Here is a 72089-nt window from a genome sequence, read left to right as displayed (position 1 = left end):
AAGCAACCTAGGACTGATTGTTGATTGAAAAAAAATATTATCCACGAACAGTAAAGAAAGAAAGAAAGAAAGAAAGAGAGAAAGAAAGAATAATTGTTTATTTGGTTGAAACATTGTAATTAAAAAAAACAAACATAAACATAGTAAAGCAAGCATTCATACTATTAAAACGCATGTCACCTGATGTCAGCTTTAGCCACTTGCCAAAGATTTTTTACTTAAAACTAACTTGCAAAAGTTGCTAAGTAAAGGCACTTAATTTAATGACGTTGTCTCTCTTTGTATTTCTGTAATTAAGTATGACCGAGACGAAGTAAATGACGTCCCAACATTCGCATGGCTGCACAAAGCATTCTGTTTTAATTAGCCCTCGGTTTTGTTTGATGCTTTTTAGCAAACTTTCATTTAAAATTCTCAACGTTTCGTTTCAGTGTGGCAGCAGAGCTTTGTATATTTATTTTTGAAAGCTTTTGGTATGAAAATGTTTTCTATTTTGACGATCTGGACATGGCCTGGTAATTCGCGTACCTACTGGACTCCTTTAAACATTTGAAAAGAAGGCTGACAATAGTGATTGAGTTTCTTGCACTGCTTCTTTTCAGCACTGGACAATTATTTATTGTCCCGAAGCAGTGGTAGGGTTAATACTGGGACGTGTAAAAGTGCTTTTTAAAAGTTTTAGAGGTTGCGGCTTCGATTCCTGCAGAATATACGAATATTTATATTCATATTTTACGTAAATATTATATTAGAAAATAAATAAATATTACTTATATTCCGAAAAGGCTTAAAGTAATTAGAGCCTGACAAATAATCCTTGACTGTAAAAATCCAATTTAAATAAATATCAAAATGTAAAACATCAAAGGCTGTATCAAAAAGAGATTTCGTATCTACAACAGGCATTTCTCCGAACACTTTACAAAGTTACACAATACTGATTGAAAAAGTAAGGAACAGGAAAATTAAGGGTCTTATTTCATTGCTGTTTGTATTTAAATTTCGGAACTTGAACAAGATCACTTAACAGTTAACTGTTGTTTGGAAAACGTTGATAATGAAGTCTTTCGAATGTACCTACTCTGAATGTCGCTGCTATAAAGTTTTGATCACTTGAGAGAAATGACTGAAATGTCAGTAACCAGAAGTTCACGAAATTCTTTATGAGCTTACCTACTGCTTTATTTCGTTATCTATGCCATAAAATATTAGGTTCTGGCCATGGCTTTACTCGCGTGTCTGTCACTAAAGGTCATTTAAAAAGTTCAAAAATCCTCTAAAAGTATAATTTATGAGTTTTCTACCTCTTACATTCACAAACGATGCTTGTTTATGTGAAGCAGCACAGCGTTGATTGCGTCCGCGCTATGAGACCTCATAGTAATGTTTATGAATACGGGCGAATCTCCATAGGTACTTTTCATCGTCTACTAGCTGACCCGGCGAACTTTGTTCCGCCTTAATGGCAATAAATAAGCAGACTTTTTTTTTTATTTCGAACGGGATAAAAAGTATCCTATGTCCTTCTCCTGGCTTTAAACTACCTCCCTGACAATTTTCAGCTAAATCGGTTCAGCCGTTCTTGAGTTATAAGTGGAGTAACTAACACGACTTTCTATTATATATAGATATAGATATCACCCCGCAATTTGTCTTATTAAAAAAAACGTTAGTCTTCTCCGAAGTCAAATCTTTCTCTAATCCCAAAATTCATTACTGTTGTATGGTTTAAGCAGTTTTTCTCAAAGGTTCCATTTAAGAAATCTTTCAAGAACAGCGCACGATAAATGTCATGCCATGTTCCCGTGATACCCGACCCTTCTGAATTGCGAAAATCCAAAAATAGACAGATTTATTGAATAACCTTTGGATATAGGTACGAATTCATTTTTGGTAAATTCCGACGAAATCCTATTTTAAGGGCTGATTTTTCAATCGTCGCATAACTTTTAACTGAAGAATAAGTTTGTCATTTTGACATATTTTCTATACTAAAACTGTCAATGTGCCAAACTTATTCTTCAGTAAAAAGTTATCTGACGATTGAAAAATCAGCCCTAAATCTTATTGAAATATCCATCTCATAAAGGTGGTTTCATTAGATGCTAAAAATAAATCTTTAGGGCTACTAACAACACGATCCGTACCTCTAGCACGAAAAACTTTCGACTTCGAATCGTTTGCGTATTATTTATTGGACCCTCATTCTCTTACAATTTTAACGTTTTGTAGCTCTATTCTATTCGTTCCACAATTTTATTTGAAGTGTACCTTTTTGCGACATACCTACCCTCAAAATAATCCTGCCCTCTACCGGTTCGTTAATCCCGTAATTTCCTACAAATTTTCCGCTCATTTTCCTCTAATAAATATTTCCGTAGTCACTCGCCGATGTTGTTTTTGGGTTCTCGTTTGAAAGCGTAATTTTTGTGACGTCTTTGTCAATGGGATTATGCTACATGCTTTGATTGTTCTTGTTCAGTGGTTTGGTATATAAATTATCATAATTGAGAAGAATAAATAGAACAGAAATAAATAATTCCCATAGGTTCGGCATTATTTTAGTTACAACACATTTCATTTATTTTTTTACTTTAATTTCATACTTAGAAAAACAAAATTTCACCAAAAAGAATTAAACTTTGTAGGAAGGATAATGTAAAATTATTTTACTAGCTTTTGCCCGCTGCTTCACCCGCGTGAAATTAAGTTTGTCACAGATCGTCATAAATTATCCTACTGTCCTAACCGTGTTGGACATCTATTGCAAATTGCATTCTAAAGCACAGATATCCGTAACCGTAACCGAAACTTTCGGATATCCGAAATAAAAAAATATCCGTAACCGTAACCGAAATCGGTATAATATGTATTATTCCTTACACATATTACATATCCATAACATTCCTAGTCTATACTTTTAAGCCCCATTGATGTACTAAACTAAGTACTATGTACCTACTATTCTACATTGTTTGTAACAGTAAACTAGGACAAGACTAGTTTGAACTACACTATAAGTCAGTTTAACTGTGTAATCATATTCAATAGTGCCCTTGACACTGTTTAGATCTAGAATAGAAAATAATAGTATAAAGTTTGACAGTGATTGTCCTAGTTTCTGTTAAACTTGATTTTAACTTGAACCAATGGTGGCTGCAATACTAACGAAACGACATTGGCACACATCGTAAGTAGCAATTTCGTTAACACACTCTCTAGTAGGTACACTTGAAATTTTCGACAGATTTAGCAGTGTCTCTATAAGACTCCATAGCTCAGTGGATGGAGCAGTCACTCGGTTATTGAAAGAGGGTTCATGTCCCACCTGCGACAGTTTATTCTGCGCTGTGACAAAAGTTATTCTTAAGCTTCAGCCAAACCAATGCGTGCAGATCGTGTCGGCGATGGCGGCATCGATAGCGACAGCGATGGCGACGGGGATGGCGACAGCGATGGCGACAGCGATGGCGATCACTCCGCGTGCTTGGATCGCCGCGACCAATGACAAGACACGTTGATGTGAACTCATCGCTACGAATTCATACTATTTCATACACGACATCTTTAAAAAACTCATTAAAACTCATTTATTTCTGTAAATAGGCTTAAAAAAAGCACTTTTACACGTCCCAGTATTAACCCTACCACTGCTTCAGGACAATAAATGGGCCAGTGCTGAGAAGAAGCAGCGCAAGAAACTCAGTCACTATTGTCAGCCTCTTTTTCAAAGGTTTACATTCTTTAAAATGTACAAAGTTATAAATATTTATGCGAGCTAGGCAGTAACGTATCCCAAACATGTTTATCTTTTAAATAATCATTGACTTTATAGTAGCCCTTTTTCATTAAGGTACTTTTAATATGTGCTTTGAGTTTATGAATGTGTAGTTCTACAACAGTTTGTGGTAATTTATTAAAGAATTTATTAATTTCTGATCGCCATCGCCATTTCGCACGAAGGCTGCACGTGTTGGTTTGGCCGAACCCTTACAGTTTGTCTAGTATATCCTTACTTTTACAGCTCGTATAGAATAAATACAATTAGGTATGGCTTTTTATGCTTAGCATCATTCACCCGCTGAAAACCAGCGTCGGGGCATGCACGCGTGGCTCGATTATAGCTGAGCGGGCGCCTTTTTGGCACAAAATAATGCGTGTATTAAGTCCCTTTGTTCTGTGTTTTATTTTATTTTTGTGTCAAATAAAGTTTTTCTTATTCTTATTCTTTATTCTTCTTATTCTTATTTAGTCAAACTTCTACAAACGACGGCTCATCTAAACAATGGCACCTTATCAAAATAGTGCAGTCTCGAAGGTGCTGATGCTGAAATAATCGCGGTCCAGCTGAAACTTGGGGTCAAGTATTAATTTTGCCCATCAGGGCAAGAATGGACTGTTATAACACAATATCCACTTATCGGGGTCAACACTTGGCTACTAAAGCTTGGGTGAGGCCATAGTCATGAGGGGGAGCGATTTTTGGATCGATTCCCAGTGAGGTCAAAACTTCTTCTCGGTCTAATTTGTTATAGAACTGGTTCAAAGTCCGACTGGTTAGCTACCACAATCTTACCTAATTTTGTCGCCATAACAATAATATTACCAGCATTGTTTTCGACAATTGAACGTAAGATAGCCAGTTCCGCTGTGTTTGAGGGAAGTTTGCTTCGATCACCAACTACTATCATATCGAACTTGACCTTCACTGGTTGGGTTTATTGGCGGTCAAGCTGTAGATCCTGTCTACACAGGAGTTGCAGCGGTGGGAATAGTCCGTACTATCTTATCTAAGCAATGGGTTTCTTTGTTAAGTTATTAGACTAATTAGACCCTTGATATTACAACTATTACTTAACGTCCTTTTACCACGTTTTCTACGTTCCTGTAAACGCACCGTATCTTAACGTGCTTCTAAAGAGCTCGGAGCTTATACTCACAGCGTAAACTGTAGAGCAGCGCATTCACCCGCTGCCTTCCATACACTTCTAAGTATTCTATTAGACATTCCATTCAGACAGCGGGCGTGCAGTGCTTGTGCTGGCTTTATTTTTTGTTGTAAAAAATGCTTTTAATTTGCACCTACCCAGTGGGGTCTTGACTTAGGCAGAGGTACCTCCATCGTCGGACGGGAACAGCTGTGTGCTCCTAGCTGCTCCCGTCGCCCCCCGTCCTGGGGGGCGACGGGAGTCGCCACGTCGTCACGGCAATCGCCGGGAGGGACTGTGGTAGTGAAGACTTTGTCCGGAATCCCACAGTTCCTTCCCACTTAAGGCGAATGACGGAGCACCGGGGTCTTTTTAGTGGGTATGCCTTTGTCCTTCTGACTTGGTGAGCCCCACATAACCTACCCTGTCCCCGCAGGATAGGTATGCAATTCAATGTATTTTTTCCCCGAAAAAAAAAACAAGGCAGAGGTACCTCGGTGCTCCGTCACTCGTGTTCCTCCCGAACCTGGGAAAATGACAAAGCCTACCACAAGAAATACACCTCCCCAGAGCACGCAACTGTTCCTATCCGAAGTCGGTGGTGGCTAAATGCAAAAAATACTGAAATAGCTTCAAGTCACGTAAAAAATGCACACATGCCTTAAAATGCCTCATGAAACCAATTATTTCCTCTACTTCGACAATCGTAAGTCTCACCACAAATAATATAATACTTATAATGATTCATTCTATTCTGTAGTAATAACTTACCCCGTCTAGTAGTGCATAGAAGGCTCTGCTGCCTGCGCTCTTTTGTTATGGAATTATGAGGTTTGCGCTAGATGTATTGTTTCAATTTTGTAAGTCTTATGAAAGAGTATTGTCTAAGTTTGTTTTCAACATTTTACTTTAAAACTAGCACTTGTTGTACTGGTTTTAGGTTCATTATCATCATCATTTCAGCCACAGGATGTCCACTGCTGGACATGGACTCCACCAATGATTTCCACATCGCCCGGTTTCAGATTCACAACAGATATTAGATAAACAAGCATTGTTTTGAAAAAATCGTACGTTAAAGTTTCATGAAATAAGTTAGCAATAAATAAATTATCATAAATCTCTGTTACACTATGCCGGTTAATAATCTATACCTACTTATAATAAATCTGTAGAGAGGTCAATTCTGTACATGAAATATATTTTCAAAATAACTATCAGGGGGTAATTAGTGATCGATATTGATGCCAAAAATGCAATCAGTAAAATTTTTGTCTGTCTGTATGTTCCTATAGAAACAAAAACTACTCGACGGATTTTAACAAAACTGGGTACAATTATTCTTCATACTCCTGGGCAGGTTATAGTATACTTAGGAATTCCCACGGGAACGGGAATTAGCGGGAAAATCCTTTTGTATGAAAAATCTAAACCGGTTAAATTAGACGCTTGAAATTTGGTATGCAGGTACCTTAGTAAACTTAAAGCTTAGTTACAACAGGATATTGCAAAATTCCAACGAGAACGGGAGTTGGCGGGAAAAAACATTTGTATAAAAAAATCTAAACCGCGTAAGATAGATGAAGGGGGTAAAACGGGATCCACGCGTACGAAGTCGCGGGCGGCCGCTAGTATTTTAACTAATGGCAAAAAACCTTATCTGAGCGAAACAGTACTCTTTAATTTAAAAATAATTAAAAGATTACGAAGGTACTCTTAATTAATATAACTAATGGGAGCTCTTTAATATCATGCCTTAATTTAATCATTTTGAGCCAAATAACATTTTTAACATTTTGTAAAGTCCATTTATTTATTTTCAATCGAGTAAATAAATCGAGGTTTGTTTGCTCAAAAACAGCTGTATTTTATAGTTGATTATCCCAAATTGCTTTCCATTTTAACGCCCAACATTCCAGAACAAATATCTGAAACTGTCAACTCTTTATCAGTACCCTTTACTTGTACCCAAAATGATTAATTATAACTTCACAAAGAACATAAATGGAGGTCCAAGCGGGAGGGAAAAATAAAATGAAATGGCTGACTCATGACCTTTAAGGATAATATGACATGTTTTGAATAAAAATTTAAATACGTTTAGCAATTGGTCGGGTGGTTTTCCATTTCATCAATATATCAATTCAGCCACAGGACGTCCACTGCTGACATAGGCCTCCCCCAATGACTTTCACATCACCCGGTTGGTAGCGGCCTGCATCCAGCGCCTTATTAGTACTAGTTTTCCATTAAAGTACCTGGTAAATTAGACAAGGATAAAGGATATGTAGTGCTTCTGTAGTAGAGAGCTGATGGTGATTAAAAATCCCATCTTCTGGTAAATTAATACACTGGTCATCACAAAAATCGGCCCACCTACGTTTTACAGGAAAACTCGTTTCTACTGACACAATCATGGTGCCCCAACAATATTGTTGTTATTTGAAAGCCCAATAAATATCCTTAAAGAAAAACAAATTTAATTTCCTAATAAACGATTAATATATACAATAAATGTGACTTGAAAAACTTGAAAAATGACCTCACTTTGGGCTCACCTCTGGGATCAATTAGACCAATTTTTATGGTTATAAAACCAAATAATGATCTCACGTGTCCTCTTTAACAGATGGATAGCGATTAATCCCAACTTAACAGTTTTACTCGTATAGCCATAAAAGTTGGCTCAAGCGTAACTACCTATTTTTTGAAGAAGTGACTCTGGATTCTTCTACAGACACATTTTTGGGGTAAAAACCTTTCCTTTAATGAAATGAAGTTTAGAACTAGGCTTTTAAATGGTAATATAGTATAGTAATATTGGTGGGAAGTGGGGATGCATACGTTTGAAAGTGCTTGTCGCGGGTGGGTCGATTTTTATGATGACCAGTGTAGTTTCTAAGAATAGAAGGTAAGTACCTAAAATTTCTTGTTTAAGTTTACTGTCTAAAATAAAATAAAAAATCTATTAAATACAATTATTACGAGTATTAAGCAGCCTGAAAGATGTAGGTAGGTAGATGAGTTATAACTTCTTAAACAAAAGAAACGAATCGTATCTTTCTTAGAAGGTACTCCAATCGTATAGGTTGTAATTTTGACAAACACTGTCTCAATTTGTGAAAAAATTACTTCAAATACTCCAAATACCCAAGCAAGGACTTTCCGGCTGAAAGTCCCCATCCCAAACGAGATTACAGAGACAAATACACCATTCAGTATTTCATTCACACTTTCATTTTTTTCCTTCAAAAGCCGTACTTTTGTTATTCCAGACAAATGACCCATTCGCCGTGGAAATGGCCGATAAAAGAAAAACAAAGTAAAGTTTTTGCTAACATGTGACAAAGTTTTCCTGGAAATGTATCTTCTTACTTTCTATTCTACGTGAGTGTTCAATGTTCATTCACAAACGAAACTTTGCGTTAAGCAGAGCGTTCAGACATAATATAACGTCGATATTATGTAACTTAAACTTAAATAAATAGTTCGTTTGACGTCAAAACAATGGTTTGTTTTCAAGAAACACAACTCATAGGGTTTCTTTTGGCATTCATTACTCCAATCAAGTAAGTTTTGAGCCAATCAAAACACTTGTGCCGGTTACATTCGAAATTTTCGATAAAATATTCGAAAGTAAAAAACTTCAGAGAGACAAATCTATGTCGTAAGTATGCCTAATATTTAGTCATAAAAATGCCAACACATGTTAAAACTTAGGTTGAAGTAAGTATAATGAATTTAAAATCTTATTGTAAAATAGCACCAATGGGATGGGATAATAACGACAAATATACTTACACGACTATTCGAAAATACCTACCTAGTGCAAACTGCAAACTAGTCTCTGGGATATATCTTTGCTTGAACTCAAAATCAGTTCAGTCTTGAACTTCGCTGTAAGTTCTGCATCAAGCTCCGTTACGTGGACTAAAACAGAGCCTGTTAGGATTCTGATAAACGATATAATACATCGATTTATGTCGTCAAAATTATGAATAGGTAATCATCGGCACGACTTCGCGAGAGTTATTGGCGAGTTTTCTCCGCACCAAGCGCCGCTCTTTGGCGAACGTGGACTAAAACAGAACATGTCGAGTCCGATAAACGATACAAAACATAGATTTAAGTCGTCAAAATTATGAATAAAATTCCGCACTTTTTCGAACGTGGACTAAGGCCTGTTTCCACCAAAGCGGAGCAGAGTGTAGCGAAGCGGAGAAGTATTTTTAATAACTAATCAGATTTCATTATTTCCACTTCTCTCCCCTCCGCACAGCTCCGCTTCGTGCCGCTCCTACACCGCTGTCAAATTCTATAGAAAAAATTGACGACCCGGTACTTCTTCGCTCTTCTCCGCTCCGTCTTGGTGGAAATCGGGGCTAAGACAGAGGCTGTCGGAAGTCCGATAAACAAGGTTAAACTCAGCCACTCGGCAGGTCACGTTCTCTTAGTAAACGTTCTCTCAAAACTCGCGTGAACATGCGTGTCCCGAATCCAAAGCGGGATTGGGAATTTGCTGGAGCTGTGTTATGAGCGGTAGCGTTTGCAGAAGATGAGCAAGAATTTATTTTTATCTAAATTTGAATTCCCATTTATGCAATCATAGCTAAAAATCTTCTTAAATCGGTGATCCGGCTTCACTTAGATTTATAATCATAATTTAGTATCTACTGCAGGAGCCTTCCTTCTCTAATTTGCCAGACAGAAATTTAAGATTTCGATTACACTCCCAAGCCTGGTCAGACGAATTAGGGAGACTTTATTTTTTACCTTTATTTATCCCTTCGTCGCCTTTACCGACCGACATCCGATGGAAAAAGGGATGCGGTCCTATAATTCGTTCGTTTCAGCCAAATGACGTTCACTGCTGGACAAAGGCCTCCCCCAAGGTTTTCCACAATGCACGGTCTTATATTATTGTACTCTAATAGCGAATAAGTCAGTGAATTTAAATCACTCCTTTGGCTTTAGGAATATCAATGGGTGGCGGTGACTTGCTTACCATCAGACGATTTTCAGTGCGTCTTTTCCCTAAAATTGACTTATTAAAAAGTTTGTACCTATTTGGGAATTCTCTTACCACTTGTACCACAGCACCAGATGCGTCGTGGGCTGGTCAGGTTGTAGGAAGATACGTAATCACCTTTCGTCGTTTTTATGTCTTCAAACGAAGTTAAGGAAAATGGAGGATTCCTACGTTTCCTTTGAACAAGGCCTTCTAGCTAACAGGAAAATGGAGCTCCAGGGACATTGTCGCTTGAAGACATATTTTAGGGAATTGTTTTTATCCAGACAAACGAGGGTGTGTAAAAGAAAAGAGACTTTTAGCTTTGGGAGATATTGTTTTTGAAAATACATAGAAACACATTATTGGTGTACCTACTCGTAGGTCGAGCTTTGTAGTACAAATTAATAGATGTCCACCATTAAGCATGTGTTTTGTAATACTATTTTTTAAATACCTATGGTTATACTATGTTGTGTAGGTCTACCTACTCGTAATAGTAAACTAAGCAATGCTTGTACACCTATTTTTTTTGTAAATACCAAGAAATTCTTAAATGTAATTTTGTTCATGCACACAAATGTTCGTCTTATGTGGGGATCAAACCCGCGACCTCTGCCATGTATCAATCCATAAACCACCAATCCTAGCCATCAAAAATATCATAAATTCCTGCACCGTTTAACTCCGAATTGCCGTCCCAAAGTAATTTAATCAAAAGGGAAGTCAAACAAATTCTAAGACGTAATTAATCGACGCCTTTAATAATTACATCGAGGAATCAAAATTTAATGAAATTGTCAATTACAATCGAATCAAAAGTTATTTTTGACTTCAAAATGATGAGTTTATCAAAAATCATTAAGCTGAATCGGGGAAAATGCAAGGAAAGTTACTCGTCATTTAAAATTTCGTTCGTTCGTTCGTTTCAGCCGAATGACGTCCACTGCTGGACAAAGGCCTCCCCCAAGGAGTTTCACAAAGACCGGTCCTGCGCCGCTCGCAGAATAAAATCACAGATACTAAACAACTAAAGTATATGATTATTCTATCAAGGAATCAATATCAGTAATTATTTATTTATGAAAATCATACTTTTTCTTCTAACACACGGAATAACATTATCTCAAGAATGTACATATACACATAACTTACTCTGAAATACCCAAAAAAAACCTTGGTAAAACTCTCTAGCATTACATGCATTGGTTATGTAAATATAATTATGTGGAAATGTTCTGGAAAATGTTCCACATTCGCTACTTACATAAGCTAAATAATATAAAAGAGAGTGTACAGTTACATAAAGCGAAAACTGATATTTTCTCTTTTGGTTAGTGATCAAAAACTCAGGACAATTTTACTAAAGAAATACACTTTCTCCAGATGTTTAAGTCGAGATTGAACTAATTAATACTTGTATTAAATCTGTAATACATATTATCCTAAATAAATAAGTAAGTACATTTATTTGTTTTTAATGTTTCTCCACATACTTTCCAGTTGCGTAAGTAAACTGCCGAGAAATTTTCAGGATTTTTGCATTACCTATACCTTGAAAAATGTCTCACTAGGTATGTCACTAATCACTTGAAAGGGATTTACTCAAACTTATACTTCACACTTTCAAAAGGAACTGAAAATTTGTTAGATTGATATTTAACTACCTTAAACAGGCTTTTGCCAAGCAAATAAAAATCTGTTTTAACTGAAATTGGAGTACCATTAATTCGAGGAGTTATCCAGCTGACTGTACCAGTTACTCTCCCAGCGTATGTATTTGAAAACCGTAGGGGATCCGATATTAGAACACACTGCGAAGAGTATTCGCCGGAACACGCCGAATATTTTATGCATTAGCTGTAGGGTAGTCGGGAATTATCATGACATACGTGATTTGTGGAAATTCACTACGTCTGCGAAAAGAAATGGCATTTCTTTTTTTTTTTTTTTTTTTTATGTGATAGGAGGCAAACGAGCAGACAGATCACCTGATGGTAAGTGATTACCGTCGCCCATAGACACCCGCAGACCCAGGGGCGTTACAGGTGCGTTGCCGGCCTTTAAGATAAAGATACGCTCTCCTCTTGAAAGCTTTCGAAATAGGTACTTGAAATATACCAGAATAAGAAAGTGATATTGGAAGACTTTCTTTATAAAGAGACTTAAGACCAACTGGGACAAATAGGTATATTTAAAAAAAAACAGTTCTAATAATCCTATAGTTACCTATAAATTGTCACAAAACTTTTTTGTGCAATTATAATTATTACTAATTCACAAAAACATTCAATTAAATTGTCATCGCACTATCGCACATACGTACCTATGTACAATAGTCACTCAAATTAATAGAAATAAAACATAATATGTTGATACATACTTTCGTACAGTGTAGGTACAAGTTTTATCAATATCTTCCAGTCGGCCTTTGCAGAAATAAAACCTCGAGATGTTTGGTTGTCACAAAAAAGTGACAGTCAACTATTACGAGTAGAGCTCTATCAAATTAGACGTTTTGACGTACGTTTTGAGCCAAAACGTCTAATTTTAAAGAGTCCTTAAACGTAGGCAGCACTTCAAGGAGCACTAAAAAGCATTTTTCTCACGCTATTTTCATCCAGCGATGCTTCTGAAAGTTTTCACTATTTATAATGATCTCTATTTCACGAGAATAGTGTCCTAAATCAAACGTCAAATGCAAATCTGGTATGTTTTTGCTAAATCCACATTACTCAGCGTTGTCATGCACAGAAAATCCGAAGGTCAGCATAATCCGTATCGGTGGGTCAACAGAACACCCTACTCAAATAGTCTGGGTCAACATTATTTTCCTGTAACATCGTTAGCACAACTTAGTATTCCGAATAACCCTTCAAATCAGACGCCATCAACTAGTGATGTGACGATGCTGGCAAAAGCTGGACATATCGATGAAGATGTCACTTACCTACTCAGGGTCTGAGACAAAGGGTAGTTGGAGAAGCTATTGTAATTTAAGTCTTTTGAAGTTCTCCATAATCTTGGTACCAAACTAACGTTGGAGAAACGCAATAATCGACCTTCCAAACCAATTTTTTTTTCTGTTCAAAAACTGAATAAAGTCTTTCTTTATATCAGAATGTCAAACAAAACCAAAATTACACTCTGTCACTTTTGTCACTACACAGAAAAACATCGATTATGTATGCCTACTTAGGTATACCTACCTGAACCTACATTAGTTTAGTTCATCGTTTCTCGACGAGCCTTCCTTCAAAGTAAGTCATGTGCATTTAATTTTATTTGTAAGTAGTTGAAAAGCAAGTGCAAAGAACAATCGCAACTTCTATCGCCAAAATTAAACCTTTCCTGTCAGAACAGCACTACTGTCCCATTTCAAAGGGACAAACTCGGAATAGAGTTACAACTCGTTAATAAAGGGGACAGGGCAACTACAGAAAGTGCCACACACTTCAATTTAATTGAGTTTCCGAACAACGTAAATTTTCGAGTTAGGTACTCACGTTTGCGCTTAGTGCTCCTTGATTAATAGTCTTGAGTTTGAGATGACTTTGATTTAGGTCTAGTTAAGCACTTGCTTGAGAACTTACCTGAGTACTGAATAGCCTTTAATTAATACATAATGTGAGAGAAGTGAACGTGGCGCGGCAGCGGCCGCCGAGCGCTAATCTTCAATTTTCTTCAATCCATCTTCTCGTACAACCGAGCCGAAACGTCGGGAGGGTAAATATTTTATTTACCGTTAAAAAAGATATTGTTGCAATAAATCCCGTGAAGTGATAATTTTATAGTAAAAATGCAACATAATAGTTTAAAATATTAAACAATTATTTGCTAAAAATGTTTGCTAACGGAAAACTTGCGATACGTTGTTTTGTGAAACGAAAATTTGGGTAACATTTGGATGTGATATTTTGGGAAAAGTTTTTTGACCACACGTTTATTTTTATTACACTATTTACTTTGATTAACATATTCGGTCAACTTTGCGAGTAGTGTAGAAATAATTAACCGAATTATTTAGGAACAGCTTAGTCCTCACGAAATCGATAATTTCAGAATAGCACACTAAATTTCACCGATCCTGTCAACTCCGGTATGGACTAGTGGCTAGGATACCTGGCTCTCACCCAGGAGGCTCGGGTTCGATTCCCGGTACCGGAAGCCGGTCCATTTCTTTGTCCAACTCGACGAAGAAATGGGCTATTTTACCTAATTTCTAAATCTTTCCGAAACACTTGTAGTCATTCCAGTCGCGAGGTGTAAGCGGAGCCGGAGCTTTGCATTTGTGTGAGTGATGAGTTGTCATAGGTGTCGAGTTGTCATAGGTGTAGAGTTGTCATAGGTGTCGAGTTGTAATAGAGATCTACATGTCGCAAGGGTCTAGTTTTCTTAACGCTCGAGCAGTCGTGATACCGTTTGAAGTAAGTCAAAAGTGTTGAGTTGAAAAAAATCAAGTTGTCGCAGGAGTCAAGTTGTCACAGGGGTCGAATTGTCCCGGGGTCAAGCTGTCGCGATACCCTTTGAAGTTGGTCAAAAGTGATTTTTTATGTATTTTTTTAGGGTTGATTATGAATTTATATTTTTGATATAACTTTTTTCTGAAATATGTCACACTTGAGCTGTCATATAAATTATTATTATGTAAAATAAGTATTGACACAATATAATGACACACGAACCAAAAAAAGAGCTCTATTCAACGCTGTGCGTTCGATTTGCTGCTTCACTTAAGCAAGCATTGTTTGCGAATACGGGTGTTGTACTACTTTCTTTTAGATGTCACTTTGAGACACCCTGTATAAGAGACAAATGGATAGTTCGGGGTGTGATATCGGCTGACGTACCTACTAATGGAATTAAGAGGGGTGCTTCTTTCTTAAGTATTTAATAAAAAGCTATTTATTTTAACAGACACTCCAATTTTAGTCACGAAGTAGGTCTACATGGAAAAGTTACGTTTTGTATTTTTTTTTCCTTTATTAAAACCGTAAAAAAAACGTTTAGTGAAATAATAAAAGTTTCTAAAGCCTCCATTTCACCCAATATTTCTTTCCTATTCTTATAGTCGTGTAGATGTGCATTAAAAGTAGGTATTACCCACCGGTCACAGAAACTAAAGTGAGACGTATCAAGGGGGCGGGGCCGGCGTCGTAGCAATATGTCCAAAAACAGAACACATTGCTGGACGTCAAAATGTAAACAGTTTACATACATTGCTTGCGTAGTGCTAAAGATTATTCGAACGTTGAGTACTGATACCGCAGTGGATATGAGCACATATTTTGATTACTTTGTGTGTCAATTTCTAATGCGACACTGAGTTTCAATCTCAGCGAATTATTTGGCATCTCTCCCATGAGCTTTTACCATTTTCATTAGTAAGAAAGTGTTTTTTTAATTGGCATAATATGTTTAAATAGTGTCTTTCTGTGCATATAGTATTTACAATTGAATGCTGTCGAAACATTGTTAAATAAATAAAAAAGTAAGTCACTTTGAGACACCCTGTATAAGAGACAAATGGATAGTTCGCTCTGATCTCGGCTGACGCACTACTCGTAATGGAATTAAGGGGGTTATTAATCAAGCCTAATGCACGTCGCCAACTTGTGAACAAGTCACAAGAAATGTCGGCCTTTTTGTATGTGAGGACATGATGAAACATGATACTATTAAGGCCCAGAACACACGGTGAAACGCAACTGCAACGAAACTGCAACTTATAGTTACTTTTGAGTTGCAACTAAGTTTCTGCCATAGCGTCCGTTGAGAGACCTCACATGACGCGACCAGTTTGAAACCGATTTGAACTAGTCAAACTGGTCGCGTCATGTGTGGGCTCTCAACGGAATCTATGGCAGAAACTTAGATGCAACTCAAAAGTAACTAGAAGTTGCAGTTTTGTTGCAGTTGCGTTTCACCGTGTGTTCTGGGCCTAAGTTATGCCGACGACATTGCTTTGCGGATTTAGTATACGAGTATCAAATACTACTAAAAGCTAAAAGTTTGTTTATTCTTTTTCAAATCAAATCAAAAATATTTATTTGTGGGCATGAATTTCAATAATATTTTATATTTCTTTCTCTAACTTTAAATAAGTACTTTTACGTATCAGCAAAACAAATATTCAGACGAATGAACATAATTTGGCAACCTAAAGTGGCAGTAGGTAGGCAGTAGTTGGAAAAATAGAAAACTAGTTCACCAATAAAAGAAACCCTTGGCAAAAGTTGTTCATTTTAATGAGCCTAAGTATATAACTTATTTTAGAATATGTTTCTTCAACATTATTATTAAGGTTTATTACACATAATTATAGCTTTACCCAACTCCAACGAAGGCGTAACATGAAGCCCAAAACGAGGTCTAGAATCTAGATATTTTGCCAAATTTCAGGCAGGTGTTGTGCCGTGAGGCTGAGTACTTATTCATGAGCTGAATGTGGTGTAATTTTAACCCCTATTATCGTAAAATGTATCTGAATAAAGTGAAAATGTAATCAAGTTTTGATATTCAAAAGTTGTCACGGGGTATAAAATGTGTACCCAGAAAAAGTGACATACAATATCTATGATGGAGATTTATTTTATAAACTTAGCTGCCGACAATCAAGGCTCAATAGAAAATCTATTGTTTAAAAGAAATGACGTCACTACTATGACGTTTAAACGGTTAAGTTTTTGCATCGTCTACTCAAATTTTCTGATTGGCCCAAACGTTAACTGGTAGAGAACGCCGTACGGCATAAAGTTTTGTTATCCAATTTCTTTCTTTTAAATAAATAAATAAGACTTCAAATTCGACCAATATTAGCTCTTGTAGTGAAAACTAAGGCTGGGTCAAAAATCTGTCAAAATCCATACAAAAAACACCGGTTATCGTTAAAGTTACTGTTAAAGTTAGGTGGTGCAACTCAGCCTAAATGATCTGATAATGAATATGAACAATTCTTAATATTGTACCTGTTTTACATTACACGAAATTGTATTCCACGTACGTAGACATTATTCAAATGTCAGTTCTCCAATTTGCGTCCAATTTGCCAAATTAGAAACAACTTGTTACACTAAGTACTAATTACAACATAGCAACCAATTAGGTATGGTAATTATACGTTACCTATCTGTGTATGAGAGACAAGTTCGCTGTAAAGTTTAAATTGAGACCAATTTAGAAATTAGGAGTTACAGAGAGAATTTGAGAATATATGTGCCTTTCGAAGCAGAAAACAGAATCATATTTTTTCAGGTAATTAGGTATACATTCAAGCCTAAATATCAGGACCAAAAGGAAAGCATAATAGTGAAATAGTGTAGTGATTTTTCCATTTCCATGTCCACTTGGAAATCGAACCTTTGGAACTAAAAAGTGGTTCAATTTATTTGTGCTGGCAAACAAGCATTGGGGAAGACCTTATTTTAGGAGTGGACGTCATGTGGCTGGAATGATGCCCAAACCTATACTGCTTGTACATATTATTATCTACTAAACGAAGCTTCTTATTCTTAAAGGTTACCTACTAACTAAACCTTTGTTTTGTCACATCCGCTTGCACTGGAGGGAAGTCAAACCTTAACTTCCAGCTCTTCTTATAGTCTTAGTTTCGTTGCAGGTCCCATGACAGTTTTACTTTCCCCCGGGACAAACTTGACCTTCACTGGTTGGGTTTTTATTGGCTGTCAAAACTGCAGATGAGACACACTCTGATTGAATTTCCTCCCAAAATACCTACTATAAGATGGTGTTGATTGAAATCCATCCACTCCCAAGACTTCTTCAGGGTTCAGACCCACTTAGCAGTTCTTATTCGAATATTCAGATCAATCCAGTACCGCATTGCATCAATAAATCAGGTAGTCTTACCTGTAGGTCTACAAGTTCCTTTCAACTGCCTCTATCCTTCTCTTTTGCTCCTAAGAACATTGTTCATGAGTAAGGGAGAAAGCAGAGCTGGAAATACGGATAAATTACAGAGTAGCCCCACTGAAGAAAGAACTTCGGAAACTCCGTATCTTTGCCGTAAAACTTTAATCCCTGTATCTGTGAGTCGCTTCGTTCGTTCGAACTAAGTCTATGAGAATTGAAGTTTGTTGGAGATTCTTGTTGTTATTTTCTATTGGAAGTTCAGCTTCGATGTTTGGATTTGGAAATAGGCTGGAAATAGATTTGAGTGAATAAATAGCCTTCACTAATACATCAATTTACCAACGACGATCTGGTAAAGGTCGCGGGAAGAGCCTGGATGCGGGCAGCGCTGGATCGTTCATTGTGGAAAACCTTGGGGGAGGCCTTTGTCCAGCAGTGGACGTCATTTGGCTGAAACGAACGAACGAACCAACCTACAAGCAATACAGCAACTCTCAAAAAAGGGATACCACAATTGAACGTGCTTACTGTGGGTCTAGCATTTAACTGAGTTATAGTGCCTGAAGTAGGGGAGAGGTTTGGGAGGCTGTAAAAAAACTCAGTAAAACTCATTTATTTCTGTAAGTAGGCTTTAAAAAAGCACTTTTACACGTCCCAGTATTAACCCTACCACTGCTTCAGGACAATAAATGGGCCAGTGCTGAGAAGAAGAAGCGCAAGAAACTCAAACACTATTGTCAGCCACTTTTTCAAAGGTTTACAGGTTTTCAAAATACATAGTTATAAATATTTATGCGAGCTAGGCAGTTACGCATCCCAAACATTTTTATCTTTTAAATAATAATCGACTTTATAGTAGCCCTTTTTCATTAAGGTACTTTTAATAATATGTGCTTTGAATTTATGAATGGGTAGTTCTACAACAGTTTGTGGTAATTTATTAAATAATTTAATACATTTCCCCATAAATGAATTCCCAATCTTATGCAGTCTGAAATTTGGAACGGCAAGTTTATTTTTGTTTCTTGTATTAAAGTTATGCAAATCGCTCTTTTTCGTGCTGTTTTTGTAAGGTCCAAACGCCAGCGGGACTTCAGCTTCAGCCCCCCTAGACAAAACGCACTTTTTGATCGAATCGAAAATCGAATCCGTCAAAACTCCATACAAAAAAGGGGCATTTCGACCACTTTTCGACTGGTTTGCGATTATAATTTGCACTTTGTCTAGACCCACTGATCTCCTTCAGATTTATAATGCTCTGTCACGTCATAAAATTATGTCAATGTCACCCTTCCCGTGTCGCATACCTCAGACACTGGCTGATTTAAGCGCTAGTACTATGGACTCTATAGAGACGATGATTTTTTGAAATAAATTCAGATTCTATTAATTTAATTCATGCAATATTAATAATAATTTGTACATGCCTACAAGATCGTAACACGTACTACTTACATAGACGATTCATCATCATCATTTTTAGCCATAGGACGTCTACTGCTGAACATAGGCCTCCCAATGATAGAACATAGAAGAGTATCACTGAGATACTATGTAATGTTGTTTGATTATGTATAACAATATTGTTGACCATTTTAAAACCATTTTAGAATAACTAGGTACTTTGTAGAAACATAAAAGTGTGCCAAATAAACCTTCCAACAAAGCTCACAGCTTGCAGCTGTAACAGAATGCTATTGTACCATTATGTAGTTATTGCATTACAGTGCAAACTGGGAGTTTTATGGACTAGTAGTGATGTGTGTTATTTTATCGATAAGAGAGAATATTCAAGTTTTGGCAGAAGCTCTTTCACCCACTGGCAACAAAGTACCTAGACTGATATTCTCATAACTTGTTAGTACATATTGTATTACTTACATTGTTACTATAAGTTAGTGACTAAGTTTCATAATACGTATTGCTTCTTTTCAGTACTGTAATTACTGCTCAGAAGCAATGATACGAGTAAGAGCTGATATAAACTAAAAGACGCCCATTTGGACGAATACCTTGCTTAAAATTTTCACAAGACTGGTCTCTCATTTTAGACGCATCGCATCCCACAGCCTTCACGAGATCGTCGACCCTTCGAATGGAAGGATTAATCTCCGAATTATTCGAATTTATAGTACCTATTTTAGAATCAACAAAAAGTGATCACTTCTTGGAATCATCACGACGTTGTCGATATTTGAGACTGAGAACGACGAAGCTCCAACGGTAGGTAATGAGTACTGCTTTAAGTTTTAGCTATGTCGCTGCAGTCGTGATCACAAGTAGACTAACCAAGAAGAAGTATCGATATATCGAGTCCTATACCAGCACTACAGTGGAAGAGCGGTGGAAGCCAAGAAATAAATGTTGATGTTTCCCACACGAGCTGTAAGCCTGTCGCTACAGTCTTGGCCACAGACTGATCAAGAATACATATCGATATATCGAGTAATCAGACCATCACTACAGCGAAAGAGCAGTGAAAACCAAGAAATAAATTAATGATGTTTCCCACACGAGCTGTAAGCCTGTCGCTACAGTCTTCGCCACAGACTGACCAAGAATACATATCGATATATCGAGTCTTATACCATCACTACAGCGGAAGAGCGGTGGAAGCCAAGAAATAAATGTTGATGTTTCCCACACGACCTGTAACCGTACCGCAAAATAAACATGAACTGCAAATGGCTGTTTGTGGAACGGAAACGATCTTCTCTTCAAAGATTCTCCTCAAAGCGTTCAAAGGATTCACACACCTTTGCCGTCAAAAGGGTGCTAGCGTGAGCTATTTTAGGATGGTCAACTAGCTAGACTGTTATTTCTGCTCATGGCATACAAAATTGCATGCCCATGGAGCAGAACACTTCGGGAATTGATAAGTTTTTTGCGCTGATTCTTCTCAGAAATGGCTAAACTGAGTATGTATAAGGTTATTGTCTGGTAATTGTCCTGAGGTATATTATTGTAGGTCAAAGCAAACTTTCACAATGTACGAGTACACCACGCCGCTCATTCTATACATTTTTTCACCAGTTTTAATAAAAATAGATGCCATTTTTCAACAAAAATGTCTAAGGTGTGGTTGACTATACCAAGGAACAGACTAATAAGATACCCGTTTTCACCTCAATCCCTAATTTTTAAGAGACCCCTATGGTAACAGGAATTCATAGGGGGTCACTTAAAAAGGGATTGAAGGTGAAAACGGGCATAACAACATATCGACTCCATCATCCGTACTTAAAAATGTTGATTTTTTACAGGACTTTCCCCCCGTAGCATGGGCATTGGGCACCCTATCCAAACCGAGCTTGCGGTTGTCCCCTCGTAATTAATCGTGTGGTCCCCTGATTTAGAGACCACACTACGCTGGACAGGTCCTACAACACATTCCAGACAGTTTTAATTTAACATTGTGTGGCCACCATTTTGTGTGCAGTTGCTTTACGTAAAAGTAACTTTAAATTTGCCGTACAACTACGAGTAGAAAATTTTAGTGGTCAGTAAAAAGATGGATGCTTTCTTTTGTGTTTATATGCGGAATTACGGACTCCTATTAGATTGAAATTACATCAAGACAGTTAACATAATTTTATCATAGAACAAAGCGCCGCGTCTGTTTCTAAAACTGCCAAACGAATTTTCATGTGGTTATAACCAGTAGATAGAGTGATTCCTGAAAAAAACGTAAGATACTTTAATTTTTTAATGAAAAACATAGGATCGTTTTTATCCCGGATTTCAAAAAGGGAATGTGTGCTATAAAGTATTTCTGTGACATGTGTTCTTGTGTGATCCAGAGAGACATAGCTCGCAGAATTGCTAAAATCAAGTGGCAGTGGGCGGGGCACATTCATAGCTCGTATAGACGATGGCCATTGGAGCAGGAAAGTTCTTGAGTGGCGACCACGGGCTGGAAGACATAGCGTGGGCAGGCCTCCTACTAGGTGGACCCACGATCTGGTAAAGGTCTCGGGAAGAACCTAGAAACGGGCAGCGCAGGACCGTTAATTGTAGAAAACCTTGGGGGAGGTATTTGTCCAGCAGTGGACGTCATTTGGCTGAAACGAACGAACCACCAGAGGCCCAATTGTGTAAAGCAATCGTATTCATTTATCAGTTCAAAACGTACGATTTTGACAGAATATAGCGTAAGGTGTTGAACTTTCAAATGAATACGATTGTTTTACACAATTCGACCTCAGATCTTCAACGGGAATCGAACTCGAGACCTCTTGGGTAGGATTACTCTTTTCGTCTATATGGTCATCATACTAACACGTTCTACCCCTTATTATTAAATACTATACTCAGATTTCGCGAAAAAGAAGTGTGAATAATAAGAATTCCCAAAATTAATGAACCTAGAGGTGATTAATGCAGTTAGCTTATGAATCTTAATTATTCCTCTGAAATATCACCCTCGTCAGAGAGCAGATTTAATTAATGGCTGCGTATTTATTATTAAAGAGTAGCTTTTAATTAAATAATGTTCAAAGATAATGTTAATGTTTTATTACGGAATATAACATTTTTGGTGCGATTTCCTATAGGTACTTATTCATTTCATCACAGTCCTTATTTAGTTGGCAATAGAATCGACTATGCTATGAATGGAAATATGCTACAGTTTCTTTCAACTACAGTGAGTCTTTTCAATTATTACTTACTATAGCTTTCCGCCCGCGGCTTCGCCCACACGAATGTGGAATTTTGTCTGTCACAGAAAATTTTTATCGCGCACGTCCTAGTTTCAAAAACTGGGATAAAAAGTATCCTAAGTCCTTTCCCGGGACTCAAACTATCTCTACGCCTTTCATCAACATCGTTTCAGTGGTTTAGGCGTGAAAGCAAGACAGATAGACAGAGTTACTTTCGCATTTATAATATTAGTATAGATTTTGTTGTTTTCATCATCATCATCATTTCAGCATAGGACGTCCACTGCTTCCATGATTTCCATGTTGATCTATTGGTAGCGGCCTGCGTCCAGCGCCTTCCTGCTACCTTGATGATGTCGTCGGTCTTCCTTTGTTGGTGGACGTCCCACGCTGCGTTTTCCGGTACGCGTCCTCCACTCCAGAACCTTGCTGCCCGTCAGTTCTGCGTACTACATGTGCCCTACCCATTTCCGTTGGGCTATGTCAGCGACTTTAGTTCGTTTACGGACTTTCTTTTGTTGTTTTACATCATTATAGATTATTCTTGTTCTTCTTATAATCTTATTTTGTCAGTTTTTTTAGGCGTACCTAATCAGTACACTACAGAATACCTCTATATTATGGCCCTGCATTAAAGGTTTCCTAATGTAATGTAAGATATTATGACCAATACCTACTTACCTACATAAGTATGCATTATGCAAGTCGCAGGCCAAGTTTCGTAGCAGCCGAAGTTGCGGATAAAGTCGGTCTAGATCTAGACACGCTCCAGTTAGCACCCAGGCTAAGTTCTGCTTGGTGCTTGAACTTTGGCTGTATATCATTTGTAATCTAGCATAAAAGCTGCTTGTTGGAAATTATTAATTTTGGATGAATGTTAAATTACTTCAGAAAAGTTAAAGGTTGCACCATCTTCCTTTAAGGCTTGGTATTTCTGCTAAAGTAGGTATTTCACGCTGTCAAAATCTGCGCGCGCAATACTTCGCCGAAGACAGCGCGCCAAAGAGCTCTCCCAGCTACACAGTATAAAAATACCAGTTGGTTAGGTTAGGTTGACTTCCTTCCGTTCAAGCGTCACACTCACAACACTTTCAAATACAAATCATATCCAAGTGATACAAATTAAAACACCTTTCAGAATTTTTGGGAATATATTTTAGAATCGAATAAATATAAAATATAACTGCCAAAGTAAACACGGTTCAAAGAGGCGTAGCATCACCCGACCTTCCGGAAGTTCAAAAGAATTTCAATATTACGTCACCCGACCTATCGGTAGGTCATTTAATAATCAGTTCATCAGAAAAACATTTTATGATCAGTTACTCGTAGTAGCGATTATTTAGAGCTTGGATAATAAATTATAGTTGTTGCAATTCACGAAACTTTGCATGTGGTTAATTACATTAATCAGTACACGCATCAATTTTGTTCAGTCTTTTTGTTTATTAATAAATAAAAATATCATACTAAAATTGCATACATATTTGTTTGTATTGGTCTGGGTGTTTTCCTTCCATAATTTATGTACAACGTATTACGGGGCTCTGTATTGAAAATCACTATGAGCATCACACGCGGTTACCTGGCGCAGGCACCCGCTCTGAGCACTCATGGGAGTTTATGCAGAGGTTGCTAGAGTTTGACTTTGAGCTTTGTTTATAGTCATTACGAAGCAGATTTTGATGGGAAACTGCACTGTCTTGAATTCGAAAGGGTAATTTGACGGTGTTAGGGGAATTCTAGGAATAAATGCAGAGCCTCCTCATTGAGATTGAGACATTTCAATTTGAGATTTCACTTGACATTGATTGCAATCTGACATGGAGTTTTCAAACACTTGTAAAAATAAAAAGTAATTAAATCAAAAGCAGGAAGTATCTAGTATTGATATCAACTTCGACGCAAATGACTCCCAAAATAACTTTCTACCCCTTTCACACGTTTGTCATGAATTATAATATTAAGGAATTGTTAAGCAAAATTTCAAGTAGATTGAACCAAAGAATCACTGTCCCATACAATCTTTGCCCCCTTTTTTCACCCACTTCATTTCATGACCCCATTTCGGAAAATCGGATGCCTACGTCATACAAAGAACACACCTTACAACTTTCAGGTCTCTACGATATCCGTCAGTCATTTAGGACAAAGCATTTTTACTAGTTGTCCAATACTCTAACGTTCCAGGTATGTCATTTACAGGAGGGCGTTACTATCTTAATGGTTATTTATTAGTCCCAACTTTATGCCACTTGACATTTCAGAATCGTTTGACTTTAGATACCTAAGCGATTTGATATTCAGAGTCTTTTAATGAAATCAAGTTCTAAAATAACTTGAGGTGTTGTACCCGATCAAGCTTTTCATTGCAGGACAGTTAAATAGTTTTATTATTAGTTTCTTCTTTAAGTCTTGATTTGTCAGAGTAGGTAAAGGCTCCATGAGAGCAAAATTTAGCTTTATAATAGTTTTTAATTTTTTTCTTGAAATATTTGACGCCTTGTAATCTCTCGTTAATATAGGTCCACACAAATAAAGAATGTTTGACTTAGACTTAAATAATTATTATGCTCGTACATAATTATAAATAAACTAGCTTTCCGCCCGCCGCTTCGCCCGCGTAGTATTTTTCGGTTTTTATATAACCTATTACACTCAGATATAATGTGGCTTTCTATTGGTGAAAGATTTTTTTAAATCGGTTCAGCAGATCCCGAGATTACCCCTTACAATTTAACAAATATACAAACACACAAACTTTACCTCTTTATAAATTAGATAAAGATAGGTAATTTGAAACCCTATTTTGTTTTATTCTTTTTTTTATTTTAAACATTTCACAATCCAAACTAATATTTACTGTAGGTAAGTAAATGCTAAACTAAATAGTAAAATATTAGTTTGGATTATGAAATATCCTACTTCCTACTAATATTATAAAGGCGAAAGTTTGGATGTCTGGATGTTTGTTACTCTTTCACGCAAAAACTACTGAACGGATTTTGTTGAAACTTTACAGTATTATTGTTTATAACCCAGATTAACATATCGCTCACCTAGCAGTATAATGACACATCTACATTTTTCTTATTTTACAGAAATGAGGATCAAAGATTTTACAAATGTTTGAAACGAAGTTATGAGTTCATTTTACATTTTATCATGGATTTTATGGTTTTAGCAACTAGTATAGACCTTAATAGATACTTAGGGATAAAAAAATCCAGTTCAGGTTTCCAGGAGTTACTTCATAGCAGTCAAAGAAGAAGAAGAACCATGCAATTGTGCCGTTATACTTTTTGACAACTTCCAAAAATGACATATATGCCCCAAAGCCATAATTAAACACGATGTGAAAACTAGAAATAAAGACAATTTGGTTGATAGAAAACAAAAGTTTTTATTTGAAATCAACATACAATAAAAAGTTTAACTAAAATATTATAATAACCTATATTTCGATACCTCTGGGCTCAAAGGTCGTAAAGGACAAAGTACGACTTTTCAGGAGAAGCAAAAAACGATTTTTTATTTTTTTATTCGACTAACTTTTTTGTTTTTTGAGCAATAAGAAGAAAGTGCTTAGAATTCACAGCATTTTCCGAGGAAGTATTGGAAAACTGGACTAGGGCAGTATTTACTGAGATAGATTTCCTTTACGCCCTCAAAATTACAATAAAAAGACCTTTACGCCCCGCAAATATTCGTCCTAGGCAAGTTACTCAGGGCGTAAGTCTATTTTTATTTTACAAAACTACAAAACCAAGGTAATAAAGGACAATTTACATAATTTTATAGGTTTTCATAGGTCATAACGGAACACCCAGGTAAGGTATTATGCAAGGGAAAATTGATAATTTGGCTTAAATATTTAATGTTTTATGGTATTTGATATGTAATATACTATTTCTTCACATATTTTTAATGAATTATGGTATTTTTTGATGAAATAAAATGATTTTTCGTGGCCTCAAAATTTAATGCACACAATTTATGAAACTATTATTTAAGTAAGCAAAAGTTTTGATATCTTCGAACTAGAAGATACCATTTCCGATATAAGAGCGAATTTAAAAATAAATATTATGACGGTTTTAAATAAAACTTCATAATAATGTCTACACGAAAAGCCGAAACCAATTTGATTTGATTTATTTATTTAATCATTATTATTGTTTCGAAAAACTACAAATGGCGGACTTAATTCCATAGGGCAGTCTGTCAATTATTTGACCTTATGATACTGCAGATAGGATAGAATTATTAAGGACAAACGAAAACCAAACTACAATTATTCTAAATTCTAAATAGATTAAACATTGTTATTCATAACAGCTTGAAATTATGTCATTGTACTTGGTACAAAAGTAGAAAGGTTAGGTAAGTAAGATTACAAGTAGGAAGTTTTTTATGCCAGTAAAGTACATCCACTTAATTTGCTCTTACATATTTTAAAAGCCAATTATTTTCAATATAAAAATAAACTTCGAAAAAAAGTGCATTCACGCTTTTTAGTCTCAACTGACACTATATATTTTCCCATGTTAAGCGTAAATATTTTTCCTACTAGTTATACTTATTAGCTGATCCAAATAACTTTAGAAACTATACTTATTTATTATAATTGTTACAGTCAAAACTCAAAAGATCGTTAGTCAAAATTACTAGGAAATCATTAAAAACAATTGTAAAGCGTAGCATTTGTGTGATTTATGCATACAAAACATACATACACTCGAAAAAACACAACAGTCGGGTAATAATGACACCTTATGGTACTACAGTAAGGTGACTCCTTTACTCATCTAGCTTTTTCATTGTTCAAATTTGTATGATGACTATCCTAACTTAATTAGGTAATACGTTATTAATTTATAGCATGTTTTCATTTTGTTAGATCTTCTTTTAATTATCTTTTACCTGACAAATACCTAGTTTCGTCAAATATGAGAAATAATAAAAAGCATCATTACTTTACCCGATGTGGATAGATGTCTTCATTTTTTTATGTACAAATCACATAAACGTTACACTCTAAAATAGTTTTATTACATATTTTTGATGATTTTTTAGTTCTTTCGTTTGTTCTAAACGCACATACTTAAATACAATAAGAAACGGCTATAAAATTTACCTACTCAGTTGTTTTAATATCCTCTCTTTGTAGATTTTTAAAATATTTGTTTAGATAATCTAAGGGCGTAAAGGACAAATTATTTAGACTGGTATGAAAATTTGGGTTGTATAGGACAATATATTATACTACATGTACATTATACGCCCAAAAATTTGTGTTTACTTGTTCTTTACTACCATGCTAACTGTACTAAAAAATCAAATGGTATTTACATCCCAATTTTCACTATGAATTAATCTGTTTAGCTTATCAAATATGATGGGTCGTAAAGGCACTTTTTTTTGAGAATTTCGACAAACTAAATTATACAGATCGATAGAGAATTAAATTCTGAGTACAACTGTATAAAAAACTCATTTTCGGTATTTTGTCCTTTACGACCTTTGAGCCCAGAGGTATCGATTTGGCTCGTGATTCGTTAAGAAATAGTCAACATCAAACTATAACAAATAAAATAAAGTTTAATCATGTATCTTCTCTTGTCAAATGTACCGTTTTTCTACTAACTTACTAAGTTAATAAAATGTCACATTTGCCACTTACGCCAACACAGATTTAGAAAAGATTGCACCTCGCGGAGCGCCCCGCACAACTGACAAATAAGCCGTTGTTATGCGCGGAAGCGGGGGGAACGTAGCAAGTGGTACAATGACACTGAACGCCCTTTCTCGACAAATAGTAAAACTAACGCCGTGCCGTTTTACCACTTTATAAATTATACACTCTTAAACACTTAGGCCGTAAAAACTCAATTTCGCTTTTTTTGTAAATGTGCCATTATACTGCTAGGTGAGCGATATAGGCTAACACTTATGACGATATGTGACAAATTAATTTCAATAAATAAATAAGACGTGTCTAAAAAGCGCCATCTACCTATCGTCATTGGTTAAAATCTACAGCGCTGGACAAACTACTGTATGACGTTCGTAAATATTCATTTGGGGGAAGCCGTGAAACGCCATCTATCAACATGATATCTAACGGGGGTAAAACGAGGTCTACGCGAATGAAGTCGCGGGCGGCCGCTAGTTTATATAGGTAGCTTTCCCTCCGCAACCTTTTTGGTATTCCATGTATGTGTCTTTTAACTGATTTCTGTTACACATTTCATGTAAAATTTGTCCAGTTATAACTCCATTTACATCTGCATCTGTAAACAAGGGTTCATGTTCTCCAGCCCAGATGCCGAGTAAACAGAATCGTCTTTCAGTGACGTGCAGCTGCCCCTATATTTGACCCACTGACCTAATTTTTTATTATTTATTTGTATCAGTGTCAGTGTCTTCTAAAGAGTGTAAAGACGATTGTATGTAGGTACTATTAAAATGTAATTTTAACTCATTGGTTTTGTCTCATATTTGAGGAATGTACTATGTATCATGAGTAGAGTCTTCGTTTAAAAGGATGCGAACGATTTAAATTTCAATAGGTAGACAAAATTGATAATTCTTAATTATCAAAAATTTTAGCTTTCTCCAGTAGCACTGATATTATTATACTGTGACTCATCAAAGTCATCATTGTCAAAAATATTGACAAATCGCGAACTGTCACGGCCATAAAACTGACACGCGTCCGTCCTCCGTAAGCGCCACCGCGCGACTGATTGAGATTGTCCAAGCCGTCATGGACGATTTTTTCCACATTTTTTAACATAGTAACTAAATAAGACGCAATATAAAAATTTCATCCGTTAAAAGCCCTCAAGTTATTTCTGAACTTTAGTTTAGTAAAAGATTTAGAATCTCAAATCGCTTATTTTAAAAATAAAACCATAAATAGAAAACGAATAGAGGTAACTTTGGGAATTTATTCTATCGAGTCAACTTCATTAAATCGTGTTTCCATCCGTTAATTGCCCTAGAAAATATCCTCAACTATGCCCAATAAAAATCTTAGCCTTTAATTTTACTGTTTAGTACCTCAAAAATGATAAATGAAAACCTCATTTTCGCCATTTTCTCTGCTACCCGGCCTTAACAAACGTCAAAATCTGTCAAACTCCATACAAAAACACCGGTTATGATTATAGTCATGGTTAAAATAAGGTGGTGCAACTCATAAATCAACTATTAAAAATATAGATTTTTATTTACAATTGACCTTTTACATTGCTCTATCATTAATAAGTGTGGTTCGCGCTAAAGTTGGACTTGGCCCCTGCAGCTGATGTCAGTGAACCATCGTACCTTCCCAAAGATGCCAGACCGTTAGCCTGTAACATAAACAAACATTTCCATACTTCATCCATTTATTATGAAGCCAGGATATGAGACTCTTCCCACCTTTCGTTCCCACTTCTGCAACTCCTGAAGAACCACTCCTGAATAAATTAGACTCCAACCAGTGAAGGGCAATTTTTTCCCATGGAAAAATCTGGCTGTCATGAAACTCGCTAAGAATTAAATCAGCGAAGAATATAGGAACAGTTCGAAGTATAATAGTGACTTTTTACATGAAAGCCCAGGTATTTGAGAAACACCTGATGCTAAGAGTAGATGTGGTCTAGGGTGATATAGTGAATAGGCTTTTGAACATACCTGTCCAATAAGTGCCTATTCACTCTTGTCTTAAAGAGACCCAGCTAAGTCTTGTGTCAGATTCAGCAGGCAACGAGTTTCAGTCCCTAGCTGTTTATATCAAGAGAGACTTCCCTCAACTCACTTTACAAAGCTCGAAACAGTATAATAGTTTTTGCAACTCACGAAGGTTGTCTGTGTACGTGTACATGCACATAACGATAGTCTATCAAAACTTTTTAACGAACAGTAACGAGCCACCACACATGTAAAGCTCACTCGCCTTCGTGAATTGCAAAAACTATAACTAAAAGAGTTAATTACCTTGGCCCTTTTCAACAATTCTTCTTGCGCCTTCTTCACATTGACATCTCTTCCAGCCCAGGTCTTCCAGACGGAAGCTTGGAGAGCTCGCCCGTAACTGAAGGTCAGAGTCCAGGGTTTCTTCATCTGGACCTTGTTGATGGCGTTCAGGTTCAGGGTCGCTTCTTCTTCAGACTGGCCACCGGAGAGGAACGTAATGCCTGGTGGAAGAGTCGATGATTACTAAATGATTTCATAGATGATGCCGTCTCAATATTAATAGGATTTTTCTATTTAAACTGAAGGTTTGGGTACATAATTATTGTCTGATAGACATTAGACACTGCCCGGTTCCAAATTGCTTGTACAAACCAAACTTGTAACTAGCAACTGTTGATTTTTACCATAAGAGAACCTCAAACATTCTGATGGATGGTTTCCAAATCTTTGACTATACCACAGAGTTATCTAAATATATATATTAATAAATAAAAGGAGAAACTGACTGTGACTGACAAATCAACGCACAGCCTAAACGGCTAAACGTTAGGCACACAGAAATTTGGAAGGGACGTAGCTTAGGTACCGTAGAGGTGCACTAAGAAAGGAATTCCCGAAATTCCCACGGGAACGGGCCCCTAAGGGGGTAAAACGGGATCCACGTGTACGAAGTCGCAGGCGGCCGCTAGTAAGTAGTAATAGAGACTAATTAAGATGTTATTTACCAGGTACAGCAGCTGAAATACTCCTCAGAAACGCAGTAACAGTCGCTGATGCAATTTCTTCTGGAGTACTTTTAGGGGTATAGCCCTGACCAGGAGTTACCTGAAAGAAGATTCGACTTGTAAAATAGATAATACTATAGAAATATGTTACAGGTCTTTAAATCTAACCACGAGCAGCACAATCTGTAATTTTATACCGCCTACTTTACTCTCAGTTTGGCTCTAAGGTTGACTGGAGGAAAATGCCGAAAGGCATTAAGTCCGCCTTATGTACACCGTTCTATGTGCATATAAGTTTTAAATAAATAAATAAATAAAATCTGAAGTAATATTTTTTTTATTTGTGAAGATGTAGAATGTGGAGAAGTGTAGAAAGACTATGTACCGAACTACATAGAGATTGTAGGTTCGATTCCTAGCACAAAGGAATCGTTTACTGCTTCTTTATAATCTGCTTCTATTGGTCTGTGATTTTCTATTATGTGAACATCATCATCATAATTTCAGCCATCAGAAAGACTTTCTGGTTGGTTTTTAACTTACCATGTTAGGCTTCAGCAAAGTACCCTCTAGGTACACATGGTGGTCATTCAGTGATTTGTAGACTGCAGCAAGAACTACCTCGGTCACCTTCTGATTCCTCACGATGTCATGGTCACCTGGTAAAGAAAAATTAGGAGAATGTCAGAGGAAAGAAAATCTTTAACTAGTAACTAGGTCTACTCGTTCGTTTCAGCCAAATGACGTCCACTGCTGGACAAAGGCCTCTCCCGTGGATTGCAACAATGAACGGTCCTGCGCTGCCCTCATCCAGGTACTTGCGACCTATAATAGATCGTCGGTCCACCTAGTGGGAGGTTTTTAAATAAAACATAGAGTAAATATTTACAAAAACTTATGTAGCAGAGTTGGGTGCATTATTAGATGAGGCTTATGTCCACAATTTTCAGCATTGGTATATTTTATGCTGATGATGATGATGATGATGGCGCACAAACATGATCCTTAATTGAAATTAATTATGACGCACTTTGAATTCAAAATTAACTATTATCAGAAATTGATAATCATTCTATCAAATACCATGTTTCTGATACATTCAGGTTCAGGCAAAATCGATGGTTAAATTAACATGCTATTCTGAACTTTATAGTCATTGATTTAAGGGTCAGTATAGCCAAGTACGTGCCATCGATTGTGACCAAAATTATGAATAAATGATCACGAAGCCATTATAATTAGTTTGCCAGTAATTAATACTGTAGCTGGATCGACGTGGCACTTAATAGGATCATAGTAAAAAGGAACATCAAGTAATACCAAATATAATTTTATACACCGTATCATCATTGATAGCCACGATAGCCCAACGGTGAAGTGGTCGGACTGGCCGACTCGAGATCCGAGGAACGCGGGTTCAAATCCCACCGCCGCTCGACCATTGTGGTGAGCCCACTCGTAACACAAGCTTATTTAAAACAAGAGGCTAACGGGACTATTAGTAATTTGTGCAATATAAATAGCTAAATCTTAAAAAAAAATCATTTCAGCCACATAAAACGTCTACTGCTGAACATAAAGCCACCCCCAATGATTTTTCGACTGGCTGACTGGTAGTGGCCTGCATCCAGCACCTTCCTGCTATATTTATGAGGTCTGTCCATCTTGTGGGTGGACTCCAGATTCTGCTAAATAGACCGTATCTTGCAAACAGAATCTCGAAAATAATAAATTGCTTAGTTTAATCTGTAGTCGTAACAACAATGTTAACAGCATTACTGATTCGGCAGTTGGAGATAAAATGGCAGTTGAGAATTCTGGATGAAACTCCTACCCTGATTATTACTTTCCATAAGGTGCAGTCCACAAGGTGGACCGGCGACCTGATAAAGGTAGCAGGAAGGCGCTGGATACAGGCCGCTACCAACCGTGCGATGTGGAAATCATTGGGGGAGGCCTATGTTCAGCAGTGGACGTCCAGTGAAATGATGACGATTATGATAAGGTGCAGTCCAAAAACTTCCCCGTTGTTATAAAAAACTAGTGGTCCCAATCTCGAAGATGCTTTACTGTTCAATTTTACCATGATAGGACTCATTGGTTTGTGGTAAATATTATATGACCGTAAATGGCAGCGGTAATAGTTATGAAATGACAGGGCAGTTTTAATAGAAGCTTACTTAACTCGTAATAAACATTATTTGACCCAAAAGTGTGAGGGTTACTTACATGATTTTATGAATACGACCTTTTTAAATTATTAACATCTTAAGTAAGAGTAGGTATTTAAAATATTATTGTGATACTCCATCGACCGTTATTACTAGAATCAGGCCTCCTCAACACTAGACCAGAATGGGCCAAATCCTCTACACATATTTGTGTATATCACTGGTTGGGTTTCACCTTTGGCCTGATCATCACTTACCATCAGGTGAGATACAAAAAAATATATACACTCAACATCAAATAAACCGCACCTTCCGCGACGCGAACTTTAAGGATTTTCTTCTGACACAATCATGGTACATACCCCAACAATATTGGTGTTATTTGAAAGCCCAATAAATATCCTTAAAGAAAAATACATTTCATTTCTAAGTGATTAACATATACCATAAATGTGACTTGAAAATAGACCTCACTTTGGGCTCACCTCTGGGATCAATTAGACCAATTTTTATGGTTATAAAACCAAATAAAGATCTCACGTGTCCTCTTTAACAGATGGATAGCGATTAATCCCAACTTAACAGTTTTATAGTCATAAAAAATGGCTATAGCGTGACTACCTATTTTTTGAAGAAGTGACTCTGGATCCTTGTAAAGACACATTTTTGGGGTAAAAACCTTTCCTTTAATGAAATGAAGCTTAGAACTAGGCTTTCAAATGGTACCAACGTTGGTGGGAAGTGGGGATGCATACGTTTGATAAGTGCTTGTCGCGGGAGGTGCGATTTATTTGATGCCGGGTGTATTAGAGAGGGTCGTGCTCTTACAGTGGATACTAAATAAATGACCTCATGGCAATAATGATCTTGCCTAAGCTTACCATCTAACAGCACATCTGGCTCCACGATCGGCACCAACCCCTGGCTCTGGCATATCGAGGCGTATCTGGCCAGGATATGGGCAGTGTCATTTATAGCCTGGTCTGAAGGGGTGTGAGTCCCGATCTTCAGGGGACACCGCCACTTGGCGAAGCGGCACCCTTGCTTCTTGTACTCAGCGCAGCGAGTGGCCAAGTCGTCAAGACCTGGAATGTTAAGTAATGAAAGTATAATATCCTGGATATTTCAGCAATGTATTGAAATTAAAAATCAATTATATTTTGTACAGGAGTATTTTCAAAATTTAGTAACAATTCCTTTAGTGCAATGTTGATTTGCAGACTTTTTCAGCAATTAAATAGACCCCACGCAGTAAAATTTTGTTAAGTGGAATTATTAACTGTTATTTACATCTGTACCTACTTAACTTCACATGAATAGTGCTACATACTTATAACGATGCCAAAAATACCTACATTATTCTATCATAATTTAAAGATAAGCAGGAGAAAAATATGTGATCGAAACCTTAGTAACCTTTACTGAGCAAGAAATTTAGAATCTATCACTAACCTAAAAACATTAAAGTTCTCTTGAAAACTATTTGTCCTACCTTGGGTGGTAACCTCGTCTTCAGACAAGAACAGAGGCACCACATCCTTGTCAACCTTGATGCCGGGGATGATGTTCTTCTTCTGCAACACTTCTATGAAGGACTGGCCATCGTCAGTCTTCTGGTAGACCGTCTCGTCGAAGAGAATCACGGCGGATATGTGGTCGGAGAGAGCCTGAAAATTTTGAGGTAGGAATTAATTTCTGTCTTTTTGTGATTTACAGTATTTTGTTTTCTTTATCTTGAGGGTTACTGAGACCACAAGCAAATTAAATGAAACTTGCCAATAAAGCCATGGAACCCGATCGCGTGGCAGGTCAATCGAGTGAATATCATCATCATCATTTCAGCCATAGGACGCCGACTGCTGAACAAAGGCCTCCCCCAATGACTTCCACGCTGATCGATTGGTAGCGGCCAGCGTCCAGCGCCTTCCTGCTACCTTTATGATGTTGTCGGTCCACCTTGTGAACGCCTCACCCAGTGACCGCCTCAATGTGATCAAAAGCGAAACGACCAAGAAGAAAAAGAGCTACCATGGCTCATTAACTAGCAGGAGTGTTCAGATTTTCTGATAGATCGAGTTCCTTTACTAGATTTTGGTTGATGTGCTTAGACATTGAACTACGAAACTTGAGGGTAGGTATTTCCATACCCTTTCAAGTGAAGAAAGTAGAGATGAGACGTATTTACTAGAACAGATCCACACACTAGGTATTTTACAGTACTAAGTGGCACCTATTCCAATTTTTAAAATACTTGATCCACCTAGTATTTTTTAAATTACACGATTTCCGACCCTACCATCAAAGTAATAGAGGTTATTATTGCATAATCCGTAGTCGTGTATTACGCGCACCGCGTATTTCTCGCTAAGCTTATGTGCGAACGTAGAGATTCACTCCGTCTCTGTCTGACAAACAAATTTGAGCGCAGGCAGGTGTGAGATAGGAATAGGTGTTTGATGTATTACGTAATTTAAACTCTATTTGTACACAGGTAAGGTTTTGAATATTTTAATTTTTGTTCTCTCTCATCCAGCTCACTCCTTGTTGACTAGCCGGTAAAAAACCAGTTTTTATTCTTCCGACAGGTTTGTTTTGGTTTGTTGTCACGCGTCCGTGATAATTGCATAAATAAAAAATAGAAAAAATTATGTAAATATTTTTATGAAATTGATATCTTTTAAATACGCCAACTTTTAAGTTGACAGTCCTAAGCCTGTTGAAGTATGAAGGGAGGATATCAATCAATCAACAACCAGCAAAAACATTATTATTCAATTTCAAATTGCATTATTAATACTACGAGTGGATCTTTTCAAAGAAAATTGTATTTTAAAGTCATAATACGTGGATTAGTCCGCACTAGTCGCGTCAAGTATGGTAAATTACTACGTACTAAGTGGAACAGGTATTTGGATCACGTATTAATAAATACTTGGAATAGGTGCACCTAGTATCAAATTTACCTAGTATAACCCATCTCTAGAAGAAAGGCAGCTGCTCTGCCTGACTACTGGATACGCCCATGTAAGATTTTGTACTTCTTATTAAGTAGAATTTCATGTCTATTTGAGATGGAAATCCAACGAAGGGTTGATCTATGTCAAATATGACCCTATAGCTACATAGGTAAACAAAAGATACTAGGTAAATAAATAAATAATGAGATTCCAAATCCAGCCCTATTACAATGTTTTTGTTTGGTAAGTGGTTCCTTCATCAGTATACAAACATTTAAAGTATTCCAAACGAAGGTTCCGTGAAGGGAACCCATGCATAAAAATGTCGAAGATCCGTATTCTGCTTAAAGAAATCAATGCTGTGATGTGCGAAATCAGTTTATGAGTTTGGATCAAAATTATTATGAACATACATTTTTTTTTTAAATCAATTAAGATTATTTTGTTAATATTCCCTAGTCAGTTTAACTATAACCAATAACTTTTCATCAATTTCAAAACAACTAAAGATCAAAATTGATTTGATGATTGAATTGATTAAAATTAAAAACTATTTTTAGGCCAAAATGACTGAATTTCGTTCTTTTTGAAAAGTTGTGCTTTGGAATATTACTTACTAGCTTTCTGCCCGCGGCTTCGCCCGCGTGGAATTTTGTCTGTCACAGAAAAACTTTATCGCGCGCGTCCCTGTTTCAAAAACCGGGATAAAAACTATCCTATGTCCATTCCCGGGACTCAAACTATGTCCCTGCCAAATTTCATCGAAATCGGTTGCGAGGTTTAAGCGGGAAAGCGTAACAGACAGACAGACAGACAGACAGAGTTACTTTCGCATTTATAATATTAGTTGGGAAGTTGGGATTTGTAAATGTTTATGTTTAGATACCCAATTGATTTTCCATCCACATGCTGCTGAGCATCAGGATATACAGTGTGTCCGGGCTTGTAGTGATCAAACTTTAAGGGCATAATCTATGGACAATTTTATCGATGAAAATACTTCAAATTTGGGGCTTGACCCATTTCTCGCAAAATTACGAGGATTTAAGTTTTTAATTTTTAGTTTTCACCTCTTCCTTCAAAAACAAGTGAAAGCGTGGGTAGCTTAACACTAATAAGCAAAAATTTTATATCATGCGATAGCCAATATAATCATCTATTAGCAGAAGTAAAAAACAGATACAAGTTTCATACATTTTAAGGGAGTAAGAATGCATTTAATTAGAAAAAAACATGACTTTTTTCACTTCTTTTTTAGTTATTTTCCAACACAAGAAAAACCAGGTCGTTAAGGTATGTTTTATTTACATTATATTATTAGTATTTGAGCTATTCTACAAAACGAATGTAAATTTATTAGTCTACGTTTATTCGTTTCGACGTAATTGTTGAACAAAGATACCCCTTCCCAGCGGTTTCCATAGCGCACGCTACATGCGAAAATGCACTGCCTGAAAGAATCACACAACCTATTCCGATTACTATGGAAACCGCTGGGAAGGGGTATCTTTGTTCAACAATTACGTCGAAACTAATAGACGTAGACTAATAAATTTACATTCGTTTTGTAGAATAGCTCAAATACTAATAATACAATGCATATAAAACATACCTTAACGACCTGGTTTTTCTTGTGTTGGAAAATAACTGAAAAAGAAGTGCAAAAAGTCATGTATTTTTCTAATTAAATCCATTCTTACTCCCTTAAAATGTATGAAACTTGTATCAGATGATATAAAATATTTGCTTATTAATGTTAAGCTACCCACACTTTCACTTGTTTTTGAAGGAAGAGGTGAAAACTAAAAATTAAAAACTTAAATCCTTGTAATTTTGCGATAAATGGGTCAAGCCCCAAATTTGAAGTATTTTTATCGATAAAATTGTCCCTAGATTTGGCCCATAAAGTTTGATCACTACATGCCCGGACACACTGTATACTTAAACCATAACAGACCAATCATCGATCATAATTAAGAAGTTCGTATAAAAAAAATCTGACTAAGAATAAAGTCCCTAACTGCTTGCATCCACAAGAACAATGCTCGTACTGCTCGTACATTCTTACATTAGGAAACCAGGTGGCCTAAAAACCAACTCCCATTCAGAATAAGCCCTTAAGGATATCCCTTTTATTATTTAACAAAAGAAGCGACTCTTTCGGGACGTTTTCGTGCACAGTTTCTTTTCTTTGGAACTGGCAAACTTTTTTATTTGTCCCCATGATGGTCGTATTTTAGGAACTTTTTGTATTAACACCTGAACACCACGCATTTTTTAGGGACTGGTGTAATATATTTCCCTGGAATTATTGTTTTCTTTAAAAAGGGATTTGGTTGAATAGTTTCGAACTCTACATCAGAGGTCGCGGGTTCGATCTCCGCACAGCACCACAGTACCACGTTTCTCTACGAATTATGAGTACCTGCATGATACTGGGTTGGTCCATACCTATAAATTAGTAAGTATCCAAAATGAAAATATAGGTGCTTATTATAATAATTTGGATCTATGATTTGATTTGGAGCCTCCGTAGAGACAAAGTCAAAATTACCTTATCTGAAGTGAACAAGAGCTGGCGATACCTCCTCCTGTTGTTTTCTGTGTTCTCCAATCCCACACCAACCAGGAGTTTGCCGATGCCATCTAGAAACGTACATTATAATATGTAAACGTAGTACGAGAAAGGAATAAGTACAGAACTTCTACTCGAAAGGTGCCACGTCGTGATTAAGGAGCCGAGTAGCTAAAAGGACAAAGAATACCATGATGCTGTGGAAGGCTCTCAAAGAGGATTGATTCCTGAGACGTAATAGCGTGCTAGAATTCTTCTCTTACAGGGCTAATCGACCGATATTTTGTGGCCGGGCCTCACACTCTACACAACACTACCTGATTAGCAACGATAAAAGTGTTCACCTTGCCTGAGTCATAGCACAACCCTTGGTCAAAGATCTATGCAGTATTATACTGTCACAACGGACTGACGACCTCATAAAAGTAGCAGGAAGGCGCTGGATGCAGGCCGCTAAAAACCGGTCAATCTGGAAATCATTTTTGGAGACCTGTCCTGCAACTGAAATGATGATACAATTTACAGTCAGCTGGTATAATAATAATAAATAATAAATCACAGGACAATTTCACACAGCGCCAGCTAGCCCCAAAGTAAGCAACTTAATGCTTGTGTTATGGGTGCTAGCTTAACGGATATACTACTTATATACTTTTTTTTTTTTTTAAATACATAAATATTATACATAGTCACACCCAGACCCGTCACAGAAATTAAAATTCATCATTTCAATTTCTGCCCGGCCGGGAATCGAACCCGGGACCTCTCGGCATAGTAGTCCGTTCTGAACCACTACACCAAACGGCCGACGACGGTATTTTGTAAGCCCGTAAACATTCCGCAAACCTTTGCTGGCATTCTCTTACCATTAGCCTCATCAACAGCCAGGATGCCTTTGCCAGGAGCGACGATGGCTTCAGCAGTCTTCTTCAGCTCGGCCTGCAGCTCAGGAGTTGGGTATGAGAAGTAGGTGGTCATTCTGAAGGATCTGAAATAGAAGCATAATAAATATGAAAAACATATTAGTGAAAAGAGTATTTCAGCTGTTATTTGTAGGTATTTGGCTAAAAGAGAGAAGTTTGTCTAGCTAAAAAAGCTTGATAAAAAGGCTCTAACTTCTGACATCTTTCGGTTGATCTAGGGTGGTCCTCCTCTCTCCTAATTGCCGTGCCCTACAGGACCCATAATGTTCTAATTTTAAGTACATAATGGATGCAATAAAATATTGAGTATTGATTATTGAGTATTGATAATATTATAATCTTCGAAGCAAAAATTTTAAAGAACCACACTCGACCATTATACAGCTTAGCTAAGTTACCATAAGTTATTGATAGTGTTTACGAGATAATTTTATTCAAAACAATGTTTTATGGCACTGAACCTATTGTACAATGTAGATAATTGTTTGTACCAAGCACATGAAGCAATAAAGATATTATATGATTATGATAATTTATGACTGGAACTTCTAATTTTCTCTTGGTTTTAATAGTGTTCATAGCATAAGTTATTTATATAATTTCAAGCTGAAAACGTCCCATAATTTTCCAATCACAAGAAAAACCTTCACCCAACTAAAACGAGGTTAGAAATGATACAGCTTCACGGGAATCAAATTACCGAACCCCGGGAACAGGTGTAAAGTTTACGGGGCGAACTCCTACGGGACCCAGTCGTGTATGAAACGCAAACAAAATAATAACTTTTGTTAGGGAAGTGTCCAGTGGGAGCGATGCCAATGATATAAATATACGCGCAATGTAATTGTTCTGAAATACAACACTACTTACATTATAATACAAAGTCGCTTTCCTGTCTGTCTGTTCCTATGTTTTTAACGGATTTGATGCGGTTTTTTTAAATAGATAGAGTGATTCAAGAGGAAGGTTTTTAAGTATGTATTCTGTGCAAATCAGGGGCGGGTCGCTAGTGCTATTTAAATTTATGATGTGAGTCTTTCATAAAAAAACTACAGTAGGTACCTAGGTATTAATCTAAGTATTTTACATTGAGTTAATTTTCCTTTCAAATTTGACAACTAAAATTCATACGGGCGCAACTACTCGCAAAAGCAACTACTTACTTATATCTGATGAATGGGAAAAAACAACACCTTTTTAGTAGTGATAAACTTGTTAGTATAGTATTTGTCATAGTTTAGGCGCTATGCGCTATTTTGATTTTAAAAATGTGCTGTTGACTGTACAAAAAAAGACAAAGGAGGAACGATCACGAAATCTCAAAATGTTATCTACATACATGCTCACACTGGACCACAAGCTTGTAAGTGGGTAGCAATTTCCCTTGTATTTGGAAGGTGGGAAAAATGTGCCTATAGAACTTGATGTCTCCCTGAGGATGTGGAAGGGATGCACATTTTCTCAGGCTGAAGATGGTCTACTCACATTGGAATGGATCTGCTTGGGGAATTGAATTCGGGTATGTTCTAGGAAACAGGGTTTCGTAATTTGTATTAGTTTCTTTCTTTCTGTAGATAAAGTAAGATTGTTTTGGTTGAATAAAATGTTAAATGGTTAAGTTTTTTTTTCTTTTCTGGAAAGAAAGAAACTAGCTAAAACAATTACATAGTTGTATACAGCCTTAGTTTGATATAAGTACTTCATTTGATATTAGTTTGATATATGATGATGAAGTGTCCAGGAGTGACGACTCCTGGACATAGACCTCCTCCAATGACTTCCACATCCCTTTTGGTAGCGGCCTGCATCCAGCGCCTTCCTGCTACCTTTATGAGGTTGTCAGTCCACCTTGTGGACCCGGTCGTCCCACGTAGCGTTTTCCGGTACGTGACCTCCACTCCAGAATTTTTCTTAAGAATTCATAAATGAATATTCAAATACGTACTTACATGAAAACAAAATACACAAAATAATATTCTAAGTCTTCACTCAGAATATGCTCACTGAGAGAGAGCCTCAATTGGACTATTAACAGTCTAATAAACATTGATAAACTTTATCAACATAATACACACTGATACAGTAGAATTTACAACAAATACTAAATGCCAAGATATATTATTTTTGTTGTAGGCGGTTATCACACTGCGCCGCGCTCCGCCGCGGAGCGCGTGATTTTCATATAAAAAATCACGCGCGCGCACGCGTTGTCAGTGTGAAATGCCGCGCGTGTTTTCTATACAAACTGAGGCACTTGCATACAATGATTAAATCTGTCGCCCCGCGCTCCGCGGCGGAGCGCGGCGCAGTGTGATAACCGCCTTACTGAAATTAAAAAATGCCTTCTAGGTAAGTACCTACAGTTGGAATAGATCCCAAACATCGGCGTACCTGGGGGATTCCCCCTTAAAAATCTAGGGGCTGGGGTACGCCCATCCCATGTTCCTAAACACTGCACTCAAGTATTAGGTAAGCAGTTTTTTGCAAAATCGCTCTTTGTCAGAAAGTAGGTACCTTTTTAATTTTAATTAAATGCGAAAGTTTGTTCCAAACTCTTTCACGCTAAAACTACTGAACGGATTATGATGAAACTTTACAGTAAGTATTAATCCCATCAAAAACAATAGGTACTTGTCAAAAAAACCATGAAAACACGTGTAAATTAAATTATTTAGTGCGATGGCCAAGTCAATAATTTATGTAAAACGTTAAAGATTTCCTGGCCTGGACTTGGTATTACATAGATCTCACAACTTTTTACCGTAGAACAACTGAGTTGCGAGACTTGGTTTTTTTGACAAGTATTGTTTTTGATGGGATCTCATTTCTTTTTGTATTTTGTAGACAGCAGTTATGTATCTAGAAAACTGGACCGAAATTGAAAACTTTTACTCGACTTGGCGGTTGCACTACCGTGCCCTCAAATATTTTAGTTTTTCCTTGATTCATATACCAAACACTACTTATATTCCAAATTTGAAGCTTCTAGATCTGCTAGAAGTGCCTTAGAATATTGATGATCGGTGAGTCAGTCAGTGAGTGACAAAATTAAGAAACTTTGACCCGTTATAATTCTTAAACTACTGGTTCAAATTGAATGAAATTTGAAATATACCGTGTCTTTACAATGCCTGCATAGCTAATGAAAATTCAGCATTCTAGTTTTATCCACAACGAAGTTACAGGCGGTCGAAAATGGCCTGAATGGCTTCGAGAAAAGGATGGTACGGCCGTGCCGCTTTTTTGCTCGACTTGGTGGGAGCACTGCCGTGCCCCCAGATCTTTATGACCCAGAATAACACATAGGCTATAATTTATGACGATCTGTGACAGACATTTCACGCGGGTGAAGCCATAGCTAAAGATTCGGGAATCCGGAATGTCAAGCCAGCAAAACTCAAGCCTATTTCAATAAATCCAATAAGTAGTGAGTCTACTTTAACTATGTCTATAATGTCTCTTCAGATTGATATGGGAGGTTACAATGATAATAGGTACGGGTTAAATAGTATTACATAATTTATTAAATAAATAAAATTAATGTTATCAACTTTATCTCTCTTACTCGTTTAGAACAACAACAAAATATACCTTATAATTTTTTTTTTCATTAAGTGATTAAAAAATTTTAATTAATTAAGGATTATGTTCTTTTAGAAATTATTTAAATTAATAAAAAAAACAAGTTTTTTTTTAATTCATGATAAATGCCATCTGTCGTTGTAAATAGAAACTACATATTACTCAGAATGTAAGTGTAGGTGTACTTGGAATTGCATTCTATGAACAGCATACGAATCATTTGATACGACTTATTTTTAACAGATGGCAGCACTTACCATACATTGGGTTTTTATGAATGCGGTAAAAATTGGAACTACAAAATTACAATACTAAAATGACAGCTTTGTTTGGAAGTGGCGCCCTCCTTCACATCGCGTCCAATTTTAATGATCCCCTATCAGTATCGACAGACCTTCAAATGACCTTTGGGTTGTGCGTTCGCTACGTTTTAGCTCAATTTGACAGTAGTTCAACTGAGTTGCGGTTCGGGAGTGTCTGTGTCTTGTCTCCATAGTTTTTACCAAAAATAGTAAGTTGTTTTTTACTTTTATTTGCGTTTTACTTTTATCATGATTATAAAAACGGTATTTAAGATTGGAAAGTTACGCAATACGCTGAATATTTCTTTGGGTTAGTGATAATCATCAATTTATAGGTTACAATTGGAGGAAATTGTACGTAATTAGTCGGTATTGAAATATTATATTTTTATCTAAAATATACCGGAACAGTATCTCACATGAATAATATTGTAAAAAAATGATCCTTTTTTCTCATGTGCACTGAGTTTCATAACATTTTATTTGGATTTCATGGTTAATTAATTTATTTTATATTCAATAATTTAAACAAATGCTTTGCTTTTTTCAGTAGGTAACGATCTTATTTTAATATTGGTAATATTACCGGTCTTAATACCTACTTGACATTCCAAAATATGTGGATCAGTCATTAGTACCAATTGAAATTATTGCTTAGGTATAATTGTCTGTCCAATTCCTTTTTTTCAGTACCAAACTTTTAAAAATAGTATTTTATTCCATTATTTAGCTATAAATACGCCTTATTTTATATTTACGTGCCGATCCAAGATGTCGTTTTCAGTGACCTTTCAAGGTCACCTTTTGACACAACATTGAAAACTGGTAAAGGTTAATTTACTAGATCAAAATTATTTTGGGAAATCTTATTAGAATGTCAAAAATCGACTTTTCTCATTTCCATATTATACCTTTTAAGCAATTTATTAGAGCTCTTTTGATTAACTTGTTTTTGGCGGTTTCAATTGATCTTGAACTTGGTTGACTTTGCTTCATGAAAATGGAGTGGCGTCATTCTTTATCAACCAATTATTATTTTAATTGGTGATAAAAATGTCTTTTTTATGGAGATTTTATATGAAGCCATCAATTATTTAAAAATTAATGTGTCCACGTTGAAGAAAGAAATCCCCTACATTCTGAAATTTAATCTTATTAATAACTAGCGGCCGCCCGCGACTTCGTACGCGTGGATCCCGTTTTACCCCCTTCATCTATCTTACGCGGTTTAGATTTTTTCATACAAATGTTTTTTCCCGCTAACTCCCGTTCCCGTGGGAATTTCAGGAATTCCTTGTTGTAACTAAGCTTTAAGTTTACTAAGGTACCTACATACCAAATTTCAAGCGTCTAACTTAAGCGGTTTACATTTTTCATACAAAAGGATTTTCCCGCTAATTCCTGTTCCCGTGGGAATTCCTAAGTATACTATAACCTGCCCAGGAGTATGAAGAATAATTGTACCAAGTTTCGTTAAAATCCGTCGAGTAGTTTTTGTTTCTATAAGGAACATACAGATGGACAGACAGACAGACAGACAGACAGACAGACAGACAGACAGACAAAAATTTTACTGATTGCATTTTTGGCATCAGTATCGATCACTAATCACCCCCTGATAGTTATTTTGAAAATATATTTCATGTACAGAATTGACCTCTCTACAGATTTATTATAAGTATAGATGACTATCAATAACATCTTATCATGGCTTATAAAATGCTTTACAGGCTCGTATTACACTATTAGAAATAGCATACATGGCAATTAGTTTTTAAAAATATTATTTTAAATTATTTATTTAAAGAAACTGTTTAAAAAAAATAAAAAACAGAATGTGTGTAAGTAAATAAATAATTTTAAAAATTTAGGTATCTACCCATTAGATTTTGTTATATTTTACTTAATATTATTTCTTGCATTTTCAAAACTCGTAGCTATTAAAAGAGTTTTAAATTAATGAAGGTTAATAATTATGATTATTACTTTTTTCACCTTACGTCATTATGATTTTTTTTAAACTACCCTTCCCTGTCGACCGCCACCACCCACGAGCCACGAGCCCACGACCATGCCTTCCTTTGGCTCATATACACTGTGACAATAATAATAATTGAGCTACTTCTGAGTTATAAAAAATAGAAATAAATAGCTCATTAATTTCTTTAGCATCACTAGAGCTGTCAAACCGTTTTTCGAAATTCAAATTTGTCAACAAATCAAAACAAATGAAAGTTTGCTGACAAGCTCAAAGTGATAAGTTTTGGTGAGTTTTTGATAGAACCGTTTTATAATGTCGAGTATAAGATTTTTCCTTTATTTTTAAGTGAAATTTTACAATTTATTATATTTTGATAAAATTTACAAATCACAATGGCACCAAAGGGTAAAGGGAAAGGTAAAAAGGGACCGCCAGAGTCAGGATGGATGCCTGGGTTTGGAACCAAGGGTATGTTTACTCTGTCAGAACTTCTCTCTTTCTACTTCACACTTAGTTCAAAAACTTTTAAAGTGATTAGGAAACTGTAAACCATTTTTAAGAATTAATTTAATTATCCATTCTAAAGAAGAAATGTGTGTGAATCTTCTTAGATAGTTCTTGTAAGAGACTAGTCTTCTTTTCAAAAATCTCTTCACCAAAACTTTTCATTTTAGAATTTCTATTTTTAACTTGATTATTAGTTTTTATTTTATTTTAAATTACCCACTTAATGAAGTTATAAACATACTTCTTACATAAACTAATTTAAAGTTTTTTCCAATGGTTTACCAGTATAATTTGGTATCAATATTTTAAGCTATAACATAACTACTCAACTCACTTATTCAAGTGTACAAAAATCAAGATAAAATTGTTACACTGATAATTGAGTCCGGCTCAGTTCTTTATCGGAGGAAAAGTTAAATGTCACTTATTTTATCTGTACGATACCCAGCAACACTAATAGACACACCCACCAGCTGACGTAAACTAATGTTGAATAATTTATTCTAGATAACTTGTAAAACTGGTTTGGGTAATTAGGTATTATTATTCCTTAAAGACACACCTCCAATTTTTTTTTCTTAGAAAAATATTTTGCTTTTGGGCATACATGTTTATTTCTTGACTGCCTCCTCTGGGCTAGAACCAGGGTACACCCATGCTTACCTACTGATCTCTCAGACTATTTGAATTATAAAGTATTACCCTGCCTAAAAATATCTCATTTGCCCCTCCCTGAATCAGACTGCCTCCCCTGAGTCAGAACCTGTACTTACGCCCATGCTGACTGGCCTCCAGATGATTGACGTACTTATGACTCTGCCTAAAAATCTGATTTGCTTCCCCTGGATTAAACTGCCCCCTGGGCCGGTACCAGGGTACACATATGCTTACTGGACTCCAGACTATTAACGCATTACCCTGTTTAAAAATATTTTATCTAATTGTTCCCCTGGATCAGACGTCTCCCCTGGGTCAGAACCTGTACGCCCATGCTGACTGGCCTCCAGACTATTGACGTATTACCCTGCCTAAAAATGTGATTTGCTTCCCCTGGATTAAACTGCCCCCTGGGCCAGTACCAGGGTACACATATGCTTACTGGACTCCAGACTATTAACGCATTACCCTGTTTAAAAATATTTTATCTAATTGTTCCCCTGGATCAGACGTCTCCCCTGGGTCAGAACCTGTACGCCCATGCTGACTGGCCTCCAGCCAGACTATTGACGTATTACCCTGCCTAAAAATGTGATTTGCTTCCCCTGGATTAAACTGTCCCCTGGGTTAGAACCAGGGTACACCCATGCTTACTGGACTCCAGACTATTGACGCATTACCCTGTTTAAAAATATCTAATTGTTCCCCTGGATCAGACGTCTCCCCTGGGTCAGAACCTGTACGCCCATGCTGACGGGCCTCCAGACTAATGACGTATTACCCTGCCTAAAAATATCTCATTGCGTCCCCTGGATTAAACTGTACCCTGGACTGGATCCAAGGTACATCGACTTGTCTCTGAAATAATTACCTTACCCTGTCTAAAAATATCTGATTTGCGGCCTCTGGATCAAACTGCCCCCTGGGCCGGATCTAGGATACACCCAAGCCGACTGGTCGCTGACTGATTAATAAAGCGTATAGTACTGCCCCCTGGGTCGGAACCAGGGTACACCGACTGGTTTCGTGACTGTTAGATTAATAAACCATAATATTACAGGGTCATTCCATCGTTTCGGGTGTTACGTTCGTACACACATATTTAACAATTTCATGTATTTTGAAATAGTATTTTAATAATGTTAGTGTCTTAATCTGTCCGTTTTTATTTGTTATGTCTAAATAATAAAGTTTGTACAGCTTATAATGTAGGATAACGAAAATATGAGTCGAAAAGTGTGCGTTTCGGGCGTTACGAGATTTTGCCTCTATGTTCTGACTGTTGCTGCATTTACTCGAAATTTAGCGAATTTTCTTAAGGAATCATACCTAAAACTTACAGGACTTCTAAAGTATGAAATTTACAAACCATGTAATATACAATCACTGTTACATAAAACGTTTTACTATTTTTTTATAAATTTTTTCTTTGTTTCGGGTGTTACAGTGGTTCTGTTTCGGGTGTTACGAGTACGAAAATTCAACGCTTTTTATCGATAAAATCGGTGTTTTATTAGTTTCTAGGTACTACAAAATAAGGAGTACAACAAATAAACACAAATAGAGCGAATTCTGGTTTGAAATTACGAAGCAGCTTTTTTTTTTAAATATACAAAGTTCAAGTTTAATTTTTCCTCAAAATATAGCTTTTTCTATTGTTTTTGGCTTGAAATAGCATTACTTTAATTTCGAATTACGATATTTATTGGAAATGTCGAACATCGAGACTTTTTAGCAATACCTTAATTTTAGTGTTAAGTCAACATTTCAAAAAAGTCTTAAATAGAGAAATATGACTTCTTTTCCGATGCCAGCGCTAGAGGGAGGTGGAAGGACCCTCACAGTAATACTTATTGACGTCTCCAAGCAATATACACACATTATCGACAATCAATAAAAATGTGATACCCGAAACGTTTCGGGCGTTACAGTTTTTAATCAAGAAAAAAACACACATAATTAGTATCATGCTCAGATATTAGTTAGTATTTGAAATCATTACTACCATGACCTTACTTTTACCAAATATTGTTATCCTAATCCATGTGTAAGGTACAATAATAAAGCAAATACCTGTTTTTTTGTTTCGGGTGTTACATCGCCGAAGTTACAAGAAAACACACTTAATACTTGATGATTATCCATTTTTTTGGGACTATGACGCTATCTACCAATACTATGATAAATACCCTCAAATCATATAGTAGCAAAACGGTTCACAGATTGATAGTTTTTTTTTAAATCGAATTACTAATAATTAGAGAGAAAATGATCATTCAGACAGTTGACTTAAGTATAGACTTTGAAGACTAATAACTTAAAAATTACTTGTTTCTTTCAGATTTTTTTTGTTGCACATTATAATTTGAAATGTTTACTTTCAAAATTCATCAGATTTAATGCGAAAAGAACATATTTAGTTTTTCACCCTCGGTAACATTTGTCATGGAATGACCCTACACCTACTGTCCTCTGGGCCGGAACCAGGGTACACCGACCGTTCTTTGACTGTTACCCAGTACCCTGTATCAAACTGTCCCCTGGACCGGATCCAGGGTACACCCATGCCATGTCCTTGACTGTTTGACTAATAAATGGTATTGTTACAGCCACAATGAGCACCTACTTCCAGTACCCGACCCCCGAGTTGCAGGAGGAGCTGAAGAAGATCGCGCAGGCGATCGTCGCTCCCGGCAAGGGTATCCTCGCTGCCGATGAGTCCACTGGTGAGTCTTAACACAGAGGGTTAAAGTCTAATTTACTTTAACCATTGAATCGGAGATGTGAGTTCAAGTTTTTCTTTTTGAACTACTTATAGCACAAAGTAGTAAAGTCAGAAATAAGGTTGACTGGTTGAGCCATCATCGCGTTCGCTTCACCACATTACCAACGTGAAGGGAACGTAGAATGTGTATTGAAATGAAATTGTGTTCGCGCCGCGACAGAGACAAGTGTCCAAGACAAGAGACCGCGCCGTTGCTTGACTGATGCCCGTTTTCACCATCAATCCGTAATTTTCAAGTGACTCCTTTGAAAACAAAATTCATGTTACGTGTTATCACGGCAGGTAGGTATGGATAGGCCATTTTCCTGAGTAAAAAAGGGTCACGGACACCCAAGTCAATGAACGGTCGCGGTTTCTATCTCTTGTCTCAGTCGCCTGTGCCGGTCGTGGCGCAAAATGGCCGTCTTTAAGTGATTTGGGTTTAGGTGAAAACCCTGATTTTCCTAAAATGAATCACGTAGATCCAACTTAATGTGTCACTTCTGAACTTGCGGCCGATTCTACTTCACTGGAATTGGACTTAACTATATTTGAAGTGTCTTTCCTCGTTCCCAAAATGTCTATTGCTTTGACTGGACTGGAACTGACTTTCCTTCCCAAAAATCTATGGCTTTGAATGGAACCAAACCTGGACCTTTGCTCTCAGGAACCATGGGCAAGCGTCTCCAGGACATCGGCGTGGAGAACACTGAGGAGAACCGCCGCAAGTACCGCCAGCTCTTGTTCAGCACTGACCCGGTAAGTGGCCATCATTTATAATAAAACGTACTTTATGTATTTGAGACAAGGATTCTTTTTCTATGACATGACTGTGAAATTCAACATCAAACTCTTCTGTGTGTGACAAACATGTACTTATTTTATGTATTTATAGCGAGGCTTCTTTTTCTGTCACTTGACATCATTCAATATCAGGTCACTTAGTCTCCACTGCAGGAGAACCACCCTCAACCGCTGGCTTACCCAGCTTTTCAGCCTGGGTGGACTGACAGTCTGGCCCAGGAGAGAGGGATAGTATGTCCCAGGGTGGATCAGTATGGTCCAGGGAGGCAGACTTAGGCGATGATTAGATTTTTCCCCATTATTAGACACTTGAATGGGGGGAGGAATGGGAGAAACTACCCTCCCCTGCCTCCACCTCGGTACCCTGTTCAATTTACTAGAGGTAAATAGAAGATTATTTTGGTCTACACCCCCATGCTGGCCGGACCGGTAAATTAGTAATTCAGAGGGCTAAGTGTGAGTTTACATCATACGTTGTCACTATAGTCTTTTTCACCTAAGATGATCCGTATGACGTTTCGAGTTTGAAAGTTATAGAGATGTCACATAACTAAACCATAGCGATTTATCTATCGATTTTTTTCTAAGAGTTAGTAAAACCTACTTTTAGAGAAATATTTTGTATAGGTGTCATTTAACAAAAAACATGTTTTTTTTAATTACAAATATTTTTGTAACAATTTTTTATTGATAATATTCAAATTCCATGGACTTCGTGTTCAAAAAAACGATCCCTAAATAGTACTGGTTCTATTTCTTTAAATTAAAAACTATTAATTTATTTTCAATGCGTTTATTAAGTCAACAATCGAAAAATATAGTTGATTTTTGTGATGTTTTTAATAACTAAGTATTCACTGCAATCGATTAATGAAACTATTTTGTAATCGATTTTGTTATACATCAAATACCCCAGCACTAAATCTATTCCGTTTCACACGTTGCGTAAATTAAATAAAAAATATTTTTACATCGTATTTAATTAAAATATAATCAATAGACTCAGATTTTACTATATATTTAAAGACAAGTAGTTAAATTTTTTTTATTATATTGCTAATAAAATACAAATATTTTTTCAAAAATATTCTGCATATGTAGTATGCGTAATATGGATAACCTTGAAGTGTCATACGGATCATCTTAGGTGAAAAATACTATAGTGAGCGCGTTTGATGTAAACTCACACTAGGACCTCAGGATTAATTCGGTATTACTAGAGACTACCTACTTACCTACAAACTATCTTAGAGTAAATAGACAGCAAATAAATTATCTATTTATTAATATCGTTCCGAACACCGGAACGCTTTTTCACGTTGAACAAACAATTCTTGTTATCGTATTTACTTACTTGTTTTAAACAAACAGGGCCGTTATGCAATATCTATTAAAAACATTGTGAACTTTGGCAGTGGCACAAAATGGCAATGTGTAATTACTATGTAAATTATTTGACTTATCTTTCTATTAAATAAGTAGATCATAAAATATCTATTTCCTTCATTACAAACGGCTATGAATTATAAAGCAACGAGATTTTCTCCTCTATGGAGAGGGGATGGAAGACCAGACTTTCTGAAATTTTAATCTAGAAACGAATTTTAAGGTACCCACCTATAGGATTTTCTATTCGTTTAGCGAACCGCTCAACGAACCTCCTGTTTGCAAAAAATACGCTTTTGTCGGGGTTTTGCATCCAATAGAGGAAAACAACACTGATGATTCAAAACTTTGCATGCAGCAGAAACATTAGTAATTTAATAGTTTGGACCTTGTAAAGGCTAGTTTTTGTAACTGATCTATTTGGATTTTGTAAGATATTTTACATCGAAAATCATACCATATCAAAACACAGCTTTGGCTGGTTATTTACTAGTGGATCGGTGGGTGTGCGCAGCCGCGGCCCATACCGGTTCTACAGTTGTTTGGCGACGGTCGCGTATTACTTATTCATACAAACTTGATCACGAGGGACGGGGCATGTGCTTTTAACGGAATGTAAGGAATTTTCCCACTTACAACATTTATCCGAGAATAACTCCTGGTATAACTGGCACATTGACAGTTTCAGTAGGTATAGGAAATATGTCAAAATGTCGAATTACTGACGATTTATTCTAAGATTAATATTTACTCTTGTTTGGTCGAATCTATTCTTAGTAACATTTCTGAAAAGTTACACAAGGGATAAATAAATTGCATTTTCTAAAAAATTTGAAACGTCTTAGCTAGATTTAAATTCTTACTTACTTTTATAAACCTAACATCAAAAATCACTATTTGAACTGTCTTTTGCCTGTAACAAATCAAATAAATGTAAAAGCAAATAAATGTAATGGAAAAATGCAGTTCACAAACATATTTAACCGAAGATCAGCCTCATCTCACAAACATTTGCTCTTCAAACAGTGATATCCGAAGATAATTTATGCTAACGAAGTAATTGTTTCAAGTATTTGATAATTTTCAATACTTAAACCAGAATATCGGAAAAATTCGGCCAGCCAGTGTGGCGATTGATTTGTCCTCTATTCGTCTCTGGTAAATTAATTACCATGCTTCTGCAATGGAGACTAAATGACCTGGTGATGATGATAAAACAATTGATTGATTGATTCATCCGACTGATTTCGGCCATGGCGAACTATTCGACTTCTAACTTTCTTGGCGGCGCTGGTGCACCCGAAAATGGCTCACATAGCTTCGCGGCAAACTCTCTCGTACATTGAGTGCATCTGAGACAAACAATAAAACAATATTCTCAATTATTCTCTTCTTGTCGTGTCGACAACAAATGTGTCAAAAACAATATTGAGCACCTAATAGACAATCTAGCAATAATTCTCGCTTATTGCATACTTTTTGTCGGCCGATAGTTTAGTCGGGCAGATAATCAGTATGGGCACATGTCATTTCCATACATATGGAAGTGCGCACATTACACCGATTTAATATCGGCCAATTCTTCATACAAATTAAAATCGGGCCCAACTATCGGCCAACTAAAAGTTGGTGGTCTGCGCCTAGGTTAAAACATTTTGCCCCAGATTTCCACAGTTTCAACAATAGAACGTCTGTTATCAACTCCCATCCATCCCCAGGCTCTCTCCGAAAACATCTCCGGAGTGATCCTCTTCCACGAGACGCTGTACCAGAAGGCGGACGACGGCACGCCGCTGGTCAGCCTGCTGGAGAAGCGCGGCATCATCCCCGGCATCAAGGTCGACAAGGGCGTCGTCCCGCTGTTCGGATCTGAGGACGAGTGCACCACCCAGGGTAAGAAGATAGCAGCTTTTTCGTATGTCCCCTTAGTCTGTGTGTCCTCTCATTTCAGCCAAAGGACGTCCACACTGTGATCTGAAGACCAGTGCTTTACCCAGGGTAAGAAAGTAAAGTACCATGTCTTTGGCAGTCCATAGTCTTTGTCTTTCCTCTCATTTCAGCCAAAGCACGTCCACAACTAGACTAAAGGCCTTTAAAGGGTTTTCTGACACTTTATCTGCGTACGAGTGCCACACCCAGGGTAAGTAGCAACCGAAGTCTCTGCATATCCCCTCATTTTAGCCAAAGGACGGCCACTGCTGGACCAAGGACTCCTCTAGGACTTCCATAGTGACATCCTGCATGGCACTCAGGGTAAAAATCTGCTGCAGTCTCGCGTCTTTTCTCCCATTTACCATTTTTGCCGAAGAACGTCCTCTGCTGGACAATGGTCTCCTCCAAGGACTTCCACAATAACCGGTCCTGCGCTACCCGCACCCAGAAACTTCTAGTGACCTTCACCAGAACCTAGAAAGCCTTCTGCTGGACAAAGGCCTCCCCCAAGACTTTCCACAATAATTGATTCCGCGGTACCCGCATCCAGGTGCTTCCAGCAACCTTCATCACATCATCGGTCCTCCGAGTCATGTATTTTTGGTCCATGCTTACTCGAGAACTTTTAGCCCCAACGGTCATCAGTACCACGAGCTATCTGCTCCGTCTGTCCACATACACTTTCACGCCTTGTCTATCTTATGATAGAAACAAGCACGACCTGCCAAGACGTTATCTTATTGTGAAGACGCATGCAAATTAAGTGATCATTTCGCTACAGGTCTAAATAAAAGTTTAAAATAAATAGCAGATTTTAGCGACGTTTTTGATAGGTACGGGCCTAAGACGTTTGGCGTATGTCCAATGAATGCAAGGTGAATATTATTCTCATACATATGTAAGTTATGTAACGACTGGAATGGTCTATGTCTTTCGTCTCCTTACCCAAGTCAAAATGTCTTTCATTTTATTATCGACTTATCACATGTCAAATTGTCATCTTGTTTACGAGTAGGTACTGTAAAACCACTTGAGGGGTTTAAATAATAAGCGGGTTCTTTTATAGCTGGGATAATAGGATCATTAAGTAATCAATTGCTTTTGGAAATTTCCGATGGAAAATTTATGCATACAATCTGTGTCAGACTTACGGCCATCTTGGAAACAAATGGTCAACTGACATTGACAAATAATTTTCCATGACTGATGTTGTGCATATAGGAGTTGTAAAACATAACTTTTCCAGTCCATAACTACTCAATAAACTCGGGTATTGCATACGAAAACATAATAATTATGTTTTATTGGTGTAAAAGCTTCTTATCACATTGTTAATTACTACTTTAAACTGCTTGTGTTCCAAATAAAGAAAAATAAGATAAAAACAAATAAAGCAATAAATATTGACATAAATTAATCGATATGTTGTGCTGAGACGTCAATATAGGATAAATATTTATTTATTTTAAATACACAATCAGGACTATTCCCACCTCTCGTTCCCATTCCCACCGCTGCAACTTCTGTGTAGCCAATAAAAACACAACCAATGAAGGTCATATAAGTTGATCAAGTAGACGATTATAACCCGGGCCTTTTCTTTCAAGGCAAGAGTGAAAAGACACAAGACTGCATCGCACTTAAAATCAGGTGTTATTCCAGTCAAATACCTGCCTTGTTCTGCATAAAAAAAAACAATCGATCAAGCTAACATTATTCTTTCTTTCAGGTCTGGACGACCTTGCCCAGCGCTGCGCCCAGTACAAGAAGGATGGTTGCCACTTCGCCAAGTGGCGTTGCGTGCTGAAGATCGGTCGCAACACGCCGTCCTACCAGTCTATCCAGGAGAACGCTACTGTTCTGGCCCGCTACGCTTCCATCTGCCAGAGCCAGCGTATCGTGCCCATCGTGGAACCCGAGGTCTTGCCTGATGGTAAGTCTGACCTTGTCAAAGAATCTCTTAGCTAAGTGGCGTTGCGTGCTGAAGATCGGTCGCAACACGCCGTCCTACCAGTCTATCCAGGAGAACGCTACTGTTCTGGCCCGCTACGCTTCCATCTGCCAGAGCCAGCGTATCGTGCCCATTGTGGAGCCCGAGGTCTTGCCTGATGGTAAGTCTGCCCTTGTCAAAGAATCTCTTAGCCAAGTGGCGTTGCGTGCTGAAGATCGGTCGCAACACGCCGTCCTACCAGTCTATCCAGGAGAACGCTACTGTTCTGGCCCGCTACGCTTCCATCTGTCAGAGCCAGCGCATCGTGCCCATTGTGGAGCCCGAGGTCTTGCCTGATGGTAAGTCTGACCTTGTCAAAGAATCTCTTAGCCAAGTGGCGTTGCGTGCTGAAGATCAGTTGCATGTCACGCCACCTTAGCAATCTGATTGACACAGGGACTGGAATTCTGACCTATTATTCCTAGACTGCATCTCACATAACGTCAGGTGTGATTGCGGTCAAATACTTGCCATGTTCTGCATTAAAAAAAACTTGTAGCTACAGACAAATCGAAGCATTCGCCGGTGTCGTGCACGAGTTCCATCATTGGATTCCTATTCCAAAAGTATCGATAGATTTACTGTCGATAAGACTGTCGGTCGATAGTTTAATTTTGAATCTTACAATTTTTATCCTTACAGGTGAGCACGACTTGGACCGCGCCCAGAAGGTGACCGAGGTGGTGTTGGCTGCCTGCTACAAGGCTCTTAGCGACCACCACGTCTTCCTCGAGGGTACCCTGTTGAAGCCCAACATGGTAAGCATTTATCACGTATTCACGTTTAGCTAATCCCAACGCTGGGAGATTGACGCTTTTAACAATGATTGTAACTGAACAAACTCATAAAACTCATTTTATTTTGCAAGTAGGCTTTTAAAAAGCACCTTTAAACGTCACAGTAATAACCCTACCACTGCTTCGAAACAATAAATGGGCCAGTGCTGAGAAGAAGCAGTGCAAGAAACTCAGTCACTATAGTCAGCCTATTTTTCAAGTAACGACTATGATAATAGAGAACAAGAGGGTTTTTTATACATGGCGATGGCACTACATAAGTGTCATCGACTATGACCCTTGACACACCGATCGTGTCAAGAAATTCTTTTTCACCAATACCAGAAGTTTTCGAAAATGGAAACGAAAGAAAAAAAAATGAATATTCTTTGAGAAAATTGGTCGTCCTAACTTAATTTTATCGAGATTTTGCTTTGAAAATGGCACAACTATGTTTATTTTTCATACAAAGGATTTCATATCATATCATAGTTGACAGAGTAGCTAGACGGGCGCCCGCAGTGAGTGTGCGAGCATGACATCAACATAATTACGCGCGAGCGATAAGGATGGGTAGCTTGGGGTTATTGGACAAAATTCTACGTGCTCGGAGACCGGGCTTTAGTATAGAAATTGACTGATATTTGTTGCACAGGTGACCGCCGGCCAGTCGTGCAAGAAAACGTATACTCCCATGGACGTCGCACGCGCTACCGTCACGGCTCTTCTCCGGACCGTGCCCGCTGCCGTTCCCGGTAAGTCAAGAAAACTAGTGTTGTTCCACGATATCGATACTATCGATAATATCAGATTACAGACAATTTTTCTGGATACCTTTCTTTTGCTTCTGGTGAATTAGATAGTCTAATTCACTTGACGACGATGATGATAAGGAGATCAAAATATGTACCCACGATTATGGTTATTACTTAATTACTACTTCATTCATTACTTTTCGATAATATAATATGCCTGATAGATTTATTACTAGGAACTTATCTGCCAGATAAACTACAAGTTTTGGTTTCACATTCTGTTATACAGCACCTTTTGTTAGATAGCAATAGATCAATGTATCTGAAACTTTAAGAGGAACCGGTTGTCCTCTTCATTCATGTAGGTCCATTCAATGAGGGCTATCGTTTTTATACTTAACAGTTGGCACCCCTGGCGATTGATAGGACCTTACTCTACAGTGGCGCCATCTTGATGAGTGCAAATGCGATAGTCCTCCTACCACTTTAGCACTCACCAGTTGGTGCCACTGTCTTCGCTACTAGCAAGTGACAGGACCTTACTCTACAGTGGCGCAAACTGGTGAGCGCTAAAACGATAGCCCTCATTAGATCACGCAACAATAGCTGTCAAACGTAAACACTACGATGAACGATGAGTCTTTTATAATGCTAACAGCAAGGGACTGGAATTCGCTGCCTTCTGCCGTCTTTCCCGATGACTATAATCGGGTCCTTTTCAAGGCGAGAGTGAATAGGCACTTACAAGGCAGATATGTACCATCCAAGACTGTATCCCATTTAACACCAGGTGCGATTGTGGTCAAATACCTGCCTTGTTATGAATAAAAAAACTACGTAAATATGCCAATCAAAAACCCCTATTTCCAGGCGTTACATTCCTCTCCGGTGGCCAGTCTGAGGAGGAGGCCTCCGTCAACTTGAACGCCATCAACGCGGTTGACCTCAAGCGACCCTGGGCCCTGACCTTCAGCTACGGTCGCGCTCTCCAGGCGTCCGTACTCCGTGCTTGGGCCGGCAAGCCTGAGAACGTTCTGGCTGGACAGCAGGAGCTTCTGAAGAGAGCCAAGGTGAGGGAATGTGGGCCTTATGGCTGAGGAGTTAGGTGGAGTTTAGTGTGGTTTACAGGTCTAACTTTAGCGGTGGGGGGTTTGGTTGAGGGAAACTGGATCTTCAGGCGTCCGTACTCCGTGCTTGGGCCGGCAAGCCTGAGAACGTTCTGGCTGGACAGCAGGAGCTTCTGAAGAGAGCCAAGGTGAGGGAATATAAGCCTTATGGCTGAGGAGTTAGGTGGAGTTTAGTGTAGTTTACAGGTGTAACTTTGGGGGTTTGGTTGAGGGAAACTGGATCTTATGGCGGAGGAGTTACGGTCGTGCCCTCCAGACTTTAGTCCAAGCCTGAGCCGGGAAGCCTAAGTACGTACTGGCTGAACAGCAGGATTCTGAAGAGAGCCAAGGTGAGGGAATATGAGCCTTATGGCTGAGGAGTTTAGGTTCAACGAATATGCCTTACAGATCTACAGGTTTAAATATAATGGGTGGTGGTTTGGGTGTGGGTAACTGGACCTTATGGCTGAAGAGTTATGGTCGCGCCCTCCAGGCCTCTGTGAGCCGCTGAAGAAAGTCAAGATGTGAGCAAAGGTGAGGAAAAATGGGTCTTATGGTTGAGGAGTTTAGGTGCAGAAAATATATTTTACAGACTTAACTTTAATGGGTGGGGGGATGGTAGTAACATCATGAGCTGCTGCAGAGAGCTTATGAGAAATTAGGCCTTATCATGAAGATGTTAAGAGCTACCAGGATCGCAGCAGCGTTGAACAGGTATCTGTCAGTTAACAAATGTACCACGTCGAAGAGTGCACATTTGTTGATAAGGGTTTTGACACTTGTCAATGCCACATTTTGAGAAGTTTCGATAGATGGAGCTATTTGTATTTTTGGCCTTTTTTACTTTTTATTTATTGCTTACTAATCTGTTGTGTTGCTTTTTATGAGTTGTGTTAATTAGAATAATTGCATGCAGTAGAAGTAATAAAGATAATAATATGAGATAGTATAAGAAAACAAGTTATTATTGATATTTTTTTGAAGCTTTATGGAACCAACATTTCTTAATACATTTTTATAATCTTCATAATATTGTTTGAGTGTGATAAAAACATGAAAACATCACTTCAAAATCGAATAATACTAGTTTTTTCAAAACTTATTGTCCCAATTCTGTGGCAATATATTTTTCTTTATAGGACTGTGGCGGCTGACCAATTAATGAGTGGCATATTGGCCAAGAGTATAGCCGTTTTGATGTACATATTTTATAAATCACACACTCTACATATAATACTTTAAAATCATCATTTTGCAGCTTGAGAAACTTTGGTTCTACTAATTCTCACTGTCGTAATATTTCCCCTAGAAGTAGTACTAATTAGTGTGTTTTTTTTTCTCCACAACCATCATCACGCACGCGACGACGCCATGGCACCACGTGAATCACGCGCATTCTATATTTAAACTTTTAATTTTACTTAAACGGAATGTCACTCTATTCCTTTGCCAATTTTCTTGTCTAACCATAAATGGATTGTAAAAAAAATATTTACAACACTAATTTCTAATCTGTAAACGGAATGGCATTTTATTCCTTTGCCAATAATATTGTTTGACCATTTATAATCTGTATTTTTTCTTTTTTTGTTCATTCACGCTTTCTTTTCGTTCTGTTGGTAATACGTCTGTACAATTTTAAAAACAATAGGCTAACGGTCTAGCCAACCAAGCAAAATACGTAGCCGGTTCGATTCCGTCTCTAGCTGCTTCCAAATCCAACTTTGTGAAGTCCCACGCCTACTAAAATGTTATCTTTGAAGAGTTTATGGTTAAATCTCGAATTTTTCGATTTACACTGAGATTTTAAATTATTGAAACAATCATGAGATAAAGAGTCTATATATTAATGATTATACAAGTTGTTATTATGATAAAATTTTAGCAATCGAGAACGACTTTTGTATGTTATGTAATGATCATGGCGGCTGGCTACTACGCAACAATAAATTATTAATATTCCAATGAATTACAGTCTTTATACTCTACTGTTTTTGTATGATTAAAATCACCACTACTAAAATTGTCATTCTCAGTGTAGAATACATTTTAGTTTAGTGTTGCTAGATTAGTTGCTATTATTTACATTTCACCCTATAAACTAGCGAGGAAACACTGTGATCTGACTTTACCCTTTTGAAATACATAATAACTTTTATTCTACTATTTGAATGAATTAAATTATGTGTACTTTCTCAAAATAATGAAAATTTGATTTAGGTCACTGTGGTTCTTTGCCAAAACTTGTCATAATGCATGGTGAGTTGTTTTTTACATTCCGTTCTGACTTACTGTACTTATTTAGCTTAACAAAACATTATTTACTAAATGTAGTCAAAGCTTATGTACTGAAATTGCCTTTTCTGTAGCTACTAAAATACCGCTATATTATGTAGGTATTTGCATTGCTCTGTTTGCGTATTTCGTTATTGTTATTAAGCACAATAAAAAACTTTATTATGCTTTTTGCGTGTTTTTAGTATTGCTGTATTTATGTACTATATTTTGAAAACCCTTTCATATATTTGGACTTGAACACCATAGACAATTTTCAAAGGTACACAGTCAGTTTCTGAATACAATGAATATTTAATCGGACTATTAAATTGAGCTTATTTCTCAATCCACTGATACATTTTACCTTGAGAAAGACGACAGCACATCAGACAATACATTTTCGTTGCAAAGTCGCCCTTATCGCAACTACGTAAGATACCACAGTGCTTACGTTAACGTGCTGTCGACGGTCTATGCCTATGGTATTTGCGTTCACTAGATGGCGCCACCAGATGTAACTGGTGGCGTTGAAGCGGTGAGAGCTATCGTGTTTGCTCTTGCCAAGAGATGGCACCACTGGCGTAATATGGGATGTATCCCTATGGCGCATGTACACTATGCGGAATATTGATCGAGACGAAGCGCGAGAACGTACACCGAAGTATGGGCGACTCGCGGCGAAACTAACCAAAGTGCGTATTTACACTACGTCTAGATCAATTTCCCTCATAGTGTACTTGCGCCACTAGACAAGTCACAAAACGCGACAGTTGTAAATTCGAAAACCCTTCGCTTCGGCGTTATTTTATGTAGTTCGTCTCTAGAAGCGATTTCGAAATTACAACTGTCACTTTTGTCTAGGGGGAATGTCACCCTAAAGTTTAGATAAGTGTTACTTGACTATTAAATATGGCATCTTGTTATTGAAGATAATGATTGAAATTGCTTCTTCATCTAAACTGTTACACTGAATTTTAGTTGTTGAAGGCTTTATTATTATCAAATCTGGTACTTTCACTAGTAAGTGTAATAGGTAGTACCTGCACTTGTTAATCACAGAAAGGTATTTATATTTTTAGCCTACATAATAAACTCTATAGATAATAGAGGGTTTATTAAAAACCTAACATATAACGTCACATTACTTAGCTTGTCGATATCACAAAACACTCTAAAACGGGGTCCAACTACCTAATATTATATTTATTGTAACTGTAAAAAAGAAATAAACACTAACATGTTGTACATTCCACACTTGTTGATTCCAAGTCATGTTATCTAACCGGACTTAATTAAAAACATTCTGTTGGCACTTGGCAAGAATCCTGTTTTCCTACGTCCGTATCTAAAAATAATGAGTCTTCCAGTTACCACCTTCAATGATTTATAAATTAAACACCAAATGTCAACAAAAATCTATTCTAGAATCTTAGAAGTAGGCCCATGTCACTAGAAGAAAAAATATTTAAAAATTCAAACCAGTGACTTGGGCCATTAGACTAAGAGCTAGTGAACGCCAGACCTACGTCATAGAATAGTTTTGACGGTTCCAACTCCTTGCCGGACAATTTTTTAGGGTAGCTGCCAAAGCCACCATGACCCAAACTTCACATTGCACCAAGTTTCTTACCTATGTTGGGAGCATACGCTGACAAACTTTCAGCTTTTATAAAATGACGTAGGTCTGGCGTTCACTAGCTCTTAATCTACGTGGACCAAGCTTAAAGTGGGCCAAGTCACTGGAAGACTCAAATAACACAATTTGATGATTTTCGCTCGACAGCACAACAGCAACTGACGTGTTCAAAACAAGTTTCTGCTTTTATACCTAGATAAGGGCCCCTTGGACTTGTTGATAACTTATCACTAACCGGATTTTCATTCCAGTGGGGGGTCTTATTTTGTTGCTAAGATGGATCATATTGCTTTGTTCTAGCGGCGATGATAACAAATTGTTTTTAGTCTCAGCTTTATCTGTTTTTAAATGTTAAGACTGTATAATAATTATGATGTTTGCCTAGTTTGTTAATGAATATATTATGCAAAACAACTCAAGCGAGGTTTGAAGGACAGCGCATGTTCTATGAACCAATAGGAATCATTCGTGTTATTTGTTCAAGAGCGGTTTCTGTAGATAACTCTTTATCTAATCAGCTCGCCTAGACAAGGGGCAAATCGTGACAGTTGTAATTCCGAAAACCCTTCGCTACGGTGTTTTTTTGTATGAGCGATGAGCGAAGTAACTACTACTTCGCTCCTTGAAGGGATTTCGAGATTCAACTGTCACGTTATGCCACTTGGCTAGGGGGCGAATTTCATAGAATGACGTTTTGTTTTTCTTCACTATCTTTTGTTTTCGACCAGAAAAAAAATTTTTTACTGTCTTATCTTTTGTTTTCGACCAGTATGCAACAAAAATATTTAAAAATACTCTTTCTTCTTTTCCAGGCTAACGGCCAGGCCTCCCAGGGCAAATACGTCGCTGGATCAGTAACAGGTGTGGGCGCCGACTCCGGCCTTTTCGTTGCCAACCACGCTTACTAAACACACACTTTTCCACACTAGCAACACTCGGTCTATGCACCGTTTGACAGATTGACAGATGTTCGCGCGCCATTTTCTTTTCGTGGTCCAATTATGAAATAGTGACGCGTCACACCACTCACAAAGCTATGTCGATATCAATTTTTTTTGCTATTTTAATTACTACAAAATTATGTCTGAATCTTCTTGTGACGCGTCTTTTATTTCGCGGTCCATCAAAATGTCGGTTTGACAGTTAAATTAGCTGTCAAAATGCGATTTATCGACACTATTAACTTTTGTCGATATAATCGCTGACAAAACAACTGAAACTATCATTTTTCTATGAACATTCTAGTTTTTTTTAGTAAAACGCATATTTATGTAAGCATATGCCTCGAATATAAGATCAACATTGGTCACGTAGAGTGTGTAGTGTTGTATTCGTATGTTGAGATTATAGATTAGTGCTTCATCGATTGCGTAGAATATTAAAAGGCGTACAACTTAGCTTGCAAAGATTCTTAAATCTATTTTGATGTTAAAAATATATGAGCATTTAAAAAATGTTGTATCGTCTCAAAAAATATGTCGATTCTATTCAGAAGAGTCCTTGCAAGAGTAAAATATTGAAATTATATCTAGAAAAATATTAGATCGATGTTGTTAAATCAAATGTTAAAAATTTATTTGTAAATTGTATTAAGTATTACAGAAACGTTACATACTGTTAATTTTTATCCATTTATATGGTTTTATATTTATTATCATTTTAGTTGTAATGTAATTTTGATATTTTTAAGATTAAAGTTATATCTTCAATCAGGTATGTAGTTTGTTTCATTTGTCACCCTGTAGAATATTGAGAGAATACCTATCTTGTTATAAACATTGCACACAGTTAAAATAAAATCCATGTAGAATTTTTTAACTTACAGATCCCAACTGTTGTGTAGGCCTACTTATCTCGTAATAATAAATTTTAATATTGCACCACTACCGCTACAAAATAATGTACATATTAAACATAACTATAAATTTCGATATTATGAAAAAGTTAGTTGTAGGGATCTATAATTTTGCGTTTTTCTCATTCAGCGCCTAAACCTTCTATTTTGAAAATGAAAAGAACTACCGTAAAAAGAAAAACTAAGAAATATTGCGAAGCCCACATACAATTAATTTTCAATGCACTATATTCCCAAATACAGGAGTTTTTAATAAGTAGTTGATCAAAAAAAGAGTTCAATTCTAGTAATTAAATACGTAAAAAAACGTCATCCCCATACTAAATGATTGATTGCTGATGATATATTTGTATGGAAAGGCAGTTATTTTAACTTCGGCCCCCTGGAAAAAGTAGTTACATTTGCGCAGTAGACTGTAGAATCAATCCTTTTTGTTTGATCAAGTATAAAAATAACACACTTATAATACCTGTGTTTTGTAACCCTTGCAAACGCCGTCTCTACCAACAATAGAGTTATTTCAAGAACGTTCCTAATTTGGTATGTTCTTCACAATGTCCTATTTCAGTGGCGGTGACATAATAATAAAGGGTTTTCGAGACGCCATTGTTTTAAAGTTTCCCAATGACTTACGAGCTTTTGGCGGCATTGTGGGTCTTTGTAGTGGTACCAATGTCCCCTTGAATGTATTTCCCGATTTCGACGGTGGATGTCCCATATTATTTTGTTTCCCAACCTTACGACTTAACGAGCTTTCGACAGCATTGTGGATATTTGTAGTGTTGCCAGTGTCCCCTTGAATGTATGTCCCGATTTCAACGGATGTCCCATAATACCTTTCATAATTTGTAGTGGTCACACACAGGTTCTGATCTATTCAGTCAGTCAGTTAAGCAATGCAGATTTGAGACAGTTTTTGTCTGAAAACTCTTATTCATAAAAGTTATGCCATAGCTAAAATACCTACTGCTTTGGCTCATTTCATGGAACCAAGTTAACATTTGTCAAAATGGGACAACTCATTTATTAGCTAAAATAACACAATATCTCTCGCTCGGAACACGGATAAATTCGAATTGGAAGAAATGTTACATTTCCTTGTTGTTTTTATTTCTTCCAACACACATTTTTTTATCTACCGTCCCGCAATTTTGTATCTGGTACATTACTAGCTGTAAAGTGTGAAGTCGATTTTAATTCAGCAAGCAGAAACGATACCTAATAAATACTACCTAGCCTTTAAGGTCAACCAATTTAAGTTTCTAGCTCCCAAAAACTACGAGTAGGTACCTACCTATTATAGGTACTAATTTTGATCAAGTTTCGTTCATTCGTTTCAGCAAACGACGTCCACTGCTGGACAAAGGCCTCCCCCAAGGTTTTCCACAATGCACGGTCCTGCGCTGCCCGCATCCAGGCTCTTCCTTTGACCTTTACCAGATCGTCGGTCCACCTAGTAGGAGGCCTGCCCACGCTACGTCTTCCAGCCCGTGGTCGCCACTTGAGAACTTTTATGCCCCAACGGCCTTCGTCTCTACGAGCTATTGTCGGTCACTTTGGTTCTCCTTCGGATCTCCTCAATTTTGATTCGATCACGCTTATTTTATTAGAAAGTTGAGAATGAGAATTGATCAAGTTTATTTTATTAGAAAGTTGAGGGTATTGTTAGTTATGTTGCGTAGGTTTAAATAAATTCTTTTAGTCAGTCCGTGGTTCGCCATTCGAGAACTTTTCTGCCCTAACGGCCATCCATCAGTTTTACTGCCCCACCCACTGTGACAAAGTTATTTTTCTCTGCTTTGTTGACTTGTTGACTGGCAAAGAATGCCACTCGGCAATAAGTCCGTCACTGTAAAATATTCTAGTGAAAAAGTTTAAATAAATTAATAAGTTTGGCAAATTATGTCTGTTACTTTGGTTTTCCTGCAGGTTTCCTCATTTTCGATAAGATCACACAGGGTAATTCCGAAAATTCGAAAACTGTAGTTTACCCTATTATAACTATGCTATGCCCGCGCTTCCTCCAATGCGTGAAATCAAAATCAAATCATATTTTTTCCCATGATTTCCCTCCGTAACTCTTTAAACCTTCCCTAGATTAAGTAGAACAATCATTTCAAAACCAAAATCAGCCAAATCAAACTGTTACCCCGTCAAATACAATTAGTCTTTACTCATATTACCTACGGATCTATTGTTAGGTACAAACTATCCAGGTCATAGACCCAATGTCACCTTGACCGGGTCTGAACCTTCCATAGTGTCACTTAACGCGATTTGAGTGCCCGATAAATTACCTAGTCACCTAGCTGTTGAATTTCCAATTTAACTTAATGAAAATTAAGTGCGAAAAAGTTTCATTTCAAATGGAAAACTAATAATTAAGTTACCTTTTGAACAACTTCGAAATTAGCTCTGAGTTAAGTAGGTTTCGAGGGCCATTTTAATGATTTTAGATATTTATTGCTCGCGATTTTGTAATAAAACATTTATATATAGGTCTAGCTAGCACTAGCCCTTAACTTAGTCAGTGACTGAGGTAATAGGATCGGCACGGGAGGGGTGACATTGACATTATTACGTGTCAGAGCATACAGGGTGGAAACGATAAGTGATCTCACTCGATTATTTCTAAACTATACAAGTTATCGAAAAACTGGTTACTGATCCTGAAAGTGCTTCACGAGCTCTTTCAGACGGTACCAATAATAGGTTACCGTTGATACCGTTTGAAAGAACTTGTGAAGCACTTTAAGGATCAGTAACCAGTTTTTCGATATCTTGTATAGTTTAGAAATAATCGAGTGAGATCACTTATCGTTTCCACCCTGTATAAATCTGAAGGAGATCTGATGAAGTGTTACTACTCCCACCCTCCCGTGCCGCTCCCATACCTCAGGCACTGACTGTCGAGTTATCCTCTAGACCTATTTTATCCACAACGAGGAAGCTCTTGGCCTGTATCTCACCTGATGGTAAGTGACGATCAGGCCAAAGGTGGAAGCGAGCTTCACCCAGAATCCTCAACCACGGAGGAACTGGCTATCTACCTCTAACTGCCGGAACACAACAATGCTGTTAACATTGTTGTTATGGCGACAGACTTAGGTAAGATGGTGGTAGCTAGCCAGGCGGACTTAGAACAAGTCCTACCACCAACCAAACCGAACAGAAAAATCTGCCCCCACTGGGAATCGAACCCGGGACCTCTGCGTCTGAAGCAGGTGGTCTTACCACTAGACCACAGATGCGGTTAGACCTATAGTTTGATGCTGGTGACGATTACGATGAAAAAGAAAAATGTCTAGGTTCTTTCAGCATTCCAGATGCACTGAAAAAGTTTTTAGTATGCTAAAGTAGAAACTATTTTAGCGCGATAGTTCATTTTCAGAATAACTAAGTACTTTTTAATTTTTCTAGCTCAAAAACTATTCTCGTGTTTAGTGCTTCGTAGACTATGATTTTAAAATTTCATTCTCTCTCGTCACTGTTTTATGCATAAGTGAACAATTTGTTACAATGGAGTTGAATGCAGCAGATCTTACGAGATTAAGTATTTGTGTCACTTCATGAGTGAGTACTATCATCATCGGTTACTATCCAACATCCTGATGCGTGCGCTTCATATGATTCTGTGGCTCGACTTTCGCCTGCTGCGGCAACCAAATAAAAAGCCTAACAAAAGCCGGACAGGCCGGACAAGGCAATATTTGGCCGGACAAGTCCCTAAAAAGCCAAACATGTCCGGCTAAAGCCGGACGCCTGGCAACCCTATTTGGAGGTGTCGAGACCTAATACGCTCGATAAGGCTCTGCGCAAACTGTCCATCAACCACAGCCACCGGTGGCTGCGACAAGCTGTTTCCATGATTTTTAGCATGTTTTGCTTAGACACGCCGCACACGTTAGCGTGTGAGAGCCATGTACAAACCACTCGTGGCCGTGGTCATCTTCTTTTGCGGCACAGCGTCAAAAAGTTCGTGACACCCAAAGTGGCCAAAAAGTTGATAACACAACCTTAATCCAATTGCAACAAAGATGTGTTGCGAACTTTTTGGCTACTTCGGGTGTCACGAAGTTATTTGATGCTACTGTAACAAAAGACGTAGCACACGACAGCCACAGTGACTATGGGGTCTATCCCACTTGGATTACCTGGATTTGATTTAATTTCGTTGCGGGTCCAATGACAGTTTAACTTTCCCCCGGGACAAACTTGACCTTCATTGGTTGGGTTTTTATGGCGGTCAAGCTGTATCCTGGCTACACAGGAGTTGCTTTGGTGGGAACGAGAGGTGGGAATAGTCCCGTTACCTGGATTTGATCACCCAGGTGATCAAATTGGACTCCAGGCGACACTTTGGTGTCCTTTGTCCTTTGATCACCCATGGATAAAATCATAGGTGATCTTTCTTATTTTCCTTTTGATACTTAATTAATTGCGTCAACTGTTTACTTCCCAGCGCTGGAGTGGGCCTACTGCGCCCTATTTTAATGTAAAATTCAGTCTACGACACCGTCGCAGTGCTCAGTCGCCATTTATCGGTTCATTGAGCAACGGTTCGTCTGCATAGTAATTATTTATCGTCGACACTGGAAAATTTGCTACATAGCAAGTATTGCCTACCTATAATGGCGCTAGTGGTGGACGCTTGACAAGTTTATTCTATGTTTGCGATATTTCAAGATGTCTGCTCATCAAATATGGATTAAAGTGTAAATTAGCACTGGATGCGTTTTTCCAACCATGCTGATAATATGTACAAAAATGTTGAAAAGCTGACATCGCTCAATGGCACTTATGGGTCCTCCGTAATATAGAATCGCACAAAAGTTTCGAGGTTGGACATGAGTCCTCACTCCTCGTTAATTAACCCCTTGACCAGATGAAGCAAGAAGAGTTACTTAACTGGCAAATATCAGTGATTTAGACTTCTTGTCACTCGTGCAGTTGTGTACCATCTAAAATCGATGCTAAAAATCTAAATCGCAGTTTTATCACAGTTCAGCTATAGATGCTCTTGCACTATCCTGACCGCGCTGCAAATATCGATTGTTCTCCACACCCCTATATCCCATTACTACGTCACACCATCACTACATGATGGGAAAGTTTCAGCCATCCGAGCTGGGGCAACGGACTCGTTAAGCCAATGATTGATGGGATCTCAGGGAGTGGTTGGCTCCAATGGTTTTTTGGTTTATTACCCCTTTTTGGGTCAGGTTGTCTAATCTACGACGCCTACGAATTAGCTGAAAAATTCAGGAAAAGCGATAGGTACAAAAGTAGGCACTTACCTCTGACACTGCTTTTTGCAGTTAAGTATGAAAATCTGAAACAAGAAATTTTCATAATATCCAATGATATTATGAACTAATATCATTGATAATATCTTTAACTTTGTGGGGTCCATTTAAAATTGGGAAGTGATTAAAAGACCTATCTACTAAAATTCATAAAAAGCAATAAGTATGTCCTTTTCCTTCTTCTTGGATTGTCTGGGAGAGATCGCTTCCTAGAGATAAGACCCCATAAATAGCAGACTGTAAATTTTTCATGCCTTTTTTTAGATTTAAGAGATTTTCAGGTTCATGCAAAAGAGTTTTTGTTTTTAAAAAAAAACGTTTTTTGCCTCTAATAATAATATGCAAGTCAAGTGTTGCCACGTCAGGTTCACTGAAGTTAACTGTGCCTATCCATATCCTTAGGTATTTATTTCTAAAGTACCCTCCACTTTATTAAGCCTTAATTCACCAAATTAGTGACTTATCCCGTACTGTGTTGATATTTTGACTTGCAAATGTATTTCCAAAGAGGTTCTCCACCTTCAAACCTATTATACACCCGAGCACCCTCTAATTATAAGGGATAATCACTCTTGGTTCGACGACCCGAAGGACCTCAATTGTGGTCCAAATTACTTAAATAAGTTCACTTAGCGTCAAAAGTGGTGGTAAAAGGTCTACAATGACCGCGACAGAGACTTTTGGAGCGAAAAGTTATTGGGCGGTATTTTTCGTGTTCATTTCTGAAAGGGAAAGCACTGATAAATCTGCCAAAGTCATTACTAATGCCGGCAATAATTATGAAATGAATTATGTGAACAGGTAGGCTGGAAAACGCAGTGTGAAACGCCCATTCACAAGGTGGACCGACGACCTCATAAAGGTAGCAGGAAGGCACTGATTGCAGAACGATATACCAACCGCGCGTTATGGAAATCATTGGGGGAGGCCTATGTTTAGCAGTGGACGTCCAGCGGCTGAAATGATGATGATGATGTAAACAAGCTATAAAATGAAGTGATACATGGATATTACTGATGCTAGCCTGATGCTGATCTTCCATTGAACTAAAAGACATCCATTTCTGGCCAATAGTCTCTCCCAAGGATTTTCATCGGTCCACTCAGAGTCCTAGCTTAGAGGTAGGAGTCCTAGAATTATCTGCTTATCTAATTGGCAAATTAGTGTTTGTCTTATTTTTAAATACTATGTTCTTATGATCCTTTTATCAGGTCAAATCTGCGTGATAAACTGAAACTAAAGTCATTAAAAACAAGTGCGTACCTACCTAATTGAAATCGGTGTAAATGAAAATGCGGTTCTTTTGTCAAATTCAAATAATCTCATTGTACTGCCCCGATTTGCAATTTAGTCCACGCTTGGGACTTCTAAATCCAATAAACGGATTGTTCCTTTGAAGCTAGGGCGTTGAACTATCGGATTTTTCAGGACTGAAATAAACCGGCTTTTTCAGGATTATTGTTATTTCTAGTTTCCTTCTTGCCCAAAATTTCTTCTTTGACTTTTTTTTCCGGAAAACTATTTTTATTTGAGTTAAGCGGCTGTTCTAATTGGTAAGCGGCTTAAAAATAACTGCGAGAGGCAGTTTTTACTTTACAAATAATAATTTTAAGCTTTTCTTTTGGCCATCTTCCGGCTCCATCATCAGAGCAGGTCAATGACACCATTATAATGCATTGTCATTCGAATTACACAATATTTTAAGCTACCAACCGATGTGGAAATCATTGGGGGAGGCCTATGTTTAGCAGTGGATGGACGTTCTGTGGCTGAAATAATGATGATAAAGCAAAATTTCAGCTCAATCGGTTGTCAGGGAGTGGGTACATTCAGCTTACAAGATTGGACCCAAATAAACTCGTACAGTCAGCGTCGAATATTTCGTGATACCCAAAGTTGTCAACAACACAACCTTATTCCAATCGTAACAAAGACATGTTGCGTGTTTTGGCTACTTTGGATGTCACGAACTACTTATTTGACGCTGAGATAAATAAGAGTTTTATAAAAAGGCTCTGCCTATATTTCAAAAACAAAATAGCTGTTCCCAATAATTACTTGTCAGCTTTAGAATGCAAACAACCGTGATGGTTGTTAATTAAATGTATTCTAGAAGCCTGCCAGATGGATTAGTCTGTTGATACGGTTTAAACGCTTTCATGTGAAATCTCGTGTTAACGCGAACTGGGCTTATGGAGGATTTTGCTAATCCGATTTGACATGAAGTTGACTTATGGCTTTATCCATAACAATATTATTATAGCTAAATGCGAAAGCAACTTCATCAAAATATTTTGCATTATTATTAATTATAAATACCAGCACATAAAGCTTATCATTGTGGTATTTTATGTAGTTGTTTTCTGTTATTTTGTGACAAAAATGTGAACTCTGATGGACCGACGACTGTACAATCAGCGTCAAATAGTAAGGCTGCAGGGTTGCACCACCGTACTTTAACTTTGACAAACGTCAAAAATCTGTCAAACTCCATACAAAAAACCCCGATTAACTAATAGTTACGGTCAAAGTTAGGTGGTGCAACTCAGCCTAAGTAACACCCCAAGTGACCAAAAAGTTGATAACACAACCTTATTTCAATTGTAACAAAGACGTGTTTCGAACTTATTGGCTACTTTGGGTGTCACGAACTATTGACGCTGACTGTACATAGAGGTCCTTTTAAAG

The 72089-nt window shown here is 37.4% G+C and overlaps 2 protein-coding genes and 1 non-coding gene across 4 annotated transcripts; 2 read left to right on the top strand and 1 right to left on the bottom strand.

Moving 5' to 3' along the window:
* Positions 1 to 14031: 14031 nt before the first annotated feature.
* Positions 14032 to 14103, top strand: Trnae-cuc (transfer RNA glutamic acid (anticodon CUC)). The gene has a single exon. It is a non-coding gene; the product is annotated as a tRNA-Glu (tRNA).
* Positions 14104 to 29677: 15574 nt separating this feature from the next.
* LOC135081978 (fructose-bisphosphate aldolase-like) lies at positions 29678 to 41816 on the bottom strand. Of its 2 annotated transcripts, none has more exons than XM_063976729.1 (9): positions 41735 to 41816; positions 39729 to 39850; positions 38842 to 38933; positions 34823 to 34997; positions 34212 to 34415; positions 31703 to 31818; positions 31160 to 31259; positions 30456 to 30655; positions 29678 to 29827 (listed from the first exon to the last, which is right to left on the bottom strand). In XM_063976729.1, the coding sequence occupies exons 2-9, from the start codon at positions 39838 to 39840 to the stop codon at positions 29735 to 29737; spliced, it is 1092 nt and encodes a 363-aa protein (XP_063832799.1). In that variant the 5' UTR covers positions 39841 to 39850; positions 41735 to 41816; the 3' UTR covers positions 29678 to 29734. The 2 variants fall into 2 exon arrangements, with proteins under 2 accessions (XP_063832799.1, XP_063832800.1); XM_063976730.1 differs by having other exon boundaries at positions 41731 to 41801.
* Positions 41817 to 45963: 4147 nt separating this feature from the next.
* Positions 45964 to 63956, top strand: LOC135082147 (fructose-bisphosphate aldolase). The gene is made up of 9 exons (XM_063976897.1): positions 45964 to 46118; positions 49424 to 49540; positions 50246 to 50337; positions 53487 to 53661; positions 55430 to 55633; positions 56333 to 56448; positions 57122 to 57221; positions 58092 to 58291; positions 63053 to 63956. Exons 1-9 carry the CDS (start codon positions 46043 to 46045, stop codon positions 63146 to 63148), a joined length of 1176 nt encoding a protein of 391 aa, XP_063832967.1. The 5' UTR covers positions 45964 to 46042; the 3' UTR covers positions 63149 to 63956.
* Positions 63957 to 72089: the final 8133 nt, after the last annotated feature.

Source organism: Ostrinia nubilalis, chromosome 21 (genome assembly GCF_963855985.1).
Source record: "Ostrinia nubilalis chromosome 21, ilOstNubi1.1, whole genome shotgun sequence".
In the NCBI taxonomy this organism is placed as follows: domain Eukaryota; kingdom Metazoa; phylum Arthropoda; class Insecta; order Lepidoptera; family Crambidae; genus Ostrinia; species Ostrinia nubilalis.
The sequence above is the reverse complement of the archived record's forward strand: the minus strand, read 5'-3'. Positions and strand labels throughout refer to the sequence as shown.

Coding starts and splice junctions, on each gene's coding strand:
- LOC135082147 (XM_063976897.1), top strand. CDS start 46,043: ATGGCACCAAAGGGTAAAGGGAAAGGTAAAAAGGGACCGCCAGAGTCA. Junction 50,338..53,486: donor TCTTGTTCAGCACTGACCCG/GTAAGTGGCCAT, acceptor ATCCATCCCCAG/GCTCTCTCCGAAAACATCTC. Junction 57,222..58,091: donor CGTGCCCGCTGCCGTTCCCG/GTAAGTCAAGAA, acceptor CCCTATTTCCAG/GCGTTACATTCCTCTCCGGT.
- LOC135081978 (XM_063976729.1), bottom strand. CDS start 39,840: ATGACCACCTACTTCTCATACCCAACTCCTGAGCTGCAGGCCGAGCTG. Junction 31,260..31,702: donor CTTTGCTGAAGCCTAACATG/GTAAGTTAAAAA, acceptor ATCTTCTTTCAG/GTAACTCCTGGTCAGGGCTA. Junction 29,828..30,455: donor AATTGTTGAAAAGGGCCAAG/GTAATTAACTCT, acceptor TTTATGTTACAG/GCTAACGGTCTGGCATCTTT.